The 72,089-nt window shown below is 38.7% G+C and overlaps 1 protein-coding gene across 1 annotated transcript; it reads left to right on the top strand.

Moving 5' to 3' along the window:
• Positions 1–12,125: 12,125 nt before the first annotated feature.
• RSPO3 (R-spondin 3) lies at positions 12,126–68,938 on the top strand. The gene is made up of 4 exons (XM_036768252.1): positions 12,126–12,629; positions 56,477–56,668; positions 60,164–60,310; positions 68,679–68,938. Exons 1-4 carry the CDS (start codon positions 12,533–12,535, stop codon positions 68,936–68,938), a joined length of 696 nt encoding a protein of 231 aa, XP_036624147.1. The 5' UTR covers positions 12,126–12,532.
• The last annotated feature ends 3,151 nt before the right edge of the window (positions 68,939–72,089 follow it).

Here is a 72,089-nt window from a genome sequence, read left to right as displayed (position 1 = left end):
AGTGTGGGGGGGTGGCCCGCGGAGTTGGGGGAGGGGAGGCAGTGCATGTGTGACATGATTGGACCTGAACTTTAGGAAAAATACTTTAGTGGCTGAATGGAGGAAGCATTGGAGTGGGGAGAAATGTGAGGCAGGCAGCCCCACCAGGAGATTATTTCAATAATCCAGGCTTAATGTGGTGAGGGAGGAGAGAAGAGAGTGTATTGAACAGCAAATGAAATGGACAGACCTTGACAATGGATTGGATATAGAAGGGGAGAGATAGTGAGGAATCAGGATGAGTCCTAGGTTATGAGCTTGAGGGATTGGGAGGATGATGGAAGGTAGGAGGAGGGAGAAAAGATTGAGGGGGAAAGTTATTGAGTTAAATTTTGGACTACTGAATTTAAGATGTCTGCTGAATATCCAATTCAAGATGTCTAAAAGGTACATAGAGAAGTGAGTTTTCAGGTCAGTAGAGTTTGGGACAGGATAGGTAGATATGAAATTCATCAGCATAGAAATAGCAATTAAATCTATGAGAGGTAATGAGATCACCAAGTGAAGTACTTCAATAGCTTCCTAATTCATCCTCCTGCCTCAAGTCCATCCTTCTCCAATTCATCCTCCACACAGCCACCTAAATGAGTTTCCCAAAGTACAAATTGGATTTCCCTTGCTTACTAAGGTCTAGTCATTCCCTATTGCTTTTAGGTTCAAATACAAATTCCTCTGTTTGGCATTTAAAGCCCTTCACAATGTAGCTCTAACTTACCTTTTCTAGCCTTATCATACCTTTACGCTCCTTCACATACTCAGTGGTTTGAATATGCACTGGCTGAAGTCCATTCCTGAAATTCACACTACTACTCGGCCATCCCTTAAAATCCCTTTTTCCTTCAAAGAGTAACTTGAAGGTCTTTTTGATTCTCCTATCCGCACCTCATTGCTAGAGCCTTCCCTCAAAAATCGCCTTGAATTTAATACTTGTACAAACTTTGCACAAACACATATATGCATACAGGTTATTTCCCCCCCCCAAAGAAAAAAACTTCTTAAAGTCAGAGACTGTTTCATTTTTTTTGTCTTCCCCTCCCAACCCCCACCTAGCAATGCTTAACACTTAATGGGTGCTTGATAAATGATTGAAACTCATATAACCCTTTTTAGCCTCCATACTCTCCCTTGTAACAAAAATCCACTTCCACCTTTCTCCCAGTCATGCCCCAGCAAGGTGTATCTAAAAAAATAATCTAATTAAATTAATTCACACCAAGGTGTAACTGACCAATGCTTCTTAATCCTCCTAGTGGCTTTCTTTTCTTTTGCATTTTAAAGGAGGAGCTTGTTATTCCAAATGAATCCCTTAATTGGTAAAAATTTCCTACAGTGTAACAAATGATGAATTTCAACCGGTGAGGTAGGATGGGATATCTATCTGGAAGCTGGGAACCTCTGACAAACCCATACATCATAGTATTTCTTATGTATAATCCTAGCACTAAATTTCCATTCATTGCACACAAAAAAAATCCCACTGCTAAATTCCTACAATACTAAAATTTTCATCCTATTTACAACCTTATCAACAATAGTGTTGACGCTTTATAACTCACACAAAATAATTAAAGCAAAATCACCCTATCAGCTTACTGGAACTAAATATCTTCACATCCACAAACTTTTCACAAGCATCTAAGTCTTCTTTAATCAAATTAAGTCTACTTTTCAGGTTTAAAAAAACCTCACCCTCATCATAAAACCATGAACTATAAAATCATAGAGCTGGGAAAGATGGTGGTCATACGTCTGACTGTGTCAAAAACTAAAGTAATTACTAGCTTCTAAGAGAAAAGGTGACTAGAAAGTAAGACAGACAAAGGAGTCATTTGCCTGGTGCATCCTCTCTCTGAGTCCCTTTTTTGTGTACGAGAACTCTTCCAACATTTGAATCCCCTATGTAAATCTAGTCTCTCCTGTAACAAGTACAAGAACTAATGTGGTATAAGGGAAATTGGAATCAAAGATGCCTCCAACTTCATTTCAGCTACTTTTGGTGAACTTTGAAATTTATATAGGAGAATTAAACCAGATAATAACACTCGAAGTGGCAGTCCATTTTATCACAGCTATATTTTATCTCATACAAGGGAAGGTCCTTAACTTTGGGAGAAGGACAAGATTTAAGAGGGGGTGAAAGGACTGGGATGAGAAATTCAGTTGTTGTCACTTTTACAGAGGCCACATTGACAGAAAAGAGCACCAAACTTGGTGTCAGGTGATATCTGCCTCTTACAAATACAAGACCTTGGGTGAAACATGTAACTTCTCTGGGCTTTCATTTCCTCATATGTAAAATAAAGATAATGGCACTTGGACTACCTACAAGTTGTTGCAAGGAAAGTGCTTTGTGAACTTTAAAGTGTCATATAAACACGAGCTATTAATTTTATTCTAGGCCAGTTCTCAACACTGAGGTCAGCTTTATTCAATTGCCTAAAAGGGATATGTAAAAAGTGCTATAAACTCCAATGGCCTCTAAATCACTCATCAATCCAGCAGAATGGGATGTAGCATTTACGTGAACTAGGCAAAGTTCAAAAATTGTGTTTCATGCACAAACACACAATACACTCCTTCTGTCATCTTTATATTCCTCTCTTATTGACTAATCAAGGCTTGATGACCTTATTGTAATACACCACAAAATATATACATATATGATATTGATAAGTTTTCTGATACTGAAAATATATATTTAGGTAAGGTAATGTTCTTAAATATCCCTGCCCTCCTCCTCACTGCTACCTACCTTGCATATTTCTGATCCTAGCTCTGTTCAACAAATAAATATGGTGTTGTTGTCTTTCATAAAAGACCAAAAACTCCTATCTCTGGATGGGAGCCCCTCTGGGTAAGACCCTGTATACCACCATGAAAATAAACATGTGAACTAAAGGGAGTAATTTGGGGAAACTAGACCTTTCACATTAATACATTAGCAAGATTTAGCATATCAGATTACCTAGTTAATATGTCTGAAAGCAGAGAGCCAGGTTGTAAGAGAAAGGGGCAGAGAGCAGCTATTTTTTCTTTAAGGTTAAGATCATGGTGTGCAGTCTAGGCAAAGATACCTAGTAGGGTACCATGACTGGGGGCTCAGAGCATAAATTATAGATTCAGAGTTGGAAAGTTCTTTAGAGATTATGTACTTTTTAAACTCTTATTTTTACAGATGAGGAAACTGAGACCCAAAGAGGATGAATGCCTTATCCAAAATCACAGTGACAGTCAAAATTTGAACTCAGGTCACCGACTCCAAATCTAGCACTCTTCCAATAGTACCACACTACTTCTTGATAGGGAGCTAGGTGGAGAAAGGGGATAGAATGGGAAATAGAAGCATGAAAGCTCCAGGAATGGAGTGGAGGGTAAGAGCCAAACCCAAATTTCACCCATCCAGCTTTACAATTTTACCTATAACTACTCCTGTTCCTCATAAACCACTCTGCCTTAACTTTCTACTACTCTAAATATATTTGGTTCTAACTACCCTGACACTCATAGAAAGCAGGATAAAACAACAGAGTTCCCACATAAAAGAAACCTCCCTTCAGTGTTAGAATAGTAAACTTGTTGAATCATTAACCTGCACAAAACCACACACAAGTATTGCCCATTAATATCACCCCCATATGGTCAAAACTGCATCTATGAAGAATTGAGAGGGTAGGAGGATTGGGAGGATGGGCATTGCTAGCCAACTACAGCATCACTCCCTAAGAAACAAGCAGCCATCCATGACTACTGGTCTCTACAGGGTCAACTAGGTGAAGGTAATAGGTACCTCTGCATTAGTATACAGAAAGCAAGGGAAAGAATCCCTCCTTCCCACTTTGAGAGGCTAACAATTAAAAACTATATATTTCCATAGACCACTAAATACCTTGTAGCTTTCACTTAGAAAGGGGGTATGGGAAACTGAGGAGGGATGAATTCACTTATATCATTGATAAAGTACCCCTTTGTATATATGTGACACCTATGTGATATCTATAGGCATTTAGTTGATCAATCTATAGTCATGGATGGCTGCTGACCTCCTAGGGAGTGATGATGCTACTAGAAAAAACATTCTGCTACTCTCATATGTAGCATAGGGCTAGGGAATGGATTTGTGATCTCATTAGCATAAGGCTGGGGTCAGTAAACTAAAGCCTGAGAATCAAATCTAGCTCACTAGCTATAGTTTGCCAGTACTGATAAAGGGAAATGATATAGGTGAAGGCCCTCTACCAAAGCAGGCCAATTCCTTCTCTGCAAGGTATAATCTTTAAAAATTGAATGAATTGCTCAGGCTCATACAACCACTGGGTTTCAGAAGCAGGATTGTAGAGAGAAGACCAGTAAAGAGAGTCGAAGTATGGAGACCAATTTTTTGTTGTTCATTCATTTCAGTCTTGTCTGGTTCTTCTTGATCCCATTTAGAGTTTTCTTAGCAAAGATGCTGGAGTGGTTTGCTATTTCCTTCTCCAGCTCATTTTACAGTTGAGGAAACTGAGGCAAACAGAGTTAAGTGACTTTCCCAGGGTCACATAGCTAGTAAGTGTCTAAGGCAAGATTTTAACCCACAAAGATGAATGTTCCTGACTCCAGGCCCAGCACTCTATCCACCGTCCCACCTAGCTAACCTGCATAAAGACCAATCTATTTGAGAGGTAATAAGTGCCTGAACTAATGTGATAGCCGTGTGAGTAAAGAGAATGAGTAAGATGTGACAGGAAACAGCATGATTTGGCAATGATTTTATATGTGGGGGAAGGGTAAGGAAGGATTGAGGACATTGTCAAGATTGAGAGCCCATAAGACTGGGCAGATACAGACACAAACATAGGCCAGATGAGTGACAGTTCTACTAGAGAGATGCTGCATGTGTGAGGACTCCACAAGAATGGAAAGTTTGTGTGAGGCCTGGAAGTACCAAGAACATGAGTTGCTTGTCCATATTTGTGCCTCACTAGCAGCATCTCTTAAGTTTGTGCCCACCCTTCTCACAGACATCACATATATTTATGGAAAAACATTTCCCAGATTTATAGAGGAATTGTTTTATGGCTATCGTTTTTACTATAACATTTTAGTAAATGCCTTTGCTTTGAGTTAATTGTCCCTACTGGCTATTAAAGATAAGCTCACTAGTGGGGAGTTCATAAGCTATAGTTTTAAGAAAAAGAACCCACAGAATAGATACCCTTAGAATCATATAGCCACTCTCTTGGGGGAGGGGGGGTAGGTAGTCCACAGAGAGAGTGCTTTACAAACACACATACACACACCAATGCTTTTAATGTTCTTTTATTTAGTCTATGTGGGTTACCCCTCTCCATGGACATATATTACACCCCTTTTACTTAGGAAATGATCTTCAACAATTTTCGTGGTTGAGAAAGCCATTATCTTCTGTGCAAACTGGAGAAGAGCCTCTCAGAGTCTAAGGAGACTTGTCCTCGGATAAATACAAGACATATAGTTGGTTATCCTCCAAGAGCCCAAAGTCTTTTCAGGTTGGTAGGACTTGCCAGAACATGAGGTCTGAAGCCAGCACCTTTGGAAATCCACAGCAACCCATCCATCATTCTGAAGTATTGTAGTAGGAATTGAGCATATAACATAATGTGTATAAACATGTATTTGTGTATTTATACATAAATTTTTTTGCTATTGTTGCTGTTGGTTTTCGATCCTTTTCATTCATGTTTGCTCTTTATGACCCCATTTGGGGTTTTCTTGGCAAAGCTACTAGAGTGGTTTGCCATTTCCTTCTCCAGTTCATTTTACAGATGATGAACTGAGGCAAACAGGGTTAAGTGACTTTGCCTAGGGACACAAGCTAGTATCTGAGGCCAGATATGAACAGGAAAATGAGTCTTCCTGACTTTAGACCCAGAACTCTATCCATTGTGCCACCCAGCTGCCATTTACATACATACATACATACATACATACATACATATACACATACATATATGACTTTATTCATGATAGAATGTACCTAGAAATATAATTATAACTAGTACTAGGACTTGTAGTGAGGAAGACCTGAGTTCAAATTCTGCCTTAAACAGTAGCTAGGTGACCTAGAGAAAATCACTTAACCTCTGTCTGCCTCAGTTTCTTCATCTGTAAAATAATCATAGCACCTATGCCCCAGTGTTTTGATGATGATGATAACAACATTTATAATGCTCTTACTTTGTGCGAGGTACCATGCTAAATAGTTTGTAGTTATCTCATTACATACTCAAATGAGATAATATTTATGGCATTTTGCAAACAAAGTGCTATATAAATGCTAGCTAGCTGTTATTAGAGTTAGAAGACCTTGATTCAAATTCTGCCGCTATCACTAACCACCTTAGGCAAGTCGCTTTGCTTATCTGACCCTCAGGTTCTTAATATACAAAATGAGGGGACTGGACTAGAGGACTTCTAGGGCCCATTCTAGCTCTATTATACCTTCCTACTTTCATTCGGTAGCAAGCAGCTAGGTGTCTAGCTAAGTGGATAGAGTTCTTGGCCTAGAGCAGGGGTGGGGAACCTTCAGCCTAGAGGCCACATGTGGTCCTCTAGGTCCTTAAGTGCAGCCCTTTGACTGAATCCAAACTACACTCAACAAATCCCATTAATAAAAGGATTTGTTCTGTAAAACTTGGACTCAGTCAAAAGGCTGTACCCGAGGACCTAGAAGGCCACATGTGGCCTTGAAGCAGCAGGTTCCTTACCCCTGAAGAGTCAGGAACACTCCTCTTCCTGAGTTCAAATCTGGCTTCAGATACTTCCTAGCTGTGTGATCCTGAGCAAGTCACTTAACCCTGTTTTCCTTAGTTTCCACATCTGTAAAATGAGCCATAGAGGAAAATGGCAAACCAGTCCAGTATCTTTGCCAAGAAAATCTTAAATGGGGTCACAAAAAGTCATACAGGACTGAGCAACAATTTTCATACTTTTCCTTAACATGGAGGTAGCCTAGGTTCTACAAGGCTATGCTAGGGGAGTACAAACTCTAACAGGTTCTTCAAAGCTCATACAGATCTGGTAACAAACTCTGAAGTCTCTGATATGAGGACCAGCCTATGTAAATGTAGACAGCACCAGAAAGTTGGCCACCAAGTGATTAATTTTTTTCAGCCATAGTGACTCATGAAACCATCTAATAAGATCAAAGACTTAGAGTTGGAAGAGACAGAGGGCATCAAGTCCAGCCCTTTCATATTACAGAAAAGATAACTGAGGTCAAGGGAAATTAGATGACATGCATAAGATCAAACAGGTGGCAAGTGGCAAAATCAAGATCTGAACTCTGGTTTCCTGACTCCAGTTGGGTCGAGTTCTCTTTCTCCTATTAGAGGAAGATATGTTCATCAGGACAGGGGAGGCAGGGAATAAGTAGAGGCTAGAGAGAATGATACGCTGGAAAGAAGACTAAATGCATAGCTTAAAAAAAGATTTTCCCTATAACTGAGACATTTCCAGCTTGGGTGGACTCTCCCAAGTTTATACTTCCTTGACATATGCTTTAAGAAGTCAGAATCATATCGATGCTATAGTGAGGAAATCAAAGTAGGAAGTTAGTGACTAGAGAAATGAAATTATTTGACTGAGGTCATACAGCTACTAAGTGAGAAACACAAGAGTTTCCTTGATTACCTAGTCCTATGCTCTTTCTACCATGCTTCCTCTCTTTGGACATTCTTAAAGCAAATATTAAGAAAATGTTCAGTGTACTGAAGGATATGCAAAGTCTCTTTTATATGAAACTTGCTGAGAGTTTTTATGTAAAGGGAGCAAGTTCCCTTCACAAACTGTCCAATACCAGGATCATAGGTTTTAATCTTAAAGAACTTCAGAGGCCATCCTCCCATGAAGTATGGAACCTAAGTGTTAGGTATTGGATTTTCTTAAAGTGAGGCATATTGGGCTATGCCTGCTATAATTTTATGTGTCTTATTATTTGTTTATGAGGAAATAAAAATCTTAATGAAGATTAATATCCCACATAATCTATTTTTCCAAAGCTATGTACTTTTTAAAAAATAGCAATGATAATTTTCCCTCCAAGAACATTGTTTGTACTTGATGCACTGGTTTCATTGTCACTTTTCAGTTACAAAATATTGTTGTCTGCTCTTTTTTTATTTTTTAGGATATAATTCTAGCTGCATCTACCCCTACACTAGTATTCTATTTAACGGATTCACCCAGATGCCTCCAAATCTACTAACTCCTACTATGCCCCTGCAGGCATTGGGAAACAAGAAAAAGAGCTCAGCTTTTTCAGGCAATGCATGTTAGCTCTGTGGTATAATAACTGATGTCAGCCTGAACCTTGCCAACAATCTCACATCAAAACTAGTTACATCCCCTTCCAAACTATTGGGCTCAAACTTTTTCAAGAGCAAACCCACCCAACCCCTCCCCCCCTTCCACATATTTGCAGTATGGATTCAACAATATGACAGTCATTTTCTTTTTTTACAATGTCACTGTTGCAAAGGACAAAAATAGCTTGTTACTGCCTGGGATGGGCGGGGGGGGGGGGGGGTGTGGAGAGAAAAGAGAAAAGGACTGAAGGAGACTGAGATAACAGACTATGTATATGATGGTCCCTACTTCTCCATCTATTTACCATCTGCCACTTCTATAAAACAACTCTAGGGGATATAGTGATTTCTAATGAAAAATGAACACAAATTATACTTTTGAAGGCTTACACTAAACATACTTCAACTTGGATTGCAGAGTTAGCTGCAGCCTCTAATGTTTATATGAGCATTGCATCCTACAGAAATAATTTGCATTATGCTGCACAAAGTGCACCAAGTAATGTTTCCACATGCTGTATAGACAGATGAGGAAGTGTAAGGCTCAGCCACGCAAGTAAACACAGTCAGTAGTAGTATGGCACCATTGATCATGAAAAAAGACTACTCTAAAGTACATCGTCAAGAAAGAAAGAATATACCACAGTTTATTTAATATTTTCCTGATGTTTCCTCTAAATAGCATTTATTTCCTACCCTAGTCCTAGAATTCCCTCCCCTAAACTGCTTCAGTAGCTACAGCTCTTCCCCTGCCCAACCCCATCCCCTCTCTCCTTTATTTGTTTACTTTGCCATTCTGGCTCACATTGAAACCTACGTGTGTCTGCACAACAAATATGGAGAAGTAAATGTCTTTGTCCTCATTTGGATCTCTAAAGTTGTTCATTGAATTGCTTTTTTATGTCCCTCTTGCAATCTCATCCCATCCGGCTCAAGTATCCTGGATTAGAAAAGCTCTCCCTAGAGTCCTTTTCAAAGGGAGCCTCCCACAGTCCTTTAAATCTCCTGAGTTTTATGGTACAGATATTCAAGATCAGATCTGTTAAAGAAGAGGGGCAGATTGAGAAAATCAGGCACAGAAAGGTAGATTGGCTCCTTGATTCGATAACCCATCTGAAATCAGCTGTTGTTTGTTACTATTCCTGTTCCAAAACTCATGTACTCATGGATGTACAAATGGCCAATTTTCAAAGATTTTTTCAACATGGTGCTTTGCTATCATTTCGTTGTAAAGGGAAAAATATTCCCATTGTGAGAAGATAAATTTTGCCAAAAAACAGGAATGGGAATTCTTAGAAATCCCCCCCAAAAAATAAAACTTATTATGACCCTTTTGGTAAGAGTTCCTCAAATAGCTAAGTAAAAGCAAATATGATTCCTACTTTAGCTGATAAGACTGTACCAGGTATATGCAATCATAAATAACATGCTGTTAAATAAACAGCAGAGAACTACTCTTCTCTCACGTTCTATCTTTTGTCAGCTTGACAAGAATTCATATTCCACGTGTGCTCCCAGTTACACCCTAGCCATTTTGGAGTGTCTTCACTTCGGGCTTTGGGGACATTACTAAAACATAGCTAGTCCATTAAATGGACTCCTGAGACTCGTGCTAATTTCTAGCATTGCAAGCTTGCAAAATGGAGTAGATGGGGAGGTGTCATTTCTTCTTCTCTGCTTTACCACTGGCCTTTTTTGAAGCAAACGTAATAAAACCTAAGAACAGGAAAGATTAGGCATAAAGGGAGGAGAGAAAAAGCATGAACCTTACATTGCTTTCCTGGGAAATTCTGGCTCTGACATGTCTTCTAAACCTAAATAATTTGGACAATCTCCAAAAAAGCATGGTCCCATTGAAATAGATTGGAATCTGCTAGAATGGTAAAGAAACAGTCCAACAGATATTCCTCTACTTTAATTACAAAGCACAGATAAAATTATAAGATTCTATAAATTATTTTAAGGAAGCTTTAAGGTTCTTGACCTGCACCTCCAGACCTCATCAATTAACTTGGAAAGCTAACAGATTTGTGCTTCTGAGAAAAGAAGTGGGAAGATCAGCCAGGACTAAACTACATAGGCACATCTTACAATATTAGATGTGCAAGTCCTCCATTCCCCTCACCCAGCCAAGGGTGAGGAAACCTTATTCTCAGTCGCTGCAGGACTCCTCAATCCCTCTTTCCTTCCCCACCCCCATCTCCTCCCGTAGACTTTCCTGAGTGACAAGAGGAAAAGATTTGAGGTCTCCACATACTGAGAACAGCTTTCCAAACTTTCATCTCCGCTCACGCACGGGCAAAAATCCTCCCTAAAGAATCTCTGAATAGTAGTTGAGGGCAGGGAAGACAAGCAGACAAACCAGCAAGCAGACTAGTAGACAGAGACAGAAAGACAGAAAGAATGAGCCAGAGACAAAGAGACGGCGATAGAGATAGAGACAGAAAGGGACAGGGACAGCGACCGAGATTCGAAGGTTGTGGAGGGAATTGCTTGGGGTGGGAATGGGAGGGTAAGAGAAATGTCAGAATGGAAAAGAGCTAAGTTAGGGGTTCTCTTTTGGGGGGCACGTGGCATGATAGTAATTCCAAGTGGAGTGTCTTAAGCACACACACTCATCTGTGTCCTTTGCTCCCCCCACCTCCCCACCCCTGCCTCTTTTCTAATAATTCTAGGCAGAGCAGGCAAGTCACCTCAGGAGGACCTGCCTTACGTCCTTTTGTAGTCTTCTACTTCGGTGAGGGAGGGGATGAGAGAAGAGGAGAAGGGAAGAGGGGAGAACATGGCAGGAGAGAGAGAGAGAGAGAGAGAGAGAGAGAAAGAGAGAGAGAGAGAGAGAGAGAGAGAGAGAGAGAGAGAGAGAGAGAGAGAGAGAGAGAGAGAGAAGGGAGAGGAGAGAGAGAAGCAGGAAGAGAGAAGAGAAGAAGAGAGACCGCAAGCAGAAAGAACCCTGGCCTCAGAGATGACTTCCCAGAGAGAAGTTATTAAGGGCTGAGCTCCCCTTCACAGCTCCGCGGCTGCCCTGGGCATTAGGCGGGGGCGGAGTGGCTTGGGCGTGGGTTAAGTGTGGAAAGGAGCCCAACTCCAGGCTGATGCGATGAGAGGATGAGATGAGATGCGTTATCTCACTCTAACGTAGGAGTCTCTGTCAGCTGCGGCCAGTAACCCAGGCGGTCTTGGCCCCCAGATTCGTCCACCTCTCACCCCACTGGCTGAGGCTGCCCTCCAGCTGGGGTGGGACTTTGCTTCGCATCCACTCCCCACCCTCTCCTTTGAATTTAAACTGTTATTTAATTTGCAGCGCGTCTCAGTCAATCCAGGGATGCTCCGCCGGAGCCCGGAGCCCCAGAGCCCCAAAGGCGCCTCTTCCCTTCCTTCTGCCAAGTAACATCGCCTGTACTTTTCCAGATCCCTCTTTCCCTCTTGAAATTGAAAGTTCTTGAGGTCGCTCAGGGTTGTTGCTCCAGCAGTTTCCTTCCCCGCCCCCCCTAGCTCCCCCCCTCCCCCCTCCACTCCCCCCTCCCCTATGGGGTACTCCCGGGAGCCCTGCAGAAGACTGGTGCGGCTCCTGCATGCGAGCAGCAGTAGGAGCTCCAGATTCGCACGCCAAGAGCGCCCTATGGCAACTAGGGCTGTGACCGAGGTGCTGAAGGCAAGCGCTCCCTCCAGCAGCAGCAGCAGCAGCAGCAGCAGCCACCGCGGCAGACAGAGCAGCTTCAGCAGCCGTGGCTACAGAGCTTGAAGCGCCGCCGCAGCCGCCGAAGCCGCCGCCTCGTCCTGCCCCCAGCCCTCAGCCCCCAGCCCTCAGCCCTCGGGATCGCCGCCTCCTCGCAACATGCTACCTGCAGCAGCCTCGGCGTGGCGGCTCGCCTCTTCTGGACCCCTCTCCCGCCTCGATGACAGCTCTCCTCTAAGATCCGCTGGATTTAATTGCTCGGACAATTTGAAAGTGCAATAATTGATTTGTCCCCTTCCCACTCACTTCGCTTCATTTTCATCTCCCTTCTCCTCCTCCTCATCGCTACTGTCGGATCTGAGCCGAGAAGTTGCTCAGCGGTTTTGGTTATATGCGTGCTTATCTATATATCTATATCTATATTTAATAACCACCAACAAAATTAACAACCAAAAAGACAAGGGGGAAAGGGAAGAGACACCATTACCGGGTTACTATGCACTTGCGACTGATTTCTTGGTTTTTTATCATTTTGAACTTTATGGAATACATCGGCAGCCAAAACGCCTCCAGGGGAAGGCGACAGCGAAGAAGTAAGTGTGGCTTTTTTGTATGTATGTACGTGTGCTGAGCCTGGCTGTTCACCTGTCCGACTGCTATGAAGTGTCTCTTTTCACCCGCACCCCACCCTCAACCGCCCCCGCCCCCGCCCACTCCACCCAGGCTTGAAGAGGTAACTGTGTTTTATTGAGTGTATGACTACTACGCGTTTTCCCCTTCCTCTCCCCTTCCCGTCCCTTCCCTTCGGTGGGATTCGCTCAGACCCCAGAGATAACGGAGCTGGGGGAGAGACAGGTTCCTACTGTGGGGTTTTTTTTTTCCCCGCCTCCATCTTAAAATTCACTTCCCCGGCAAGTTTCACCTCCTCATAAAACTCGCCATTCTTTAAAGCTGGGGATCCTACACATTTGTTCGCCCCCTCTTGGACAGAGGGTCTTTGGCCTTTCTCTGAGAGAATCATTTTTATTGGATCCTTCAACAGCAGGCAACTTGGTCCCTCTTGCCGCTCTCCTAGACTGGTGAGTAAAATATCTTAGAGCCCCCTGAAATGCCTCTCTCTCCAGTATCCCGATTCCCCTTGAACTTCATCTTGTCCTGATCATTTACAACTAATACCGCCTATTGCTGCCTTGCGAGGATGCTAGAATGCAGCAGGGCCAAAAATAAAAGGTTGTGGGCAATGAAGTTCTTTGCCTTCGGTTAATCGTGAGGATGGAAGCACTTCCCGCCGCCCTCTGAATGGTAGCTAGAAGTGAGGAAAATCCGAGGAGAAAGGTCATTGAAAGTATTGGTAACGCAGTTTCCACTAAATCCAAGCGTCCTTCTGGGTGAAAAGAAACCTTAAGAACAGGCTTGGGACAGTCCAGTGGGGTTTGGAGTAAACACATAGGCACCTTCTTACTCAGAGCTATTCCTTCAAACCATTGTCTCTATTATCTCTGACCCAGTCTTCCTTAGTTGTCTCCAGCCCAGCCAGGAAAAGGACAACTGACAGACGATTTTTAACCCAGAAGCAATCCCGACACCTTTTCTCCACCTCTTATTCTGCTCCTACTCCTTTTGTCTTTAAAGACTCCCTAGGCTGGCCACTTTGCTGGGAAGTCCCGGCCCTGGATTGTTTAAATCCCCATCTCCGCGGAGGTTCCAACACTGAGAGCCAAGCTCACTGTGACCAGGACCATTCCATGAGTCAGTCTGTCCTGGGTCTGAAAGGTGACGCCTTCCCAGAGTCAGAAAGAAGATGAGAGAGAACGGTCAAGGCTTCTCTTGATTCCTCCCCCTCGCCCCCCCCCCCCACCAGATTAATAGCATTTCTGCAAATGGTCCATAGTCTCAGACCTTCAGTACTTCTTTCCTTTGACTAGGAGTTGGAAGGAAGGAAGAGAGGAGAAAGAAGAGAGAAGAGAGAAAAAAGAAACCTGCGATTTTCAGCCGTAGTTTAGGAAGATGGGACCTTTTGTCCCAGAACCCAAAATTTAGCACTTCCCCCCAACTTCCCCATGCTCATTGAATCTATTTTCCCCGGAGGGTAGAGCCAATAAGAAGTAGTTACCAACTTCTCCTCCTCCTCATCCCCCTCCTCCTCCTTTCCCTGAATTCCTGTCTCCCTTCAGGAACAGTTCTCCTCCAGTCCTCTCGCTCAGAGAAGCTCTAAGAGAAGGCTGGGGGATGTCAACGTGGAAGAGAAAATACTGACTTGTTTTTTAGTTTGGATTTGGAAATCGCTTCATGGACCGATGTTTGTCTCTGCACCTTCCCAAGTGCCTAACGGTCCCCCTGAAAGCTCCCTTTGTATCGTTTGCCTCGGGCACACAAGGTTTGATTCACCTCAAAATTGCCTTTTAAGAAACATAGCTCAGCAAGAACGCCAGAGGCTTGGGCCCTGCCTTCTAGGCTCTAGGCTCACTTAGCAGGGGGCAGGAGGGACTAAGTTAAACATGTCAGGGCATCCGATTTATTATCCTTGGCCACTGAATGGTTTGTATTCTTCATAGCTTCCCACCCACTCCTTTTAACCCCTGGCCCGGCGGCAGACGAACAGGAGAGGCGGCGGCTCAGGGCTCCAGCAGTGCCCTCTCACCGCTGTCAATCACCACCCTCCCTTCCCCCAAAGAAAGCAAGCAAAGTCGAGTTTAGTCTGAGCTTGATAAAGAAAGGAAAGCGGGGACAGGGCTACTTGTGCTTCCATCAAACACCCACCACCACCCAATCAATTCAATCTCACCCACTGAAAGTAGGCACAAGTTAACTTTGAGTAGGTAACTTTCATCCTGAACTACTAGCTCCAATCTCAGAAGAGGATTCTTGGAGGGGACCAGCCAGTAGACTTGTCACACATGTCAGCTTCAACCCACTGACTTAGAAAACTGGAGAGAGTCCGTGGGAACAACACGACGTCCACACCGGCTTCAGAAACTGGGTGGAGGCTACCGCTCTATCACTCCTCCATGCATTACAAACCGCTATTGCTTTTCCACAAAGTAGTTTCACCTGTTTAGTGCTAGCATCTTCCGCTTAAGGTACTATTCAGGGTCTGTTGAGCACGCCATGCGAGAGTAGAAAAGACGAATTTTTGATGCATAACGTGGTCTTTGGGAAGTGGGGAGGGCGGGTGGGAAAGACAGAGGGAAAAACTCGCTTAGAAAACTCTCATGCTCTGCTGCTTCCCATTCTCTCTCCGCACCTTATTCTGCTTTTGCGGTAACTGTTTGCTGGGCTCCAATACTGTGGAAGGTGCGACCCCTTGTGTTCTTTGAGGAGACAGACAAGATGTTGCATGCAGGTGCAGTACAGAACTCTGGAGGATGAGCAATGAAAGCGTGAGAGATGAAAAGGAAGAAATATTTGGGAAAGAAAGCAACTCAAGGCCAACCCCTGTATACAAATTTACCTGGCGACATCTTAACGACAGGCAGATTGTTTGGAAACAAATTGATTTCTGCCTTTCCCCTAGTTAGGGTCTTGGAAAAGATTTGCCCATTTAAAAAAAATAGGCCCTGAGGAAATGGACAAAGAAAAGATACAGGTTGACCAGACAGTCCTCCTAAAGACAGCCAGGGTGTAACATTCAGCCCTGTTTTCTCCAGCTTAGAGATAAACAGTTACTCTTTCGATAAGATTGTTAGCAAGAAAAATGAAGGAGTAAGGATAATTGCTCTTTTTATCTAATTTATCTTTTTATCTATCTTCTAATTGTCTAGTAAGTGTTTTTCCAGTCTACACACTCACAGAATGTCTTCTAAATATTAAATATTTCCAAGTAACTTTAACAAGGGTTATAATCAAAAATGTCAGACCTAGTCAAGGTGAGCACTATTGGAAAACACCTATCTTACTCCCCAACCCCACCTAATGCAAAAGAGTAACCTGATTTCCTCCTGTGAAAATACTAACGTTTTAACAAGATCTAAGCAGTTTTGTAAAAGAGCAATGAGCTATAGGTGAATAAGTATATAGTTTCTGCTTTTCATCTGTTTGGATTGACACACCAGAAAGAAATGACACCACCTGAATTTAAGTAAAAATTTATAAAAAAAATTTTAACTCTAAAAAAAGTAATAAGCATAGTGGTCTTTACCATCATGATTCAGATAGCATTTTAAGATCTCGGCATGTTTCAAGGTGGTATAGAAAAAAACCTGATTACTTGAGGGTCAGTTATCTAGATTCCAGATAAACAGAAATTTTCCATACACCATAAAAACCCAATTACTCTATGTAGACATTAAATAGAACATAATCGTTTTAACGTTTCTCTCTTATCCAACACAATTCTTAAAATGAAAAGCATATTTAGAAAAGAAAATCTGAATAGAAAGCCAATTTAATTTAATACTGGGAAAATAATTTCGACTAATCATTGAATGAACTGTTTCTATATGCCTAACACACTTCTTGGTAACTGGGTTGCGAAAAGGTTGTTCTAACAATCCACATGAATCATAAATTAATCCACCATGTACTTTTGTTCATGTTGATTTTCTTTTTCTGAAATCAGAGTTTGAATGTTGTTTGATAATATTGTTTGATGTTACTCAATGTTTCTACCTTCAATCATTCACTGGGGAGGGAATTGGGATTACTGACAGAGACAAGTGCAAAATGTTCTGGGAAAAGTACAGTCTGGTACATATAATAATAATTGCACAATAATTCTGTAAATCAAACCCACAAAACCAAATTTATATGTAGTAGTAGACATAAAAACAAAAGACGAAAGAAATTTAATTCTTTGAGTCTTAATCATCATTCCAATATTGGGATCATTTCTGAGTTATCCCTTTATTCCATCTTTTTCATCTTTTGTTTATTATTTCAATATAAACATCCTACTGAAAATATCAGAAATGGTGATGTGTTGCCATTTTAGTCCTAAGTTACTGTAAGTAAACCAATGGGGAATATAGGAAAGAATGTGAAACAGATTTACTATTAACATTTCAACATTTCTTTAAGGATGAAATATGAACAGTATTTCCATTAGCATGTGGTAAAGCTTTGTTACAACATTCTTCCATCAAAAGTTTCCCCTGTACATAACATTCAACAAATTTGGCCCCCAGAAAACATGGCAAAGAAATTTCACTATATAGTAAAATTTAATTTTAAGATTATTATAGGGAAATTCTAGCTACATTGCTTCCATAAAATGAATTTATTGAGCAGCTGATCGCTTTAGACAATTTGAGCCCAGAGAGAGCGCTCCAGCTTTTTTCGACATTCCTAAAATCTAATCTGGGATATTTAGCCAAATGCTTAATCTTACAAAAGTACCAGGGTTATTTTTGACCCTATGTAAAGGTGACAGGAGTTTTTGAAAGACCAAAAGACTCCACTATCTCCAAACTTGTGATTAATTCCAGTGTAAGGATAATCTGTCAGTCAAAATCAAACTATTCAGGATGCAGTGCATTACTAAGGAGAATCTTTCCATCGTTGCAATTTCTTTCATCCAAATATTGTATGTTGGACAATGAACTGACTTCTCCCTCCCCCACTTCACCACTCATTCTATTTCCCCACCTCCCTTCCCATCTACCTCCCCCCACACACACACACCAAAAAAATCCATCAAATATCCTTTCCCAAATAGTGAATTCTTGAAATACCATCAGGGTGGGTATTGAGTTTCATGAAATGCAAGAGTCAACTTTAGTTACCATTAGGAAAACATCATTCAATTTTGAGAACATGGTAAGGATCATGCAGGACAGTGTGTTGAAATTACATATTCCACTTGGTTAGGATGGTTTCCTTAATTAACATTGCATTCTATACTGACATTCTTTGTCTAACACCACTTCAGTTTTCTAAAATTTGCCAAGGATTAACTTCCAGGGGAACATTGTAAATTGCATAAAAGAAATTGCTTTTGTTACTTGTACTGGGAAAAGAATGTGATCTTCTTTTCCAATGACTAGTTTGCAAAATTTCAAATTACATTATTTTAAAATTTACCATCTGTTCAGTGATATATGTTTTGAAATGCCTTATTTTATAGGCTTGCAAATATACCTTGAGGAAATGGAGAATGTGTAAAATATACATCTGAAAAAAAGGGTGCTACTTCTTTCCCTATTTAATGTATTCAGCCTATAGGATCTTTCCATTCAGGAATATTTCAGGCATTCTTACTCTCTGACCATCATCCAGTCATACTAAGAAGAATGGAATGTTCCATTCTGGGACATTGTGGGGGTGTTCAGAATGTTTAACCTCTGATTGCCATTGAGCGCTCGGAAATCCTGTTTTCTGCTTCAAAGATTTCATCTACATGAGACTTTCAAGCAAAATACCTGAATTCTTTTCATATAAGGAGAGCTTGAATAATTTCAAAAACTCCATTTTTAAAGTATGGTTGCAGGTGCCTCTTATCTGATAAGAGCATTTCTGTCTTATTTGTAATCTTGGCATTGAACCTAGTCACCATCTGCTGTTACTACAAGGAATCCTGCTAAAAATTATTCTAGAAAATTTCAATGATTCTGAATAGCACACATGCCCAATTAAAATAATGCTTTGAAACTCATACATAGGTTTAATATGAGAGGTAATCAGCTCTTATAAAATGTTATCTTGGTCATTCCATTCGGCTTGTAGATTAAGCATCTGTCTCTGCTTTACTGTAGACACTAGGCCATAGAAAGTTAATTTAGGATAGGAAGCTTTGTGTGGTGGAAATAGCTCAGAACTGTGAGCCAGGAGACCAGGGTTCTGGTCTCAGCTCTGCTACTAGCTGTAAAAACTTGAGCAAATTAAATTATTCCTTGAGCAAAGTGTCCTCGACGATAAAATGAGAGAATTAGTCTCTATTATCTCCATGGTTGGTTGGCTCAAGTTCCAACTGCTAATGATTCTAATTTCTTACTAAGCCATAAGCAATTAAAAGGAGAGTAAGATGACCCTAAATCCAATTTCCTTATCCAACATACCCATTTGACATTTTATTACAATGTGACTGAAGATCACATTGCAACAATTCATTATTAGGAAATGTGTACAAGTACAAAGCACCTTCATTATTCAATAGCTGACCCCCCACAGTGAGCTAGTACAATCGCTTAGTTGCTAAAGCAGCAACCTTAGCAATATAGTGGTGGCATTTTGTCTCAGCCGCAATCTAGGTTTAGTTCTATGAAGGCAGAATTAAAAGTGTTCCAGAGCTAGTGAATCAATTGTTCATTTATTCACTTTCTTAGGAATGGGTTTGAGAAATCCAACATTGACCCCTGTAGGATAGGGGTCACACTGCCTACCTCTCCTATACACAGACCAAAGAAACCATTGTGAAGAAAACCCTGCCCTCAGGAGAAGCACAGTCTGGAGAACACTTCCCCAAGTCCTTAGAGCCCACAACAGTGTGAAAAGTCTTCTGGAAGCAGACTGAGAAAGAGCAAAGGGGCTTTTTTCCTCTCCCTCCACCACTACTACCACAGACTCTGCACTGTAATGGCCTAACTAACCTTAGGAATATGCTAAATAGGTTGCCTATTCTCAAATTATCAACCTCTTGCCATTCCACCAAATATTTTTTTTCCTGAGTCTCCCCTTTTAAAATGCAAATATACCTGAGAGAGGTCAAATCTTAAACCTTAATTAGCTAACATGTTAATGAACATTTACTTTGATACTTTGAAAGATCTCTGATTTCCAGGAAGTTCACAATCCATTTTTACCTTTTTCTCCACTTTTTCACTATTCACAGTCTTTTTTTTAACTTGTTTCTACTATGCCATCTGTAGGGAGGGCCATCCTATAATCGTGCTAAGAGTTGCTGTTCCTATTGTATGTGGCCACATAGGTGTTTGGGGGACTGTTTCCAGTCTGTTGGTCTTCTCCCTCTCCTTCACCTTCCTAGCCCAGCAGGAGAAGAAATAGGACTGCCTCAGATAGAAGGACTTGCCCTTAGCCATGAGTCTTCAAAGTGGCAAGTGGTATACACCGTCTCTAGACAACCAGGAAGGGAAGTGGAGTCACCTGGACTTTTCCCCTTGGGAAATACAACTTCCCAGAAATAAAATTCTACTCAAGAAATATGAAAATGCCCAGTATGAGTCAGACTCCATCCTAACCACTTTGTTTATTGAGTTTTTATGTCAAAACCTTGAGGAAATAGAATCAGATGTAGAATCACCAAATCCTGGAATGTCAGAATTGGAAGGGAACTTGAAGGTCTAATCCGGTGGCCTTGTTATATAGATGAGGAAGCCAGAGAAGTTATGACACTTGTTCAAGGTCACACACTACTTAGAGACAGAAACAGTAAGTATTATTAATCTTTCTCCTATACCACTGCCCCATAGATCTTGTGTTGGTCCTTCATTTTCAAAGAGGACCACGACATCAGGGAAATGATAACATGACTTGCAGTTGACTTTGATTTGAGTGAGGGAGGGCTGTGGAAAGTCACTGGCCTCACTTCCTCCTCCAGAGCCATCTGGGTCCAGTGACCAAATATTCATCAGGATGACTGGAGATGTCCCAGGATGCATTGGGAGACAATGGCCCTTTCAGGGTAAGGCCTTTTCATGTACTCACTTAGAGTGAGGTAACGCCCATTCAGTGACTAAGCTAGGCCTCTTTAAGAAGTCAGTGAAGGGATGGCCCTTTTAATTGGAAAAAAAAGAAAAAAAATCAAGCTGGGAGGGGAAGACCCTCAGGGTTGCTGCTCCTAAGAGAAGCAGTTACCCTTGACATTTACTCTAAGCCAGGAGCCCCATACTAACTACCAAGGGAAGGAAGAATGGAAGGAAACAGCATTTATCAAGCACCTAACATATGCCAGGCATTGTGCTAAATGCTTTGCAAATTGCATCTCATTTGATCCTCGCAGTGATCCTGGGAGGTAGCTGCTTTTATTACTCCCATTTTACAGTTGAGAAAACAGAAGCAGACAGAGGGTAATGATTTGTCCACAGTCATGCTATTAGTAACCTTAGGAGTCTGGATTTGAACTCAGGTCTTTCTGACTCCAGGCCTGGTTCCATATTAACTGTGGCAGCTAGAGATATGATACAAATTGCTTTTTTTTTTTTTTTTTTTGTAATCCCACTGTGACTGTTCTCTGATTGGTTTTACTCTCGCCTCCTAGTGGTTTATATGATTAATTATGTCCTAGAATTGCACAACTCAATCAGGTCATTAAAATAACCTGAGTCAATCCAGACAGTGCCAAGGTCAACTTTTACAGAATTTAAGAATAGGAGAGATTTTAGGGCTCATCTTGTCCATTCTCTTCACATGGCAGATGAAGAAACTGAGGTACGGTGGTGATGCAAGTTACTTGACCTCATAGGAAGCTAGTGGGGAGAACCAGAACCCAGGTTTCTGGACTCATAAACTAATGTCCTTTCTGAATGACATGCGGTAGTTAGTTTTAATGAGAACATCTGAAAGCACTCCTCAGGTTGTTTCTGTCACTTACACTCTGTTATAAACCACTCTACCCACAAACTCTCAGGAAAAACTTGATGTTCGACACCTGCTATCCATGAATTTGGTACTGGTGAAGTAGGATGTCCCATACCTCTGCCTGCTGCCTCCTGACTGGGCAAGGTGGCGGGGGGGGGGGGGGGAGGGATATGGTCATCTTCAGTAAATAAACAAAAAGAAGGCGGGGAATAAGAAAGAAAAGGGGGAAAACCCAGTTGAATTTAATAAAGTAGGTGGCACAGTGGATAGAGTGCCAGACCTGGAGTCAAGAAGATCTATCTTCCTCAGTTCAAATTCAGCTTCAGATACTTTCTAGCTGTGTGACCCTGGACAAGTCACTTAACTCTGTTCGCCTGTAAAATGACCTGGAGAAGGAAATGGCAAACCACTCTAGTAGCTTTATCAAGAAAACCCCAAAAGGAGTCACAGAGTCAGACAGGACTGAAAAACTACTGAAAAACAACAAAGAACTGCTGAATCATCTGTCATAGGCTATACCAGTGATGATGATAATGGTGATGATGATATGATAATTGGCATTACATAGTAAAGCACTTTACATAAACTACCGCATCTGTCTTCCCAATAATTAGGCAAGGTGGGTACTTTAGGTGGTATTTTCCCCATTTTGCAAATAAGGAAACTGAGCCTGGGAAGGTTAAATGACATCTGCTATCAGTAAGAACCTGTAGCAAGTAGGAATGCATCAATTTTCTGAATCATCGGCGGTATTTTTAAGGAATGAGCAAGACTTTATAAAACCAACTCAGAGAACCACTCTTCATATTTGTTAAGCATGATTGACTATATCATGCAGTACTGTATCTTGACTATTGTTAACTATGCAAAATATTACTTTCAGCTTTGGGGATTTTTACTCAACTACAAGTTTCCCTATCATGCACACTCATAGAAAATGTTTACAAGGGTTTTGAGTCACAATACCATCTACCAAGTCCTAAGAAGACAAAAATTATCACTTGAAGTTTCCTGTCACCAGATCACCATTATGTTTGACAAATTCATTTATTAAGAGAATGTTGTATGCAAAAATGATTCTAGTGGCTTGAGGCAGGGCTAAGCTAGAAAAATGAGTAAGACAGTAACACACTATCTTACTTTTTCCTATATGTCATTTGTTCCCTCTAGGAAGTACTCTAATATGATGTGAGATGATATGATACAGTATGATATATGATATGATAGGATAGGATAGGATATAACATCATGTAATATCATACAATATAATGCTATGCAATATTTACTTTGCACAAGAGATTTATAGAACAAGGTAATAAAGCAAAATCATGCATAAACTACAAAACCTGATGCAATTTTCAAAAATATCATTTCACCTGGATCTAGGAAAAATGTCCTTTTCTTCCTTTAAAGAGAAGCATTGGCATAGAGGTGAAAGGGAACCTTAGAGATTATCAAATCCAATGCCCTCATTTTTTCAAATAAAAGAAACTCAGGAAAGGGAAATTATATGCCCAAGGTTACACAGATAGCAAGGAGTATAAGCCCAGGTCTTTAGATTCTAAATCAGGAGGTCTCCACTTCCAAAAGGAGAACTGCAGAAAAATGAGTGTCTGTTTTCACAGCACCCGTACCTCCCATGCTCTCTCCTGACTCTGTTTAACTACCTTTCCCCTTCCAGTCTTGCACATGTCCTGCCATTTTACTACTGCTATCTAAAGGAAGCCAGATTTTCAAAGCCTGTCTTTTTCTTTAAGTTCTTGTAAGAATTTGGATTGGGTTTAGATTCCCACTACAGAACAAATTTAGAATCACCTTAAAACATCTTATTACAAGTGAATATAAAATAATGTTATATACTAAATTCTCTCACACACACAGAAAAGTCTGCAGAAAACTAGCTGGTAAGCATATTTATAATTATACCCCAATACAAAGCACATTCCTCAGAGTAAATGGTAGCACGGAGCCCCGTTTTAGAACCACATGATATAAACCACTACCACACAACATAAAATAACAGAATTTGCAAGCTGCTTTTTTTAGAACATTATTTTCTTAACATATGCTCAATAGATTGGTAAGGAAAAGAACAGCAAGTTTCTCACTGTGGCTTGTCCTCTCATCCACCTTTATGTATTAGTTGCACAATTATTCAAAAGGCCATTGAACCAGAATAATGATTTCTTTCAAGCATATAGCTTAAATATATAATAAAAGATGTCCTATATTAGTCTTTAAATTTTGTTTTTCTAATACAATGCAATTCAGTAGACATTCATAAATTACTTATAGTGTATATAAACTGTTGTGTTAGATACCGTCCTTACCCTTTAGGAGTTTATATTCTAAACCAATAATGATTATTTGTGTAGCAAGTTTACTTCATCAAAGCATTGATAGATGATAGATGGAAAGATAAATGATTGATAGGCAGATCAATAAGAGAAAGAGAGAGACAGAGAGATAGACAGAGACAGAGACAGTGAAACAGAGAGAGAGAGAGAGAGAGAGAGAGAGAGAGAGAGAGAGAGAGAGAGAGAGAGAGAGAGAGAGAGAGAGAGAGGGAGGGAGGCTAGATCTGTAATTTCATTGTGGAATTTCCAGGTAAGGAAAAGATCTTTGACCACTGCAGATTAACACTTCCTCTGCAATTGATAGTCTTAGAGAGATCCCTAGAGCACTGATTTGGCCAGGGTCATACAACTAGTATGTTTCAGCTGGAAAGGCTTGACTAAGATCTTCTTGGCTCTAAGACCATCTTTTTATCAACCATGACACTTTTAGTCTCTGTCTCTGTCTCTCCCTATGTATTTGTGTGTGTACATATGAGTGTATGTGTGTGTACATATATATATATATATGATATACGTATATATACATTTATATGTGTGTGCATATATATACATATATATATACATATATATATATACATATATATATATACACACTTAAAGGATAGTTTTGTATATGAGGATATTAACACATCTAGACAGGACCAAAACTCAGCCATCTCTCTTGGCTTTCAACTTATCCACTTAAACCACAATGTATGTTGACTAACTGGGTAAAATGAATAAGATAAAATTGAATTATTGTAGAGACATTACTAAACATGAAATTAAAACTTATAAGCTAGGAGAATTCAAAGTCCTGGACTGTAGATTCTCATTAAAAATATGAATTTGGAACAAGAAACCCTCTTCACTCATTTGGACCAAGAACTCTGATCAAATGGAATATCCTTGAGGGCAGGAACTATTTAATTTTTTGTCTTGAATGAAGCTTTACAAAACCCTAACTTCACTTACTCCAAAATGTCCCCCCCCCGCAAAAAAAGAATATCTCGCTGAGGAACTGGCATATGGGAAAAAATCTATTTTTAAAAATTAGAAACAAAATGCTTCTATATAAATTTACCACCACAATAGACTACCAGTTTTTGTCTTTATCTAATGATAGAGGTATCTTTATGATGCCTGAAATCTATAACTTAAGCTATTTTGGACTGAAGCACTAATGATAGTACAACTGTTATTCAGAGCGCATTCTTAATGATCACATCAGTATTTATGTTCACTCTAACAGTGTAGATAAAAATCTATATATAGGGTGTCTGTACAATTTTAAATTTTATAGCTTTAATAGCTTAAAACTGCACTAAGACTTTTGGGACACCCTATGTATTTTATCACCCTGTGTGGCTTTTGTCACATCCTCTCACAAATCCTCCAGAGAGGATCCATCTAGCATCCTAGATGCCTTCTTCTAGGTATTCTTGAATTATATGAATATAAATGTAATGCCTGGGTTGTCCATCTATCTCCCTTTGCCATTGCTACCTGTTCCAACCATTTTCTCCTCTGGTTGGTCATTGTTTTAAAACGTGTAAATAATTATAGGTCCCTGAGAAACTACAAAACAAAAAAGCTAATATATACACAAATAGCCTCAGAATAAGGTAGTATATAATAAGTGAATAGCACTTATTATTTAAGACATACAGGAATTTAGAAGGGAAAAACCACTTTTGACTAGGGTCATCACAGAAGGTTTGGAAAAGGAGACATTTCAGAAAGAAGATTCTTAAAAATAACATGTTCACTGCCCACTAAAATCCTACATATAGGATTTTAGGATTTGCCTTCAAAAGAGATCATTGATACCATCTAGTTCAAAACCCCTTCCAATGCTTAAGTCCTACAGTGCTGTCCACATGATACACATAGAGAGACATAATGAAACCATGAATGTAGTGCTAGCCTTAGAGTCATAAAGACCTGGGTTTGAATTCCATGTTACTTGTGAGTATTGAGCTTTGTTTCTCAGATTCCTCATTGTAAAATGAAAATAATACCTGGAGTCTCTACCTCATGGGTATGTTTCAGTGGTCAAATGAGACAATGTACATAAAGCACTTTGAAAACTTTAAAGAACTAATATTATGTTAATCAAAAGATTACTTCTTAGTAAACCTTGTTGATAATGATGCCATTCTTTATTATATAGAAAATCATCCTTCCTGCCTTCCACCTCCCATTTCTGCTTATTCCTCATAGAACTTTTCAAAGGCTAACTAACCTTCTGAAAAGGATATAGTCTCTGCCCTCAAGAGGCTTATGCTTCACTGTTAAATCAGGATGTCATGGTCCACACACTACTGTTGTTACATTCATTTGCTTTTCATTGTATTTATTGTTATGCTCAATGATTTGAAAACTCCATGCATTAGAGTTAGGATAAGTAACCTGTGCTACCGGAGTGCCTTTGGTAGCACCTAAAACAAGTGAAAGGAGCATTCTATCCCTTTTCATTTTAGCATATATTTTTTCCTCTTTTTTCCCGCTTCTCCTTTCCTACTCCATCAGCAATGTTTCCTCCATATATGTTTTTTGCACATCCACTATATTCAAAATGCTGTACTGCATGTTTCTCTTACTGTTTATCACTCCCCTTTTCCTTTCTTCCACTCTCTTTTTTCACAGAATCATCAAAATTTTAGAGTTGTCAGGTACCTTAGCAGCCCCATGGTCCCACATATGCCCTTTTCTTATAAGATCTTCCTTAGTTCTTGTTCAGCTTTATTGGTGGCGTTCATGGATAGTGAAGTTATTCGCGCTTGCTTCAAAATTGCTATAGAACTACACGATTTTAAATGAGGCTTTAAGATCATGCTAACTATCAACTTCGAGGAGTGCTTAAAAGAGAATATCTCACTTACAACATGGGGGGCAGAGAGCCTGGTGTTTTCATTTATTTGTTTGTTTAGTTAAACGTCAAAATTCTTCTATACAAATTTACTGCCAAAGTAGACGGCCGACTTTTGTCTTTATCCAGAGCAGCTATCTTTATGTCTTTTTTGTTTGTCCATTTTTTGGAAGGGGGAAGGCAGGGCAATTGGGGTTAAGTGACTTGCCCAAGGTCACACAGCTGGTAAGTGTATCAAGTATCTGAGGTCAGATTTGAACTCAGGACTCAGGTCCTGACTCCAGGACCAGTGCTCTACTCACTACGCCACCTAGCTGCCCCTCTTCATGTTTTTACGGTGCCTGACCAAATCAGGAATTTGGGCTATTTCTGACTGAAGCACTAATGATGGTAACTTTCACTCAAAGCTCATTCTTAATGAGCCCGTAAGATGGTATCTCTAATTCAAAAGTAACTGTTGTGCAATGACAATTGTTAACAACCACACAGATTGTTTGAGGATCAGATAACCAGAGGCTGTTGTCCTAAGAGATGTGATGTGGATAAAGAGCAGTTTAAAATATAAAGCTATAATATAGGAGACCACTATGTATTAAAAGAGCATTGTTTATCCACATGGCATTTCCTAGCACAAACACTCAAGCTGATAGAGATAGTCTGAGCCACAGAGTCCAAATGGGGGGAGGAGGGGAGAAAGAGCAAAGTACACATAGTAGGACATGATAGTGGATTTAATGGATGTGTTTCCTTTTTTATTAATTACTTTTTTTAGTTTACAGCACTTAGTTCCGCAAGTTTTTGAGTTCCAAATTTTCTCCGCCCCGCAAGATGGCATGTCATCTGATATACCTTCACATTAAACTTATTTTCCCAATAATCAAGTTGCAAAGAGGAATTATAACCAATGAAATGAACCATGAGATGGATGTGTGTTTCATTAGAAAAAAAATGAGCTTGGGGTAGGGCAGTGGATGACTTGGGATGGAAAATGCTTGAAATTTAATGAGACAAAGGGAGAGTGGGAGGAAAGGGGGCAATTGTGGACATGAAATATGAACATATTACAGCAATTACTATAGAGACTATAAACAGTATCTATTGTTTGTTAAATCTGTTTATTTAAGGAAAAGCAGTGTTTCTCATTTTATCTTATCCAAGAGAACAGTGATATGCTACAGATATTCCCTTCAAAGAGATGCCAGGACTTCCCAAAGAAAACGACATTCATTCCATTTTATGTGTTCTACAATTTCTAGTTTCCTAACCAACTGATAGAGAGGCAAACAAGTAGAAATCATAGTTTTAACTGTAAAGTTATTTCAGAGAATGGTTTGAGGGTAGGTTGTTTCTCATAGATTCTTTTTTTTCTCTCATTCTTTATTTACTCTTCCTTGGATGCTTATCTTCTCGGCCCAGTCTTTTATTTTATTTTATTTAGTCCTTGAATGATTTTCAATACCTCGTCACCAACAAGGAAAAGCTCCCTATAAAGGTCAAACCTAATGCTCAGCTAGCTGAGAAGGCCCCACTTTAGGATTCTGGGCCCCAGTGAATTACAATAAGACAAAATCCCAGGAGCCCAATTGCCAAAAAGTAATTAGGTTGGGGGAAACATAGACTCAACTCCTGGGAAGAGAGACTGGTCACAGCAGGCTGAAGCCACTGCCCTGCTGTTTCCAGACTTAGTTGTTTCTCCTTCGGGATTGGATAAAATCATCCAAGCTACAGAGCACAGGAAGTCCATCAGAAAACAATGGCTTTTCCACCAATTTTTTTTTGCTCAATGGCTTATTCAAGCAGGGCATGTAACACATGCATATAGACCACCAATATGTCCTTAGTTCCTTTCATTTCTATCTTGTAAACTACCTTGTCTGAGTCTATTAGTGGAAACATGCACATACACATAGAGAGTGCCCGTGATGTCATTCTTGGCCTTTCTTTTCCTCCCTTCCCAAACAAATGAAAAGCACTTGAGGAATTCAGTCTCATTTTTCTGTAAAAGAAGTATCAGGGGAGGGAAGGGAAGGAATCTCATGTAAGCATCCCTAGATGAAACCAATGCTAACTATCTCTAACATTTGAGAATAAGAATCTAGTTATACAATAGACAAGTAATTCTGAAAAGACAATCTGAACTAGGAATGTGCATCTTTTGTTTGAATCAGGAGACACTGTTCAGAAATACAGGACATTATTAGTCTACCAAAATCTAACTGGTGCCTATTATCAAAAATCAAATGGAATCTTAATCCAAAAAAAATAGAAGAAAAAACTGGTTAGAGCCTTCCTATGGCTTACATATTAATTTGAAGCATTATCATACCCGACTCTCATATGTTTGTATATTCCTTTAAAACTGTTTGCTAGTAGTACAAAGAAGGGTTTTTTTATTGAAACTACTGAAAATTCACAGTGAATATTCAGAAAACACTTGGGTTGAGCATTCTGTTTTTTGCCTTTAAATGTCAGAGAGCTGTACCAATCCATCCAAGAGTTTATATCCTGTGTGCTTCCAAGGTGAATTTAGCACATCTTTCTATTCAGGTAAACCCATGTTCAGACCATTGGTTCTGTATAATCATTCAGTGGATAATTTTGTGTTTTCAACTACTCACATTGCAGACCAGTCAGATCTCTTATTCTCTGGCCAATCTTTATTGGTTGCTGGCAGTCTCCAGATAGCATTCTGACAAACAAGCCCTGACACAATACACACACACACATACACACACACACACACACGATACTTAATAATCTCAATTACCTGCAATAAAGATGTGATAGATGCTGCAAGACTGATTCCATTGAACAACATATTTATCTTTCTTCTACTATGAATTTAGTGCCTTGGTAATGGGATAACTTTGGAACATTGTTCGCTTAAGGTTTTGGAAATGTATAATGGACTCCATATTTGTTTCTTCTGTTGCTTTTTGGTAGTATGTAGTTCCTATCACCATAACGATGCAAAATGGGCAGGTACAGTAATTAACCACAAATTTTGTTGGACAGCCAACTTCGTGAGACCCTCCTATACACAATTGCCTGGATGCCAATTCAATCAATGCAATACATACATATGTGCCAGGCACTGCGTTAATTGTACAAATACAAGTAAAAAGAAAGACCCATCCCTATCCTCAAGTAGCTTACATTCTAATGGGGGAAGACAGCACAGGGAATTAAATCCCAAACTTAAACCCTTCACTTCAGATAGCAAAAGGAGATTGCTGATCAGATGAGCCACTAATCATTTCCAGAGACAGCCACCATCTTTAGCTCCCCACATATACACCCCCATTGACATACCAATGCTTCATAATAAACCTTTTGCCTCTACAATTAATGTATTCCTCATGCTGTAAATGGAGACTTTACAACCCCAGAAAGCTTAATATAATGGTTTATGGCTTAACTACCTAATTCACATGATCTGTAGAAGGAGAACCTTGGGTTAGTGGTAAAGAATATTCTGTAACTTTAAATTGTCAATATTTTCCAGTGCAATATATTTATTCCACCTATCCCTTATCCTATTCAGGTCTCTGTTCACCCCACTCCACCCCCAAACCCAGTGGTCACTAATAAGATGAGCTGAACAGCCTCCTTTTAGAGGCTCCCAAAGCAAAAACAAACATGCAGACAGCAGAGTTAATTTATAAAATACTGAAGCATTTATCTTGGCAGCGGCACCACAGGAGCTAAGATTTTGCCTCTCCTTCCCCAGTTCTCACATGTTTGGGCTCTCAAAAACTCCCAGAAGGACTAAGTCCTTTCCTTATCCTTACTGGCAAATGAGCCAGTGGCTCAGATCAAGTTCTTAGCTTCCTCACGCTTTTGGTGCAAGGCTGCTTGCATTGTGTACCATGTTTTTACAGGGTCTCAGTAACCCAAACAATCCCCATTGCTTTCAAAATCTGAAGGAATGGAGAGTCATTTTTACAAGAGCAATAAAATTAAAGTGGCTCCTCAACTACTTTACACTGATAACTCTAGAGTGCTGAAGTATCTTTTTCTTCATGCAAACCTCTCATCTTCATGCCTATGGACTTCCTAAAAGCTCATCCCCAAGATTCTCCCTTTCCTCCCCCTTACATTTATTTCCTTTCCTCCTCCATTCCTTCACTTCTTTTTTTACTCTCCTTTTCCTTCTCCTTTTTCCTACACCCTTTCTTCTTTTCCCTTTCTTCCTCTCTTTCTTCTTCTCCTATGCCTCTCCTCCTCTCTTTCTTCTCTTCTTCTCCATCTCCCTCCCTTCTTCCTCTCTTCCTTCTCCTCTGCCTCTGCCTTTCCTCATTTTTCCTCTTCTCTTCCTTCTCCTCCTCCTTTCTTCTCTTTTCCTCTTCTGCCTCTCCTCCTTTTCCCTCTCTTCCTTGTCCCCACCTCTCTTTTTCTTCTCCTCCTCCTTTCCCTCTCCTTTCCTCCCTCTCCCTCTCTACCCTCTCCATTTCTTCCTTTTCCTCTCCTCATTTTCCCTTCCTCCTCCCTCTGCATCTCCTTTCCCTTTCTTCCCTCTCCCTCTCCATCTCCTCCTCCAGCCCAAGTCAACCCCCTTCCTCCTGGGAGGAGGCCAGTAATTTGCAGGATTCATTCTGACAACTGCTCTGATGTAAATATTTAGAAAAATCCTTTCCATTAGAGATTAAACAAAGTGTAAGTAACTGTTCTTAAATGATGGATCTTATTAATGTTTGCACCAGCAGGCCCTGTGCTATCTAATTCAAAGAATCCTGCCTTGGTTCCGGTAGAAGGAGTAAAAAGGGACAGTATCAAATAGGGCATTCAGATGCACTGTGGTCTGAACTTCAGAATTGTAGCATAAGGAGTCACTACAGACATTGCACATTAGACACACAGGATACAAAATGGAGAGCAAATTAATTCATTTCCATTGGAAATAGTCGAAGCTTAGCATTGGTGTCCTACTGATTTAGAAAGTGAACCATCCAATGATCTCTCTACCCCAATGCCAGTTTGGAAAACAGTTCTCAGGCCCCCTCAACCATGTTCTCACCAAGTGAGTCATAGCTCTAGGATCATGTTGAGTGAGAGCTCTGCTTCCTATATTATTATCTATGAAATCATAAAAGAAATAAAAGCTGAGCACTAATGCTTATATCAAATATCATACATTCAAAGAGTATTAGTACCCTAAGCCCATCACCCTAACAGGCATTAGGGGAGATCACAAGTAATATTCTAATCAGTTCTGTCCAGTTTGCAGTGTTCTGAAGGCATCAATATATTACCCAGAATTCAAATTGATTCTTAAAAAAGGGGGTGAGCAAGATTCACAGGCATGGGAACAACCCAGAGATGGGTACAATTTTAGAGAGCCCAAGAAAGTTCCCTTTACATTCCTAGAAGTGTAAAGCCAACCACAGCCCAAGACCACAGATAAACATCTGATGGAAATCTAGTCGGTACAATTCATGTGTAAAATGAGGGGTTGTACTAGGTGATGCCCAAGGTCTCCCCCAGCTGTTAAATTTGGTAGTACCCACCAGTACTTGAAATTTTTAAAAGTGTGTCCTATAAAATAATTAAATGCAGCAGTTTTCCCCTCTCCATAGATCTTCTGGCTAAAACTGTGAGTTCATTAGGGTACTAGGGAGTAGAATAAGAGATCTTGATCTAGTCTCTCTTTTAAAAACTCATAATCACTTTTTTCATCTAGCTTTGCATTTTTGCTTTCACAACAGAGATCTCCCAAGACAGAGATTTCTACAATGTTGTTCTGTAACAAGCAGTGAAATCCTGACAGAGAGAGACCATACAAGTACTATTCATAAAAATAGCAGCAAACATATTTTAATGATACATATTTTGATTTCACATAGACCTTAGATGACCTCCTTATATGTTGTTCCTCCTTGTTATTCCAACAATGTACCTTTTGTGTGTGTGTGTGCACGCATGTGTGTGTGTGTGTGTGTGTGTGTTTAAATTTGAGAATCAGAAACAAAAATTAGAAAGGTTTTATGAAGGAGGGAAAAGATAAACTTGAAGAACTGAATTGAATAGGACCATACCTCTAACTTGCTTTAAACTGAACTTCTTCTTCCTGGAACCTAATAGGCAATGTGGTATGATCAGAAAATGCCCTATGCTAGGAAATGAGAATTGGATTCCAAATGCCCTTTCTATTTCTTTACTTGTTGCATTAGTTTGTCATGTATTAAATTTCCTTCCAGATCCGTGATCCTTATTTTCGCTCCTTTCAGACAGGACCCTCAGCACTAGATATCTTGCCTTAAATAATATAACATCAAGAATGTTAGACCTGGTATTTCAGGCCAAATTTTCATGATTCCCCACAGAGCTCTGTACAAGGTCCTTGGACCATTACCCTCTTTGAGCAATAAGGTCTTGTAGAGTATGGAAAAATAGAAAAAGGAAAAAAAATGAACTTGGTCCTAGTGGAAAGTACAATGTACTAGAAATCAGAGAATCACAGCACAAAAGTAATCTCAACTGAGCTTCAACATTTCCGCAACTAATTTTTCTCTGTTTTAATTCTGTTTAGTTTGGATGAAATGGGACTGGTAAAGGTAAAACTAGGCTTGAGCAACTGATCAGAAGACCCAGGATTAATTTAACGTTATCATTAACTATGTTTTAAATTCTGTGCTAGGTATCATACATAGTAATAATCTTCAGTAGATTACACTGCAAGGTTTTCTAAAAGTATTTTTGAATTTTGAAAACTACTAAAAAATTCAAATTTACTAAGGAAAAGTCAGAATTAGTTAGGACCTGAATTAGGGAATATCTGGAAGAATACGATTTCATTATACTAATACTTTGAGTTAGGATAACATTGTCACTAAGTAGGAATCTTTCAAAAGAATAGAAATAATTAATAACAATAGCTAGCATTTAGGTTTACAAAATTCATTTGGTCCTCATAACAAACCTGGGAGGTAGGCTATTATCTTCCCCATTTACATTTGAGGAAAATGAGGCAGGTGAAGTGCTGGAGGTTGGATTTGAACTCAGGTCTTCCTAACTATATACTATGCTATCTAGCTGCCTAGAAATTTATTATCTTTATTATTGTTAATAATAATAGCTTACATTTTTAGAGCTTTAAAGTTTGCAAAATACTTACATACATTAATTTCATCTTTACCACAATCCTATGAGGTAGGTGTTATTATTACCTTCCTCCCCCCACATACACACACTAATTTTATATATTAAAAAAATGAAGCCCAGAGAAATTAAGTGGTTTACCCAGAGTCGCACAGCCTCTTTTGGATCCAGCTCTTTCTGATTCCCTGCTAAGCAACCTGTTCACTCTATCATGCTGCCTCTAAAACAATTGGTTCTCCTGATGATTTCATTTGCAATGAGCTCACCAAGGAAACTACTGTTTATTACAACAAAGGCAAAATTCAAGTTGGACCCTGGATATATAGCAAATCTTTGAATTAGATGGTACAGTAGATAGAGCTGTGGGCCTAGAGTCAGGAAGATCCCAGTTCAAATCTGCCCTGAGATACTTACTAGTTGTGTGACCCTAGGCAAATCCCTTGACCTCTGTTTGTCTGTTTCCTCAAGTGTAAAATAGAGATCATAATAGCACCTACCTCCCAGAGTTATTGGCTCAAATGAGATAATAACTGTAAAGTGCTTAACACAGTGCGTAGAACATAGAAAGTGCTATATAAATGTTAATTATTATTATTATATTATAAGCTATGGTGCTTTAACAACATAAATATATTTTTAGCAACACATTTTTACAGCAATTAGAAAATTACATTTGGAAAAGAGTTTAAAGTTATAAATTTATGAAAAAATTATATTTGGAGGAAAGTTTAAAGTATTATAAATTTATCAATAAAATACAACTCAGAATTTTTTCAGCTGAATTGTATAAAAACAAAGACTACGTTAGTGGGAATGGAAGTTAAAGAATAGATGACCACTGAGCCTACACCCAGTTTTCTCCTTGGAAAACTGAAAAAGCATAAGGGAATGAAGCAGGAATGTGAGCTTCAGATAACAGAAAAGGTTTCCTTTTATTAGCTCTCCTGGCATCTTCCTGTCTTAAAATTTATGACAAATGAATTGAAATCTTCAATGAGCAGAAGGTTTGTGACAATCATAGGAACTAAGCTATATATACCATCAATGTAATTAGCATTGTTAGGTTAAGCTTGTAATGGAGGAATATATTTTAGCTTTGTTTGTTTCCATCTTCAGCATGCTGACTGTAAATATTAACATCAGTTTACTAATTGGAATTCATTTTGGAAATTCCCTAAAACTGTATTTTTTTTCAAATAGTGCGTCATTTGCCATCCCTCCAAAGCATTTATCAAAGCTTGTATCATAACTGCCTTGACTGGTCCATCAGAAGCAATGCAGCAGAATCAAAAGAATGCTGGGAGGAAAAAAGAAATAAAAAGAATGTTGGATTTGGAGGCCAAAGACCTGGTTTTCATTCCTGGCTCTGGCACTTACCACCTATGTGACCTAAGACTAGTCACTTACTTCCCTAGGCTTCAGTCTCTTCATAGTTAAAATAAAAAGGTTGGACTAGGTGACCTCTAAGTTTCCTTGACTCTAAATCCATGATTTATAAGAAATCCAATATGATCTTCCCTAGGCACCATCTTGATAAACATGCCAACAAGTGATTTCCAGGTGGGTTTCTTATGCAAGTAACCTAAAAGATGATAGATAATTAGGGGCATTCTTTAACAGTAGTTAATTCCTTTAAAGGATATGGTCCCCCTCAAATAAAGAGACTTGAAGAATACTTTGACTTAATCCTTTCCAATAGAAGTATTCTGTGGGATCATGAATCAAAGACTCAATCAGTAAGTCCAAAATCCTGTACATTCCTGCTGTATGATGCCTTTACGTAGAGTGATGCCCCTATGTAGGGATCGAATTTGTGATTTCGTTATATAGGGATCTTGCAAATGAGGCAACTCCTTCTGCCAATGGAGACAGGCACCTTCTCTAGAACTTGGTCTTAGAAAGTTTGCCAGAGCTTTGAGAGGTTAAGTACTTTGCCTAGTGTCACACAGCCATTATTATGAGAGGTGAGACCTCAATCCGTGTCTTCCTGGCCTCGAAGCTAGCTTTCTCTCCTGCTGTTAGGTATGATGCCGTCTCTCTATGTTCTAATTTATAGGGCTATGTTGTTTTTCAGTCATTTAATCATGTCCAACTCTTTGTGACCCTGTGGACCACACCACACCAACACTGTCCATGGGATTTTCTTGGCAAAGGTATGGGAATGGTTTGCCATTTACCTCTCCAGTGGATTAAGGCAAACAGACATTAAGTGACTTGCCCAGGATCACTCAGCTAGTAAGTGTCTGAGGCTAGATTTGAACATAGGTCTTCTTTACTCCAGGTCCAGTGCTCTATCCGCCAAGCCATGTAACTGTCCCTTATAGGGTTATGTGAACAAACTAAGCATTTGGCAACAACAAAAATTGTCTAGATTACAAAAAATAAAGTTCCACCAACACCCCTCCCCTAAATGGCTCTATATTCTAAAAGATTCTACAAGAATGTGAATGTGTAGAAGAAAGTAAAGCATGCCCAACAAACTTTTCCATTTTGCTATTTTTTCCAATTTATATTTGAAATTCTTGATATATGAAAGAAAGGGGATATTAAATTTAAGATCCTTCTTCTTGATGTGGGCAGCTAGGTGGTACAGTGGATAGAGCTCCAGGCTTGGAATCAGGAAGACTCATCTTCATGAGTTCATTTCTGGCCTTAGACACTTACTAGCTATGTGATCTTGGGCAAGTCACTTAACCTTCTTTGCCTCAGTTTACTAATCTGTGAAATGAACTGGAGAAGGAAATGGAAAACCACTCAGTATCTTTACAAAGAAAACCCCACATTGGGTCATGAAGAGTCAGACACTACTGAAATGACCGAACAATCTCCTTGATGAAAAGGGAATTCTTTGATGCTAGTTTTAAAAGGGGAAATGAAATCCAAAAAGGGAAAGGATGACCACTTCATTACTGTATTTGAGGGAGGAAAATATTGAACATATAGACCAAAACAGAGATTTGTTGAAGCAGACAAACTTTCTCCATGGGATCACAATGAGAAGGTGGGAAACAGGGGTCAGCAAATGGAAGTAGTCCATTCTTCAAGGCCTCCACACCTTTCCCATCCCTAGCAACAATTACCCTGAATCACTGTGAACATTCACTACTCTCTAATGATGGCTATCTCTGAGCTGAGAATAGAGTATGGAAGTTGTAGCTGAATACAGTAGCTGCAAGAAATTGAACATGTGTTCCAGATCCAAGCAGTTTGGCAGCCTTTCACCAAGAGTCGCCAGTGGAGTTGGATAAATCTAAAAGGGGGTATGCATACCCCAAGGTAACAGATATGTGACTCTCACTGACAGAATCTCCTACAGCATCCCTGATCATTCTGGCTTTTGCTTTAAGGCCTTCAGCGAGGGTGGGCCACTACCTAACGAGCAGCTCATTACATTTTTAGAGCCTTCTGATTGTTCACCTAAATCAGCCTCTCTGAGACTTCCAAACTTTGTTCCTCATTTTGCTCCCTAAAACTAAGAACAAGTTTAATCCCTCCTTCACTGCACAGATCTTTAAATACTTAAAGACTGATAACATGTCCTCCCTCAAATCTTCTCCTCACCAGGCTAAATATCTTGAGGTCTTTCACCATTCAGTCTATCCTCCTCTAAATAATTTAGCTCATCTAGCCTTCATTAAGTACCTAACATGTGACAGGCATCATGCTAGGCCCTAGTTATATAATTTTTTTAAAAAAATAGTTCTTACTATCCAAGAAGTTAAAGTCTACTGGCATGGGAAGGAGAGGTGTATAAAATGTGTATAAAAATAAGTAAATATAAAATATATGCAATATAAATACCACAGTATTAGAGGGTCACTAACCACGAGGAGAATTAGACATGGGGGATAATAGTCTATACAATAACAAGAGATGCATTGTCAGGGACAGAGAAAGGCAAGTAGGCCAGTTTATCTAGAACCTAGATTATGTGAGAAAGAGTGTAGTGTGTAATCAACCTACAAAGATATTCTTGAGCCAGAGTGTGAAGGGCTTCAAATTCAAATGAAAATAGTATTTATTTTATCTTAAAGGCATTAGGGAAGCACTGAAGCTCCTTGAGAAGATGTGTGGCTTGGTCAGACAGGTGTTTTAGGGATATCAATTTTGCAGCTATATGGAATACCGATTGAATTTCAGGGAGACCAGTTAAAAGGCTACTGGAATAATCCAGGAAAGAGACGAAAATGGCCTGAGTTACAGTGGTTGTGGTGTGAGTGGAAAGAGGGGGACTGATAGAAGAGATTCTATGAAGGGATAATCCAGGGGTGGCAAACTTGAGACCTCAAGGCCACGTGTGGCCCTCTAGGTCCTCAAGTGCAGCCCTGTGACTAAATCCAAACTTCATACAACAAAACCCCTTCATAAAAGGATTTGTTCTGTAAAATTTGTACTCAGTCAAAAGGCCACACCCAAGGACCTAGAAGGCTACATGTGGCCTCGAGGCCACAGGTTCCCTACCCTTGGATCAATAAGAAAACTTGCTATGTCCTTGCTCAAATATGGTACATAGAACTAACCACAATAGTCCAGATGTGATATGCCATTGAAGAATAGAGAAGGATTTCTCACTTTCCTAATCTTGGATGTGAATCAGCCTCTCTTAAACTAACCTTTCTTCAATATGGACTTTGGGAGGCTATTTGCTCTTAAAGCAAGAGAGAGGCATCTCTGCCCCAAAGGTCAGATTCAGCCTTCAGGGCTGTAACATTGGTCTTCAGGGCTGCTACAGCCCAGATAATAAGTTCACAGAATCAAAGAATTTCAGAAATGCAAGAAATATCAGAAACCACATAATTCTGTATTTACAAGTCCCTTTATATTTACTCAAATGGTGTTTTTTTTCTTTTTTTCTAAACTAGGGCATAGGTACAAGTGCAATCTGTTTGTTTGCACTGAGGTTTCTGCCATCAAATATGGCACATTAAAATTTCGTGTAACATAAAGATGGCTGCTTGCTTGTAATGCCAATGGAGAGTTTCTTTTAAGAAAAAAGGTGCAGTCAATGAAAGAAAATGTCTGTGACATTAGTAGTTTTTGAATCCTAAATAATATTATGAATTCAAAACAGTAGCTCATTTTCTGTTTGTGGTAATTTGTAATAATCCCTGCCTTTAAAAAGGACTTTCTTGGTCACATGAATGCTCATAATTAATCCAGCTGTTATGTGAGAAGCATTAGCGCTGCCTCCTGCAAAATGCTATTAATACCAGTAAGTCCTTAACAAGTCCAGACTCCCAAAATCTAGGTGTACTTTTATCACTTTCCTAACCTGTTTGTCCTCCTTTCACCTCTTCTCAGGAGAATGCCTGCTTGAGGAAGGGGAAACCTTGCCTTACCAACAGTTTGACATATGCAATTCTGGTCCACCATATTGGTCACCCATCCCAAACAGGCCAAAATCACTGCCCCGCCCCGACTTCTAGCTTTTTATTGTTAAAAGTGCATGTTGTTATAATGTCAATAGGAGAAGCAATGAGATGATATCACCATTGGCACATCACAGAAAAATCCTTATTTATGAATCTTGATTCTATTGAAAAAAGACAGATTTTAATTAGTTCATTTTGAATAAGAAAATGCTGGATCAAGATACAGAGAAAAGGTTACGACAAAGTAGAAAAGCATAGTTGCTATTCAAAGCAATAGCAATAAATAAATTTAACAAAAACCAAATCTCATCTAATTGGTGTCTCATCAAAACATTCATAGATTCTTCAATATCATTGATGTATAATTTTTAGGTGTGTGTATCATGATGAAGGGGGTGGGGATTGCATCTCTTGCATTACTAAAATAAACCAGAAAAAAATAAGAATTGCTGTCTGGAAAACTTAAGGAGTATTTTATTCCAATTTATTTAAGTAAACAAATAAAGCAAAAAAATATCATTTGAACCATCAACTATTTGTATTTAAATATTCAGTAAGATATAAAGAAAGCACATATTCAAGACGTGTAACTTTTCCCTTTCTTCTCCTCGTTCATGGTTCTTGCAAATCCTCGTGTCCTAAGCAGCCTCCTTGACAAAACAGCAAATGAAAACTTTTAAAAGTACTTGCTCCCTTTGCCAGCTCAGACAGCCTTAAACTACTAGGTAGCAGCTGGAAAGAAGGGGAAGAGATCCAAAAGAGATGATCTCCATTAGACAGAATATATTTTGCACAGTTTCTTGTTTTCTTGCAAGAATAGTGCCTCAAATGGATTTGCTCTTTGAAATGTCTGAATATAATAATCAATAAAAGAATGTATACACAAAGCATAAGATGCTTGGTCTATTCTAAGACCCATACGGTTACACTTGGATAACCGAATGAAGGTATCTATACCATTCTTTTCTTCTCAGGGTCATTGATGTAGAATAAAATGTATGATCTCCACAGGGCATCTAAGTATCAAGAAGCTTATCCTGTCTTTGACTGCTCATTTCTAGGCTTGGTTCTACCCCTGAGCCAAACAAAGCACAGCCCCTCACCCCAGCAATCTAACAAAAGATTCATAGTCAAATGTTTGTCATATCTGAGATTTTAAGAATACTGTAGCTACTTATGATCTGCTGAGTTTGTTTTTAGTGGGCTACCCATCTAATTGCTGGTTAATGTTAAATCTCTTTTACTGCTGTGGTTTCATTTTAAAGTATTGATAGAGTAAAAATATTAGACTCCCTTCAGCAGATTATTATTCAGTAAAAAAAAAAATGTTCCAAGTTCTCAAAAATTTTCTCATTTAAAACAACATGTTCTACCACAGAATAATGGTAGACTACCAAACCAGCCATGAAATAAAATATTCCTTAGGTCTGCCAGACAGTGATTCTTAAATCTTTTCTGGTCTGTTTCAGTGAGGCAAGAGATGCAGTCTCCACCCCCAGGATCATAACATACACACAAATCCCTCACCTAAATGAATATAATAATAATATCAAAGAATCTATGAGGCTAGAGTGTTTTAGTGAGATGCCAATTAGGTGTGATTTGGTTTTTATTAAATCATATGTCATTTTTAATATATGCTGAAATCTAAAGAATAGACATCCTTAAAAGCATTAATACTATAAGGAGCTAGCCCACAGACCACCTGGAGAACCCTCACTGACCACTAGTAGTCCCTGAAACACACTTTGATAACCACAGGACTAGGATAACATTTAGAAAATTATACATCTTGGGTATAAACTGGTGCCTTGGAGGTTTGAAAGAGTTGATGCAATGTGATGAACAAGTCTGATAATTGATACAAAATTCTTACACGAGTTTATACGCTGTGCCAAACTTTCTATGACATACTTTCTGTCTACTCGCATCTCCCTGACCAGAATCAGCTTTGTCTCTGAAACCTGGACATGTTGCCTCGCTTTTGAACAAATTCAGAACTCACAGAAGCACACAAAGAGGAACTCCAAACCCCAATACGATTTTGAATATATGACACACAACCTGAAAGGGACTGAAAAGTAGCTTAAACTTTTAATGTCAGATTTGTGTTTTAAAGTGAGCAATGCCAAACATTCTAAAAGAGCCATGAAAACGTCTTCTAACTTTAAGCCACCATAACACCACCCTAAGTTTAAAAAAAAACTTTAGAAACAATGGAGTCCTAAGCTACAGTAGAACTAGTCTATGCTAAGATGACCAATATTAAAACCAGTTGCGTTATTTTATCCCAAATTAAGTAGACAACAAAATGTAAACTACACATGAACATTTCTGAAGTTTCAGTTTGAAGACTTGATGGCTACAATTAAAAGTCTCTGTATTATATGTCGTGTAGGTATAATTCTCTCATCAAATATTTACAAACTGATATGTAATTAATTCCTGCTTTCAATGAAATATTTATCAACTTTCATATTTTGGTTCATTGCTTCTTAGCCAACCTAAGGAATATTTTTTATTTCACATGCATAACCTAAAGTAATCAACGTACAAAAGGTGAGCTAATAATGAGGAACAACTACAAAGAATAGAGAACTAGCCTGGGATCAGGAAGATCTGAGTTCAAATCCAATCTCAGACACTTGCTAGCTGTATGACCCTGTGCAAGTCATGTAACTCCTGTTTGCCTCAATTCCCTTAACTGTAAAATGAGTATAATAATCACACCTACCAAACAGAGTTGTTGTGGGGATCAAATGAGATGCTATTTGTAAACCATTTAGCGCAATACCTGGCATATAGTAAATGCTTAATAAATGCTTATTCCCTTCCCCTTCCCTAATGTGTAGAAAAGGCAGATACAAGCAGGAAGAAAACACAGCTACAAAAGGAGGACTGATTTTGTGAAGCTAATATATTGCCTCGACGCTCTCTAAGTTGTCCTCTAAGACCAGCAACGTAGCTAGCAGGCAGAGAGGAATGTGGCAGAAATAGAAATGACATTGTATATGGATCAAAGCACATTGTGTAGATTGAAAGCGATTTCTGTGGAACTCACAAGTCCACTTTTAAAGCTAGCTAAATGAAACCTAGGCTTTGTCTTTTTCATATGTAAAGGAAAACTTTCCAAACATTTGGAGTGCTTCCAAAGTGTAATGATTTGCCTCCAGAGCTAGTGGATTCCTCTCACTGAATGTCAAAAGCAATGGTTATATCACCAACTATTTAGATATATTGTTGACGGTATTTTGTTCAGGTCCAGATTGGACTAGATGGCCAGTGAGATCCTTTCTACCTCATCTCCTGTGACCCTTGATGCCTTTGTTGAAGTACAATGGCTTGTTTTCTAAATCTGCAACATAGGCTCATGGATAATATTTTGCAAATATGATGCAACTGGTCCTTAGCCTCAAACAAATGTCTTTGAGAGGTGTTGGCAATTTGCTTTGATGACAGTTCCAAAAAGAAGCATGCTGTTCACACAGCACTTCTGTCTTTGAGCTTTAGGAAAGAATAAATTAAATCAGATCATTGAAATTTACTTAATCACAAAATATAACATTTCTAATATCATAGTCTATTTTGTGTGCCCATAAGCATTTAAGATTTTAGTTAAGTAATCTATTTTTTGATTGAGTTAATAATTTAAGTAATATTTCTTTGTAATCACTTAATAAAATACCTTTGGGCTCTGGATCATCAGAGGAGGAGAGAGTACAGTTACTCTTTCTGTCTTACTAGAAATTCTATTTGCGAATTATTGCATTAGTAACATCACATGTGGAAAGACATCAATTTATAAAGGGATAAGGGAATTAAGTTTCAGCAATGATAGACACGGAGACCAATTTACTCTGGGATGACTGACCAAATGACAGTTCAAGCATCTGCAATATTTGATATGAGTTATGTACTAATATGTACTTTTTCATGTACTCAACCTTAATTAAAAAATTCTCTTTTAAAAGATTTCTTTTTAAAAATTCTAAATGTAGTAAAAAAAAGATATGATATATGCAAATGTATACACAGTTAACCCTTCCACATTGCAGGGGTTAGGGATGTGGTACCCCCATGATCTGGAAAATCTGCATAAAATTTTTTGGCCCTCCTCTCATATTAGAGAAGTATGATTCTTTTTCCTTTTTAAAAAAATTTGGTGTTTACAGTACCTTATTGTAAAATTTGGGTTTCATATTTGTTCATAAGCTCTGTATCATTTGCTGGCCTTCTATCATCTGCAGCTTCTGAAAAACTCCCAAAAAATTCATATTTAATTTCTTATGTTGACCCACAATATATCAAAACCTTGATGGGGAAAGTCACCATGTGGAGAGGATAACTATATTTTCACATGCCATGTATTTAATAGATTCTTATTCTCATTTTTCACGAGTCAAAATGATTTGGGTGATCCAGTTCAACCAAATTTTTAGATGAGGAAAGCGAGGTATGAGGGAGTTGTGGTTTGCTCAAGTTGACCTAATTAATAAGTAGCAAAGCCAAGTCCACAATCCAATTCTAAGACTGGTACAGTGTTCCTTCTCTTTCCCTCATCATTTCTTTCTCTACTCTTGAGTCACAGTTGACTTATGTGAAAAGAGACCTGGATTCTAATCTTTGTTTACAGAGTGCTTTTTTAAGGAGTAGGTTGATTACATAACTGCCTCTGTGTTCCCTCTGTCTATAAAATGAGGATAATATCATTTGCCCTTGTTTACCTTTGGGGTTGCTATGAAGATAAAATGAAATATTTTCATAGAGATAATTGCTTTGAAAGAAAATATCTATTTTCCTGATGATAAATGATTACTCACAACCAAGTTATTCCTACTTTAGATCATACTTCTGTATTCTTCAGAACTTCCTCAAGGAAAAGAAAACTTCCTCACAGGGTACACTTTCCATTTATTGGAATTCTCTCCACAAGGATACATCCATTCTCTGCCATGTGATCATACATTTGTTTGTATGTTACTCTGAAACTGTTCTCTAGTTTTCCCTTAGATATATAGAATCTAAGCATAGGAATGAATCGAAGAAGTAATTGAATCCAACACATATCTGAAGTAGATATACCACATACTTATCAAGTAGTCATAGTGAAAGGGCCCATCACCTACCAAGGCAGCTCATTCAAGTTTTAGATAGCTCCAATTGATGGAAAATTTCTCTTTATGTCAAGCCTAAATTTGTCTGTTTGCATCTTATATCTGGTCTCGTAGTTTTGCTGCTTCTACAAATAATTGAAGGGAACTATCATGTTCTTCTCACCTACTCGCCCCCTGCCACCCTGATCTTCCTTCTCTAGGCTAAGCATTCCTGATTCCTCCAAGCCAACATGGCATCATCAAGAATATGTCCTGCCAAATTAACCTATCTGGTTTTTTGGCAGGATTACTATAGCAATAGATTGAGGCAGTGCTGTAGATATAGTTTGCCTAGATTTGTTTGTAAAGAATTTGACAAAACATCTTAAACTATTTTTGTGGAATAGTTGAAGAAATGTGGAATAGATAACAATTAGATTTGGAAATGGTAAAGTGACTGGAGTAGTCATATTGAGAAGCTTTATGGCAACTTGGAAAAAAGGTCTCTAGCAGAATACCTTGGGTACTTATGCTTGGCCATGTGCTATTTAACATTTTTATCAATAAAAACATAGGTAATATTCTTATCAAATTTATAAATGACATGAAACTAATCACTAGTATATTCAAATACCAAGATTCATAAAGATCTCAATAGGCTAGGACTTTGGGCCATATCTTATAAAAGTTAATAGAGTTAAGTGTAAAGTTTTATGCTTGAGTTCAACAAATCATTTTCTCAATTAAAAGTCATAAAAGGAAATATATATTTATTAAACACCTACCAGGTACTAGGCACTTAATAAATCTCACTTGAGCCTCACAACAAGCTGGGTAATAGGTGCTATCATCATCATCATCATCATTATTATTATTATATTATTATTATAACCATTTTACTCTTTATGAACCTGAGGAAGACAAAAGCTAATTGACTTGCCCAGTATTACACATTCTGAGTCCCGATTGGAACTTACATCTTCCTGATGCCAGGCCCAGAGCTATATCCACTGAAGAACCTTGCTACTTTTGTAGTTAGGGAAGGGCATGATGGGACAGAGGGACATTTCTTTTTTTTAGTTTTTGGAGGGGGGAAGGCAGGGTAATTAGGGTTAAGTGACTTGTCCAAGGTCACAGCTAGTAAGTGTGTCAAAATGTCTGAGGCCAGATTTGAATTCAGGTCCTCCTGATTCCAGGGCCGGTGCTCTACTCACTGGGCCACCTAGCTGACCCTCAGAGGGACATTTCTAGATAATAGTTCTTAAGAAAAAGATCCCATAGTATTAGTGGCTTGCAAGCTCAAGCTATGACCACAGTGTGATAATGACAGCTGAAAAGTACAATCTTAGTCCTTTGAGAAATGCAGAGTGTCCACGATCAGGGAGGTAAGAACCCTGCTGCCCCCTTTTTAGACCACAGGTGTTCAGGTCTAGGTACCACAATGCAGGAAGTACATAGATAAGCTTAAGAACCTCCAGAGAAGGGTAAATAGGACAGTGAGGAGATTGGAGAGCATGTCATGGAAGGATCAGCTGAAGGAACTAGCCTGGAGCTGAGAAAACTTAGGATGACTCAATACCTGGGGTCATAGTTACATAGGCTGTCATGGGAGAAAGAGATTAACTCTATACTGTTTGATCTTACAAGGCAGAGATAGGAGCAATGGATGGAAGAGACAGGGTTATGCCTGATGCAAGGAAATGCTTTCTAATAATTTTAGCTGTCCCAAAGTGCAATGGGTTGCCTTGAGAGGCAGTGGGTTTGTCCTCACTGGAGACCTTTGAGAAAAGCGTGGAAGATCCCTTGGGTGTATCATAGAGGAGTTTCTTCTTCAGGTATGGCTAGCACTTGAATGGGCTTCTGAGGACCCTTTGTCATTGTTGTTCAGTCACATCCGCCTCAGTGTGATCCCATAGACTTTTCTCCATGAGGCTTTCTTAGCAAAGCTATTGGAGTGCTTTGCCATTTCCTTCTCCAGTGTGCTTCCATTTTACAAAATAGAAACTGAGACAAATAGGGTTTAAGTGACTTGCCTAGGGTCACACAGCTGGCATCTGGGACTGGATTTGAACTCACATCTTCCTGACTCCAAGACCAGTACTCTATCCACTGTACCAACTAGCTGACCCTCTGAAGACACTTACAGCTCTCAGATGCTGTGATTCTGTGAAGGAGTGTATTCTTAAAAGTTAAAGCACTACACAAATACTAAATACAATATTAGTGCTTTAAAGAGAAAAACCATGCAGAATTATTTTCTCCAATAGAACAAACAACCTCACTAAATTCCTTTTTTTTTTTTGGTGAGGCAGTCAGGGTTCAGTGACTTGCCCAGGGTCACACAGCTAGTAAGTATCAAGCATCTGAGGCCAGATTTGAGCTCAGGTCCTCCTAACTCCAGGCCCTGTGCATTATTAAACTCCTCCTCTGGTGGCTCATTGTGCCATAACATGGTTCTTGAAGACTGTACCGGCAGAACACACACTACAGCTGATCATATCAAGGTGTAAGAGCTTTATGTATAGGCTGATAGATGGGACAGCTGCCATCCAATGACCAGTTTACCTTAATTTGGTGAGATCCATCACCAAGTGGGTCATAAAGGGATTATTTAGCTTCAACAGCTCTCTAGCAGAGCCTACAAAGTTGTACTGGGGGACACTCTGTGTTGGGAGTGGGAGGGGGCGGGGGTTTGATATACAGACAAAATCATAGGGCTGGGAAGTATTGAAGTAAGAGCCATAGCATTTTAGAGCAAAGGGCCTTCAGAAATCATCTGGGCCAGCTGTTTCCTGTGGTTTCTGATTTAAAAAAATAAAATAAAATAAAGCAGAAAGCCTGGCCTCAAAGGAAAGTGTGGGAAATTTAGAATGTCTAGTTGTGTAATACTAAGCCTAATCTGAGTGATCCTTGTACAGCCTGCAAATGAGCAATCTGTATGATACACAACTATGACCTCTAAGATCACAAAACCAAGGGCTCATAGAACCTGAAGGTAGAAAAGGACCTTAAAAGGCCATTCAGTCTATTTTCCTGCTTCTGGGTCAGGACTGCATATAAACACTTCCAGATGGGTAAGAATCCCATCATTTTACTAGCAATAATAATTTTCTCAATAATATATTGCAATGACCTATTAAAAATCCTAGAATACAGTTTTGTTGAGATTTAGCAAATAAGTATCCCCCATATATTTCCATAGTCTATAATCATTATCATTTAAAAAAATCTTTTCCCACTAACAAGAACAAACTCAAGAGAAACAAGGTAGGATGACTGTGTGGAATTGACTATATATGAGAGAATATGTTTACAAACAGAGGGTCTGGGACAAGATCTCTGATTTAACTTACATAAGGAATTTCCTGGTGAAAGAAACTCCATCATTGTAGGTGAGCACCTTCTGTTCAAATTATAGCCTTAAAGAATGGCCCAGAAGCCTGAGATCTTAAATGGCTTGACCAGAGTCTCATTGGCAGTATGTATCTAAGTCATAACTTGAACTTATGTCTTATTGGCTCCAAGGCCAGATTTCTATGTATTGTGTGTATTGTGCCACTTACCCTCCAGAACTGCCTTTCCTTTTAATTTGAATCAAAATTCTGATTTTTCTTTTTTTGGGGGGGGGGCAAGGCAATCGGGGTTAAATGACTTGTCCAGCATCATGCAGGTAATAACTATCAAGTGCCCGAGGCCAGATTTTAACTCAGGTCCCCCTCACTCCAGGGCTGGCATTTTATCCACTGCGCCACCTAGCTGACCCAACATTCTGATTTAGATAAGTCATTGTGAAGGGTAGGATTTGAACCCAGGTCATCCTGGCTTGTAGGTCATCTCTATATACACTATACCATGTTTTGTCTCAATAATACACTTGGCTGTGCTTATACATATACATGTATTTACGTGAGAGAAAAGCCTCCAACTTGTTGGATAGATCTTTTGTGGAAAATTTATGGAAGAAGATAGATAAATTACACAGGATAGGAAGTCATGAAAGGGTTGCAGTGTTCACTAGTGTAGGGGATACCCACACCACTGAGACCATGGAATTGTTGAAATACACACTTTTCTATGTGTGTATTGTTGTTCAGTCATGTCCAACTCTTCATGACACCATTTGGGGTTTTCTTGGTAAAGATACTGGAGTGGTTTGCCATTCCTTCTCCAGCTCATTTTACAGATGAGAAAACTGAGGCAAACGGGGTGAAGTGACTTGTCCAGGGTCACAGAGTTAGTGTCTGAGGCTGGATTGGAACTCAGGAAGAGAAAGCTTCCTAATTCTAGGCCCAGCGCTGTATCCACTGTGCCTCCCAGCTACCCTAGGTGTAACTTCTGTACATTCATATACAAGGATGTATATATGTGTATATGTATATACACATATATACATATTTCTATCTAGACATAGAATGGCATGGTGAATCTATTCTAGAAGATGGATGTTGGAGTCAAGAAGATCTGGGTTCAAATCCTACTTCTGACACATAACAATCATATATTTCTGGGGAATTCATTTAACCCAGGAAATTCCTTAAGACCTTAAGTTGCCTAACAGCTGCTGATGTGCACAGGTAGAAGATGTTTTCTTGCTTGGAATTCTCTACACTGATGGAATAATAGGTTCAGACAAATGCATAGCTAATACACACCTCTGTTTCTATGAGCTGAACATCTTTAGGCAAAATGGGACTAGAAGATGTATAATGAGCCAATGCCTTCAATGAGTATTGTTTGTTGATGTCATGAACAAATTTCTCCCTGGTTGAATTTCTAACTTACAATTTTTAAAAATTTGAAGAAGTTTTATGGAAAAATGTCACTTTTAAGCTCATACATATGAACTCATGACTATTTATAAGGTTGATAATATTATAGCTAAATTATTATGACTGGAAAATCTTTTTGGATACTTAACATCACAATTGTATTTTCTGAACTTCATGAACTCATTTAGTAGCCAGAGTTCTGCAGTATGAAGATGTTGGACTCTGACCCAGAATCAAAGAATAGAATCAGAAACTTGGATGGGCCAGTTGGGTTAAAAAACAAACTTCATAAGTACAACAGGGGGAAGATATAGGTTCACAGCAGTTCATCTGGAAAGGATCAGGGGGTCTTAGCAGACCACAAGCTTAATATAAGTCAGTGGTATGAAATGGTAGCCACAAAAGCTAATAACTGTATTGCCATCCCATTCCATTCCATCTTCCCTAACAACAGAGCATCTACTTTGGGGCTCAGTTCCTTCTTCTATAAAAATGAGGCTAATGGAAGAGGGAAAAGAGAATGATATTTATATTGCACCTAATCTATGCAAAGCACCATGCTAAGTACTTTATGAATATCTTGTTTGATTCTCACAACAACCCTATTATTGTTAACTCCATTTTAAAGTTGAGGAAACTGAGGCAAATAGCTTAAGTGATTTGTCCAGGGTCACAGTTAGAAAGTATCTGGCACCAGATTTGAACCCAGGTTTCCCTAACTCCAGGCCTAGCACTCTATCTGTCTCACCATCTAGCTACTTGCTTTATTATAGTAATTGCCAAGGTCTTTTCAGCTCTGAAATTCTATGAATTTATGTACAGGAAAAAAACTTCCTTTCTTCCCCTTTATCCTGCCTGATTCAAAAAGCAGAAAAAAAGAAAAAGATTTCCTCAGTTTATTTACAAAACTTCTTGGAATGAGAATGAGCTGCTTGTGGTTCCTGTGGCTTTTTCAGGGTTTTTTTTTTCTCCAAGCAGAGGATGCTGGTCAACTGAATGACCTCTCTACATCTAAACCATGCTCCCTTGTGATCACACTTCTCAGTCTCATTGGTTCTCTTCCTCAGTAAGCCTAGCAGGATTTATGTTCATGGTAAAAGGCTCCCTAAGTCACCAGAATGATTTGAAAAGACAGTTCTAATAAGGGTTAAGTGTTCAGTCATGAGTGTCTTCCATTGAAACCATTGCCATTGACACCAATATAAGATAGTAATGGTGAGGAGTCTTTGTACTAGATACTCTACAGGGTGTCCCTAAAGTCTGGACACATAGGCAAAAATGCATATTTTCAAGAAATTAAATGAATGAAATTTTCGACAACATTTTATTTAATTGAATATTAACAAATAATATCTTCAATATGATTTCCATCATTTGTGATGCAAAGGTTGATGCATTTTGCAAGATTCACATGAACTCGATGCAATAACTCTACATTGCTGTCAATTTTAGCACATTTGCTCTTTATGTGTTCAATCAAGTGTGTTGCATCTGTGATTTTCACTGAGTATACCTTCTCGTTTAGCATACCCCAGAAAAAGAAGTCAAAGAGGCTAAGGTCTGCTAATATTCCAAATATTTCAAAATATGCATTTTTTCCTATGTGTCCAGACTTTAGGGACACCCTGTATTACTGTGGAAGACAACACTGCCCTCCCGCTCCCTCAGATTCATAATCAAGATGTCATCCTTAACCCTTCCTTATCTCTCACTCTCCATGTTCAAGCTATCACCAAGGCCTATTGATTTCACCTTTGCAACATCTCTAGAATATGCCCCCTTCTCTCCTTTCACACTTCCACCACTCTAAAACAGGCCCCTCATCACCTTGTGCCTAGGTTGTTGTAGTAATAACCTACTGCTGGTGGGTCTGCCTGCCTCAGGTATCTCCCCACTCCAATCCATCTTCCACTAAGCCACCAAAGTGATTTTCCTAAAGTGCAAGTGCAACCACGTCACACACACACACACACACACACACACACACACAACCTCAGCACCAACAGGATCAAATACAAAATGCTCTGTTTGGCTTTCAAAGCCCTTTGTAACCTAACCCTCTGCTACTTTTCCAATCTTCTTAATTACTCTCTGCCATATACTCTTTAATCCAGTGACCCTGGCCTCCTGTCTGTTCTGAGAACAAGATACTCCATCTCTTAGCTCTGGACATTTTCTCTGGCTATTCCTCTATGCCTGAAATGCTCTATGTCTTCCACTTGACCCTCTAACTTCTTGGCCTCCTTTAAGTCCCAGCTCAAACCCTATCTTTTAGAGGAAGATTTTCCAAACCTCTTTTAATTATTTTGCCTTCCCTCTGTTAATTATTTCCTATGCATTCTGTATATAGCTTGCTTTGTACATATCTGTTTACATTTTGTCTCCCCATTCGACTGTAAGCTCCTTCAGGCCGAGGACTGTCTTTTTCCTCTTTTTGTATCCTAGGACTTGGCACAATGTACATGGTACATAGTAGGTGCTTAATAAATGTTTATTGATTGATTTATTGATTGAGATAAGACTGACCCTCAGAAGCAGCCATGCCCCAGTATGGAGTATTTGAGTATGGATCCCAGGCCCATACTCAAAACCTTCCCAGAATTGTAAAACCTGCCAGACTTCTCACTCCACTGGCATCAACTTTAATAATAATAACAAACAACAACAATGAATGTTTATATAACATTAGCTGTGTGCCAGGCACTATGCTAATTGCTTTGTATTTATTATCTCATTTGATCCTCACAGCAACTGTGTGAAGTAGGTGCTGTTATCAATACGATCCCATTTTACAGATGAGGAAACTAAGGTAAACTGGGTTACACAGCTAGTAAATGTCTAAGGCTGGATTTGTTTTCCTGATTCTAGGCCCAGATCTCTCCCTACTGCACCACCTAGCCACCCCCAATTCTACAGTGAGGCATCAGAGTGAGACTTTGGTGGTGGCATAATAGAATGGTTTGTCTATCACTAATGAAGGGAGCAGAATGTAGTGGTAATATTGGCTAGGTCTGGAATCAGGAAGACCTGAGTCCAAATCCTGCCTTTGACATTAGCTGTGTGACCCTGGACAAATCATTTAACCTCTATGTGCATCTACAAAGTTACAACTCATGAAGAGAATGCCTTATACTGATGAAATCCTAAGCCCATTAGGTATTTATCATTAAATGCATTAAGAGATTTTCTGCATGTATATATCACTTAACCTCACTGAGCTTCGATATTCTTGTCCGTAAAATGAAAAAAGAGCAAAATAGCTTCTTACGTTTCTTCTTGTTCTAACAGTCTACAAGCCTAAAATTATAGTAGATTCATATGAATGAATAAGTAAATGGATAAATTTAAAAACACTATGTGTCAGGCTCTATGCTGAGTACTGAGACTAGAAATAGTGAGCCTGTTGCCATCCTCAAGGACCCTGTAATCTAATAAGGGAGATAACATATATGGGGGAATGAAAGCCAGAGAACGCAGTTTTCATCTGAGAAGTCACAGGAATGGTGAATTAATGCATAGGATCAATGGCGTGCCCTTTTTGGAAGGAATAACAGTATTGATTTGACTACTGCATTTAGAGCAAGAACTTGGGGGAGGAGACTGTACTGCCTGTGGCAGAGCAGGGGTGACTGACTGGATGAGAGAGGAAGCAAGGTACAGTCTGGAACTGGTTACATATAGAGTAGGCCTGCTATGTTTGTACTCACTCACCAAACCAGATAGCTCAGTTCCTGGGTAGGAGTTCCAGAACTGATTGGATTATACACAAAACCTGTGTATACAAAGATGAAGAATTTTTTCCTTTGGAATTCCAGACAAGAGTATGATAAGAATTAACATTATATTTTAATGGATACGACATTGGGGAAAAGAAGACACTTAAGATAACAGAAGATAACAGAGACAGGAAATAACTTTTAAATTCAACAAATTCAATCTTCCATTTCCCCACACACACACACCCCACATACATAAAACCATATAGGACAATGGTCAACGTCAAGCTAATAGCTACAGCTATTATAGGGAAATCTGAAAATGTTGAAGATGTCAAATGGACACTAACAGTCTAAATTAATGTTGCTAAAAGTGTGCTTGTTCAAACTGGCTGACAAGCATCTTTCAGCATGGAACCTGGATGGCATAAGCCTTTTAGTCTCCTGGATCGTCTGAGATAAACTTTGCCTTTTTCCTTTTGGGGAACCGACTGAGGCCTCTTGGATGCATAACCTTTACCTGAGGGGATGAGAAGACGTGGTATAAAAGGAAAGAGCAGCAAAGCACATTGTCCTATAGAACACAAACTCATACAATTCAAGGTCAATTATTACAAATTCCTACATATGCTTTATGTTGGAAAACTGAGGAGATAAACGCCACATTTTATTCTCAACATCAGGTTGTAATTGGGAGAGATTAAACACATGCCCTGGCGAATGTTCCAAGAAAAGCATCAGGGTAGGCAAGAAAAAGCCAACTCTTTAGGACAATTTTGCATTGGATTCAAATAATCAGCTGGCCCTGTACTAGAACCCAATTGAAAGGAAATGGGGTCAGAACTCATTGTCTACATTAAACCTAAAATATTGTCCACCTCTTCGGCTAAGCCTAGGAAATTAAAGTCAAATTCTTTAATCGATTTATTAACAAATGTAGTTACTATTTACCAGGCACTGTGATAAGCACTGAGGATCAAAAGACAAAAGTGAAAATTCTTATTCCTAAGTAGATAATATAAGTGCTAGGGGAGAGTAAAGGGGAAGAGAGGAGCAGCATACTTATCTATAGGTATATACAGATCACATACAGAGCAGACTTAAGGTAATGGGGGGAGTAGGGGAACACTAGCAACTAAAGGGATTAGGAAGAGCCTCTGACAAAGGGTAGTACTTGAGATATCTTGAAAGAAAATAGGGATTTTTGGTGGTGCAGGTAAGAAGGAAGAGTATTCAGGCACAGAGAACTGCCAGTACAAAGATAGAGGTGGGAAGTGGGTCACTATGTTTGAGGAGCACCCCGAGTCGTTATGGCTTGATCTTAGATTTCTGGAGGAGAAAGTGAGGCTGGTGATCTTGCACAGCCCTCCCTCACTCAAATCAAAGTCAACTGCAAGTCATGTCATCATTTCCCTGATGTCATGGTCCCCTTTGAAAACGAAGGACAAACCCAGCAACCTGGGTGGTTGGGGAGTAGGGATGGGTAAAAAGGCTGGTAAGTTAGTATGGAGCTAAGAGTTTTAAATGTAAAACAGGAGTTTATATTGAATTCTAGAGGTGACAAGGGCCTACAGGGGTTATTACACAGGGGAAGGGGAAAGAGACACATGCACTTTAGGAAAAATACTTTAAACCTATATGTACAAAAATATTTATAGCAGCTATTTTGTGGAGGCAAAGTATAGGAAATTAAGGGGATGCCCATCAGTTGGGGAATGGCTGGAAAAGTTGTCACATATAATTACGATGGAATTCTATTGAGCTATAAGAAATGATGGGAGGGGAGGGGGACTAGTTTCAGAAAAACCTGGGAAGACCTATATAACCCAAAGTGAAGAAAGTAGAACCAGAAGATCATTGGATATAGTAACAGCAATATTGTAATGATGATCAACTGTGAAAGACTTAGTTATTCTGATCAATATAATGATCCAAGACAGTTCCAAAGAACTCATGATGAAAAATGTTATCCACCTCCAGAGAGAGAACTGATAAATTCTGGGTGCAAGTTGAAGCATAATTGTTTTTCCCTTTCTTGATTTTTCTTGCTCTTTTTTATTTTGCAGCATGGCTAATACGGAAATATGTTTTGCATGGTTTCACATGTATTGTTGATATCATGTTGTTTGCCTTCTCAATAGGTTGGGAATGGATTGGAAAAACAGAAAAATTTGGAACTCAAAAAAAAATTTCAATGATGTTAAAAATGAAATATAAATTAAAAAAAGAAAACCACTTTGGCAGTGGTATAGAGTAGGGGTGTCAAACTCTAATAGAAACAGGGATCACTCAGCTATACATAAGGATCCCTGTGGACACACATTGACTTAGAAAATCAAAAATTAACATTATCTATGTTTTGTTGTTTTTTAATTTATTTTGTTAAATATTTCCCAATTGCATTTTAATCCGGTTCAGCAAAAGTCTAGAGTGTTGCAAGCTACAATGTTTAACACCACTGTTATACAGGATAGATTAGAGCAGAAAGAGACTTGAGAGACTAGATGTATTAGACCAATGAGAAGACAATAGTCCAGGTGAGAGGTGATGAGGTTCTAAACTACACTGGAGGCTGTTTAAATGGAGAGGAGGGGATATATGTAAGAAATGTTGTAGAGGTAGGAATGAAAAGTAGATATGTGGGTTAGGGAGAATGAAGCATCAAGTATCTTTTTTTTTTTTTTGCTTTGGAAACAATTGGAGTTAAGTAACTTGCCCAGGGTCCCACAGGTAGTAAGTCTCTGAGGCTGAATCCTGAGAGACTGGAAGTATGATGGTGCTATAAACAAAAATATTGGCCGTGCTTAAAAAAATCCAACACAATTGCCTGTGAAAATGGACACAAAACTATGGAAATAACTCATGTGTTACAATTTTTTCTAGGACACCAACACCACAAGGGCTATCTCAAAACTGCCATGGATTCTATGCAGTTTCCTACAATTTAACATTTCTACCAGCTAGAAACAGGTCAAAAGATGACTTTGAGCCTGTTTGAAAGTAGTTTATGCATAAAAAACACAATCATAAAAAATTAAATGATTCAGCAAACACTTACTGTGTAAGCACCTACTATATAAAGAGCACTAGGCCAGGTGCTGGGTGTACAAAGATTAAAAATTAGAGGCTGCCCAAAAGAAGCTTACTTCCCACTAGAAAGGAGATACCACGTACACAGAAAAAATAAACACAAAACATATATGTAACAGGGGCAAGTCCATGGAACATGCATTTACATGAATCAGAGGTGTGATTCAAATAAATTAACAACAGGTTCTCCACTGAACCGAGAGGAGGTGCCAGCTGCTTCCTATGATGTGATGGGTGCAGACCCCGCCCCCGCTAACAACCGGTTCACCAAACTCAACCTAAAATTAGATACCGATTCTGCCAAACTGGTGCAAACCAGCTGAATCCCACCACTAACATATATACACAAAGTAATTAAAAAGTATTTTCTTTAGTGGAATAGAACTAGCCACTGGGGTGATAAGCAAAAGTATCATGTGGGAGAAGCATTTGAGCCAATCCTTGAAGGAGATTAGAGATTTTAAGAAATGGCAAATCAAGGAAGTAGTCCCCCAAAAGTCCCCTCCTAATTTCAGAACATGTGAAATACAGTTTAGATACTTAGACACTCTCCATAAGGTATCAGTTCTCTGCCTACCCCTGGCTCAAAGGCTGTTTTTGTTTTTCTAAATCTGTTTCCTCAGTGCATCCTAACGTCAGTCAAGGCTGCCAAGGAGGCTGTGCAACATGTTCGGATTACAATGGATGTTTGTCATGTAAGCCCCGGCTATTTTTTGTCCTGGAGAGGAATGGCATGAAGCAGATTGGAGTGTGTCTCTCTTCATGTCCAAGTGGATACTATGGAACACGATCTCCAGATATAAATAAGTGTACAAGTAAGTGCCTCCGGTTCATTTCACCTCGGGGACTCTGTTAAATTGGCAGATCCTCTAACACACTTTTGGCATTAGCATGAAATAAATAAGTGTTTCTCTGAGAATTAGACCAAGCTCCATTTGCACGTTCCCTTTAGGCTGGGAATCCAACCCATTTCAATGAGCATTCATTTATGAGAATTTTTTCATTGCTTACTTACATAAACATCTGTCATTTTTTATAATACATACAATAATAAAGCAAAATCGATCTGAGTCTATGGTTATTTTTCTTTGAATTGGGTGAACAGTGCCCTGAGCCTCAACTCATCTGTTCTAGGTTTGCTTTACCACTACAACTCACCACATTTTAAAAGAATTAAAGAATCATGTTCATTTTCTTTTCTGTTTGTTTTTGCTCCAGGAGGGATTTACGATAAAGTAATTGGAAATTGTGTTTCTAGACATCAAAATATCATTCTGGTCATTCTGTTCTGTCCTTTTCCCTACCAGTTCCAACCCTAAAGCAGACAGATTTTTTCCTTACAATAATGGTATGTGGACCAACAAGTAAATGGCTGTCAAGTGTCAAGTTGCTTCTGATTAAATTCTCTACTTACCATCTAGCTCAGATTCTCTCTTTCTCTTAGAGAACAGAACATGCTTCACATCTTACCAAACCAAGTCTATAACAAGAACTCTAACCCACCAAATTCATCACTGTCATTTAAAACAATAAATGTAAAGGCACCCATAAGAAGGAACTGCTCCATAAACTGCTTATTTGGATTAGTAGAATATAACTAGTTTGAACAAAATGAGAACCATTAAATCTAACTTTTAGCCAATACCAGCCCTACAATTTTTGCCAAAAACAACAATCCTTTTCACTTTCAGAATTTCATTACATTTCTCCATATTGTTATTCCCATTCCCAAGCCTAATCTAGAAATCCATCAACATGAGAGAATATATTTCTAGTCTGATCATGATCTGTTTGTGGGAAAGATTTTTAGAGTGCCCATTCTTGGGAGATTTTCAGACCAAAAATGTTTCAAAAACGTATCATCGCTACATACTAATCATGAACTGTTTTCAGGGGAGAAGGGACAGAGAAGTCTAGATGGGTAAGTTGAGCAGTGTAAGGAACTTTTAGGTGAGGGAAATCCTTCTACTAATGTAGAATGGCTACTGTTCAGCAATTCCAAGTATTAGGTGCCTGAGGAACTAAGAGGTTAAGTGACTTTTCCAGGGTCAGACAATATGTGCCAGAAGACAGACTTAAACGTAAATCATCCCACTTCCAAATCAGTTGTTTTCTACTATTTGACATTGATTTTTATTCATATCCTGAATCCATCTTTTTCTTCTAAATGTAAAACTGTCATCACCTAAAACAACAAAATATATAATGAAATAAACTATAAAAGAATGCTATAGATCCCTTGAAATACTGAGGTAACTGGACATGGTTTTCTAACATGAAATGTTTTGTTCCCTTTGAAAGCAAAAAAAAATGCAAAGGAATGTTAAAAATGAATTAACATTCCACAAATATGAAATAAATTACATTCCTTTTTTTATTTTCAGCTTCAAAACAAAATAGATTTATATCATGTTTGGTTTAGTTTAATTCCCATAATGACAAATTGGGATACTTAGGGAGAAAGAGTTTGGAGAGGGGTAGTGTTTACAAGTGTGTATTTTCAAGTCTCCATTTGATAAGTATAGGACTTACTTATAGATAACCCAGCAACTTTCCTTTTTTATTTAGCCATAAATTTCTCAGGAAAGGTGCATGCTGAACTTGAGCTCTTTTGAGTTCTAAAGATAAAAATAATTATATGCATGCGTTTATGTCTACTGGCATCTTCACAAAAATGTGGCTGAGTTTTTTGTTAACATAAGCACAATGAAACAAGTCTAAGATGTATGTTGAAATGCATTAATTTGTGATGTTGGGAAAATGTCTCATTCTGTATTTGTTCTTATTCTTATGAAAGATAAAAATCCCAATATGCTCATTTTAGCCAAATAAATAGAATTATAGGTTAGTAGATTAAAATATTATATATTGAGATTTCAATGTAACACTACTAAAAACAAACAAGAATTCAGAAAGGCGGGATGCTAGAGCAGAAAGTATTGAATATGGAGAAAAGATCCGATGGATTTTTGTTCCCATTGTTACTACCCATGTGCCCTGTGGCCTGTCATTTAACTTCTCCAAGACTCAGTTTACTTTTAAATAAAATATCAATGGGTACATTGAGGGGCTTCGTGGATGGAGAGCTGTCCAGAAGTCATTTCCAAGTTCTCCTTCCAACACATATAATCTGGGGGATCATAAGCAAACTTCCTTGGCTTTTTAGCAAAATGGGCAACTCTCTAAGACTTATATAGTTACAAAGAATTGCTGATTTGTATCCATGGAGGTAGTTTCCCCACTCAGAGCTCCCTACAATGATGAAATCATAGGTCTACACCAAAATAAACAAGCACCAAAAAAGAAAAGTGACACTCCCCACCTCACACCTCACTCCCACACCTCATGTGTGAATCATGCTGAAAAGAAAGCTATTATTATTGTTTGGTTCTGGACCCCATAACACTTGTTTTACACACAGAACTGCTAAAGAGACTTCACGGTGTCATACTTACATAGGAGGCATTCCTGTGCTACAGACCTCAAAATGCCATCATAACTTTTATTTTATATTACCTTCGCTTCTGAATATATTCATTCCCCATCTCTTTCCCAGCAAACTATCTCTTGTAGCAAAGAGTAAAAAAGAAAGAAAAAAGAAAAGCAGTTCCATAAAACTAACCAACATATCAACCTAGTCTAACAACTCTCAAAGTCCCACCACCTCATTAGCAAAGAAGGGAGGAGATGCATTATCTTACCTCTTCTTCATCTCTCACCTATTTCTACTTAATTCTATGTGGTTGTAATGTGGCATAGTGTAAAAGTGTGCTGGATTTGAAGACAGAGGATCTGGGTTTGAGTTCCAGCTCTGCCATTTGCTGCTGTTTGCCTTCAGAAAAGTCATATAATGCTCTGGTCCTCAGTTTGTGTAACAGTAAAATTAAGAGTTTGTACTAAATGGCCTATAAGGTCACTTTCAGCTCTAAATCTATGAACCTCTGTTAAAACATTTTAGCCAGCTTCTTATAATAAATCACAGATAGCCATGTCTCCTGATTTCACTGCCAACTAAACAACCATATCTAGAAATCTTTTTCATTTGCCTCCAAAGAGAAAGGGTATTTAAACAAATCAGCAAATTTGACGCTTGGGGCTACCTTAAAGACAGATATGTATGAACTGTGTGACCAGTCTTTCTGATCATATAGAAATCAATCATTGATTCTGGTCAAAATCATCTAGATCTCAAAATACTTCGTTTATTGCTTATGTATAGCTTCAGTTCCTATAATGCAAATTGGACGCACAATACTCCAATGAGGTTGATGAAAACCTAATACAGTTTTTTCTTCCTTCTTCTATTTCAGAATGCAAAGCTGACTGTGATACCTGCTTCAACAAAAATTTCTGCACAAAGTGTAAAAATGGATTTTACTTACACCTTGGAAAGTGCCTTGACACCTGCCCTGAAGGGTTAGAAGCCAACAATCACACCATGGAGTGCACCAGTATTGGTGAGGAGAAATTCTGAACTAATTCTTAGTAATTAATAAGAAACCCATTAGACCAAAGGCTCTATCAGGACTTCAAGTCTTAGTAATAAGCCAACAAAGTGAATGGAGAGAGAGAGAGAGAGAGAGAGAGAGAGAGAGAGAGAGAGAGAGAGAGAGAGAGAGAGAGAGAGAGAAACCCTGGTGAAATTCCAATGGTGCTCCTTCCACCCTCTTTTATAAACGTAAAATTTTTTCCCCACATTCCAACCCCAGAGTATGTTGGAATGTGATGTGACATTGAGGGGATCTGTAATGTACATCTAGGGGTCAATTTATATGTGTTTGTATCCTTTACAATCAAGGTAACATCATGTTGCATGCCTTTTTGTGATGCTCACTCCTGAGATACATTTTATTTGGATTATCCAGGATATTCTTCTTTTCTTTTTATACATTTCAAACAAATCTGCCATGGTATAGTGTCAAAGGACCAAAAAAAAAGCTAGATCTAATCCCATCCCAGGACCAAAGCTGTTCTGTGATCCAGCTGTTGGTTATGCCTTGGGGCCAAATAAGGTACGAATTCTGTGTTGGGCCAAACAATGGCCAGGACCAACCAAGGAGAATAATTAAGATTATTTAGGACAAATGCCCCAGGGAGATCAGTCAGAGGCTATGAATCTTGAATTGACATAGTTCATGATGTTATGATCCTGCCCTCAAACTGCTTTGCTGAAACCTCCAAGTTACATAGGTTGTTGACTAAAAGAAGAGAGGCTTTGGGATTTACTCATTTTGACAGAATGAGACAGTTCCAGTGTCTGATTAATTACAGGCTGAGCTTCCCAGAGGGAGGGTCCTCAGACAAGCTGTTTGTCTAAATAAGGGATTGCTGTCAGGCTCTATTTTTTTCTCCTTTAAACGATGTGCAGCTACTACTGCCACAAGTTTGGTGAACACTTGGGGAGCAGATGGTGACCCAAATGGGAGAAGGGCATATTAAATCTCAAGATCCCCTGGGCAAAACCTCTAAGAACCTTTGATGCTGAGATGTTATTGACATGTGCACATAAGCATCATCCCAATCCAGTCCATGATAGCCTCCAGGACTCTGTATTGGGGTCTCCACACTGCTGATTCATTCCATTTTCAAATGCTGGAGGTAGAAATAATGCACCTTTTCTTAACCACTTCAAGTTTTTTAAGGACCTTTCTTTCAAAATATCTGAGGTAGGATAAAATAGATGAAATGTTTGAGATAAGCTAACAGTCTCCTGGAAAACAAGACTCTTAAAGCCATATATGTTTCATTATGGTTAAAAGCAGCTTTCATCTCTTTCTCTCCAAAAAAAAAAATACAAAAAGAACTAGAAATAGGGGAAAGGTACACAGGAAAATAAATGCTGTTCTTTGTAGGTTCTAGAGGATAATGAATAAGAGATGACAATTTCCAACAAGTGGTAAAGCTAGTGAAGATTACCTCAAAATGCCTAGAGCTTGTTAACTTTTTTTCTATTTTTTAATTTTCTGTACCTGGAACTGGGAGACCATTTGGAGAGTTCCTTAGTTGGAGAAGACCCATTGCTTGAAAGAAAGCTCTGCTGTCTCAGTTGCCTGTTAATATTAGGCCATCTTCCCCAAACAATGAACCTTTCTCTTCCTTCTTAGACTTTTTGCTCTAAATATTAAACAACAATAATAAAATGGTAAAATACTTTCATCCCAAGAGGGCCTATTTTATCTGTGTTTTACATGGTAGGATCAGTCCTTGGATAAATGATTTGATGCTGTTCAGCAGGTATTAATTAAAGATACTATGATCTTTTAAAAATGAGATGTGCCAAATCTGAATCACTTAATGGAAGCTAATTTTCCATGGCCAGGTCTGACCTGTGACCACAACAGGGGCAGCAGCATTGAAACTATGAGGCGTGCCTTGGTCAGCTCCTTGACCCCATTTCACAACATTTACCTCTAATCTGGATCTGATGCCCGTATGATTGACTCAGAAGAGGGGGACCCAGTTGATTGAGTCTCAACTGTAACTTAGATTTAGACCTTTTCTATTGTACCATACCCAGAAAGAGATTACAAGTGAAATATGTCCTAAACTGGAGTTTGGATGTCTGATGTCTGATACTATCTGATACCAAGACCTTTCTTTAGAGAGTAAAATCAGGTAACATAATTGAGATAGGTAGCTCTAGATAAAGATGAAACACTATGCCAAACTCACTTATTCCTCTAATTTCGTATACAAAATGCATGGGCCCAGGAAAAGAACAAACAAGACACAAACACCAATACCCATTAATACCTTTCCTCATAAACAATAAAAGGAAGAGGTATTGGAAGCTTGTTGAAAAGTTCCCCAGATGCATCATTTCTCCAGTTCTATTTCCTTTCTTTATTCTGCTCATCACCATATCCAAACTATCTTGATGAGGCAGCTTGGTGGCACAGTGAATAAAACATTGGCGTTGGAGTCAAGTAGACCCGAATTCAATTCCTGCCTCAGACATTTTCTAGTTGTATGACCATGGGCAAATAATTTAGTAAGCCTCAGTTTTCTCATCTGTAAAATGGTGATAATAATAGTACCTACCTTATAACATTGCTGTGAGGATCAAATGAGTTAACTTGGTACAGGAGTCACTATGATCTGATTAATATGGTGCAGCAGTCAGTAAGAAGACCCCATTATTATTTTCTGAGGAAGGAGAAGGGAAGATATATCCCTGGGGGCTCAGACCCTACCATTTTAGGGAGGAAGCTCATAACATCTCAATGATTCTAGAACTTTTATTTACTTTGTCTCTAGAAACTTTCCCATTGCATAGAACTTTGTTAATTTTAAAGTGCTATGTAAACGTTAGCTATTAGCTAGCCACTAATCATATGCCAGTTTCCTTTCTACTCTCCTTGTCTCTCCTTTGGTTTGCACACTAGCAAAGAAAATCAGGTTACCAGTCTCCACTCAATTTATGTCTTTCCTTCAGCCCCAGCACCATGGGATCATCCTAAGAAAACTTTCCAGGCATTTTACAAGGTGCTGTCTTGTACCCCATTACTACTATACTGACAGAGATGGTTATTGCTGCATTGTTCACATTGCCCCTCTCTTATCAGACATGTCAACTCAACCATGAGCTTCTTTTGAATCCATTGATCTGGAGAGTATGTATTCTTCCTTTCCCTTATCCAGTTATCTCAATCCTAACTAGCACTCTCTGCAATTTAAGAGAAATGTTAAGCAAGCTAGAAAGTTTTTTTAACCATGCCGTTCTTACAATTCAATAAAGAAATCCTTTGTACAACAACTTTCTTTTGCAGTATTCAGCCCCTGCCTGAACAGTGACAAGAAACTCATTACCTTATGAGGAAGTCAGTCAGGTAGTCAATAAACATTAATTAAGTATTTACTATGAGCCAGGTACTATGGTAAATGCTGGGGATACAAAGAAAGACAAAAGATAGTTTCTACTCTCAAGGACCTCAGAATCTAATGGAGGAGATACCCTGTGAACAACTATGTTCAAACAAGCCATATAAAAGATAAATTGGAAATGATCAACATAAGGAAGGCACTAGAATTAAGGAGGTAGTCCATTTTATTGATGGACATCCCTAATTGTTAGTCTTATTTATGCTGTGCTATCTACCCATCGATTTCTCCAGAGTCCCATAAAACCACTCTACTCCCACTTACACGTGATAGCCATCATACCGTCTCTCTAAGTCTTCTATTTTCCAAGCTCTTCTGTAGTTCCCTTCCAGGTACTGTCTAGTTTGTCAATGTGTTTCTCAAACTGTTATTCCTAGAATGAGATGTGTCATTCTAGATGTGCTCTGACCAGTACAGGGTATAATGGGACCCTTATTGGACTCGGGCACCATATAGCTATTAAAATAGTGCCAAATCACCTACTTTTTAAAAGCAACTGTATCATAACATTGATTCATCTAGAGGAGCTAAGTTGCCCGGCGTTGGACTTGAAGTCAGAAAGACCTAAGTTCAAATCTTGCCTCAGACGCTAACTGACTACATGACTGGACAAGTCTCTTAATCTCTCTCAGTCTCGGTGTTCTCATTTGTAAGATGGGGATAATAATAGCACCTACCTTTCAGGATTGCTTCAAGGACAAAAGGAGATGACAGATATAAAGCTCTTTGTCAACTTCGAAGCAATATGTAAATACTAGTTATTATGATAATTATCGAGCTTGTAATCAATCACAACACCATGAACTGCTCTCAAGTAGATTTCTCCTCCATTTCTCACTTCCGTACTTGATTCTTTTATTTTTAAACCTAAATCCTGGACTTTATATTTATCCCAGTTTAATTTTATTCTATTCATTTGGACTCAGAGTATAAATATCTTTTAAAATTTTGATTCTGTTGTCTAACATGTTAACTATCCCTTCCGACTTCACATCAGAAAATTTGTTAAGCATGCCATATCTGTCACTTCACCTTTGTCTGTCTCAGTTTCCCCATCTGTAAAATAGGAATGATGATGATAATAATAATAATACCTATGTCCCAGGTTTGCCAAGGGACAAATGAGATAATACACATAAGGCTCTTCTCAAACTTCAAAACTCTATTTAAATATTATTCATTATTATCATGATCCATCTAAGTCAATGATAAAAATGTTGAACAACATAGGATCAAGTAAAGACCCCTGAATTATATCACTAAAGATTTTCTTTCAAATTGCTTTTCATTCATGAAACAACAATCTTGGAATCCAGTCCCCATACATGTAGGCTGTAGCCAAGATATCTACGGCACTGTCCTGAGCTGTTACTCTAATAAACCTATTGAGAGAAATGAAGTAGGTTTGGAATCATTTATTCTAGTTTTAGTGAGTTCAGGTTGACTTGGTAATCAATATTTGACCAGTTTTCACCAACTATTTGTTTAATTATAAGTTCTGGAGTTTTGCTTGGTATTCATTTGAAATTTGGTAGTTTCCCAAAATGCATCTTTTTCTTCTTTTTGAAAAATTGAATAATGTTTAGTCCTTTTCCTTCTTCTGGCACCCCTCCCATCCTCTATGATTTCTCAGAGGCTGCTGACAGTGGTTCCACAATCACTTCTGCAAGTTCTTTCAGTCCCCTGGGATTTTATTTGTACAGCTCTGGAAACATGAGCTCATTTAAAATGGCCATGTGCTCTTACTATCTTCTCTCCTATTTGGGAATTCGACTCACTCTTGACAATATGAAGATTATTTCTGGCAGAGCAAAAGAAACAGACTAGAAGCTGAAGAGTTCCGTTCTCTCTGTCATCTTACCCAAACAACTAACCTTTCCCTTCCTTTTCTGATTCTTCAGTCTAAGTATTAGATAACAACAACAGTGACAAAAACCCTTTCAATATTTTAGTTCATTCTGATCTTTGTCTTTCCTGACATTACTCTAGTGGGCTTGTACCACTGTTTTATATTTATCATGGCCTCCTTCAATCTTTTCTATGTGTCTCTTTAAAATGTGAGCTCGTAAGATACATCTCCCTCCATAAACAGATGATTCCCCATTCTCTTGATAACTAAGGGTATTCAAGATTGTGATAACTAAGGGTATTCAAGATTGCATAGTCATCATTTCATTTATTGGAGCTGACCATTTCTCTGGAGCTGTATTTCTTTTGGCTTGTCTGAATATAATGTCAGAGATATTTTAAGTTTATTTTTGTGAGAAATCTTTTCATTAAGTGTAGGATATATTCAGACTATGTCCTGTATCTCCTTCTTTCATAAAAACAAGTTATTGGATGATATTTTTCACATCTTTTGGGGGTTCCCATTTTCCCTACATCACTCGGTCAGAACTGAGTTCATTTAATTTGACAAAAAATCAGTTTGAATCCATTCCATCTTAAATCAGGGGTAGATTTTTATTTGGGCTTTGCTGCTTGTCAATTTTGGAGAGTGGGTTGTAGTAGTTGTTGCTACTTATCTACTAAAGATTTCATGCATGAAGCAGTATAGGATATGGAATAGAATATGGAGTCGCAACCCACAGTGTAAGAAACGTTGACAGGTTTGTCCATGGAAAAAGTTTAAGAAGCCCTAGATAAGAGTACTGAATTGATTGTCAGGAAATCACAGGTTCAAATCTCAAACTGAGGAAGTCACATATCTTTTCAGAGCCTGTTTTTTCATCTATAAAATGGGAATAATAGTAAATTAATTGGATCATATATAAATTACAAGCCTTAGAGTGCTATGTAAATATAGACAATCATTGTCATCATCTGCATCATTATATTATCTGGATCTTCTCACTTTGTTCAACTGAATTCAGATAGAAATGGATACAAGTTATTCTTCTACTATTAGCATGATGACTAGCATATAGAACATTTTCAACAGATGCTTGTTGATGGAATGATTACTTCTTTTATATTTAATGTTCCATGGGCCACTGTGCAGGTGGATAAAATTCATGATATTTGTGTTTATCATCACAGTTATCATCATCAATTAATTAATCAATAGCCATTCCTTAAGCACCTACCATGTGCCAGGGACTGTACTAAGTACTGAGGATAAAAAAGACACCAAAGACAGTCCCTAACCTCAAGGAAAATCTACTATTATGGAGATGGAAAATGCACCTTAACTAGAAAGAGGAAATTGTGCTATTTTTTCAATGGGTAGGAATCATTGGACTTTAGACCTAGAAGTGACCTTGAAAGTAATCTTGTCCAACCTCCCATTTTATAGATGAAGAAACTGAGGCCTATCAAGGTGAAGTGACATAATTTGATAAATAGGAAGAGCAAAAGATGAGGAGGAGGAAATAAAAGTTGAAGGTGATTCTAAAAGGAGTTGAATGCGTCTCTTTAATGGTCTCGAGAGATTACATTTACTTCACTATCCACTTCCATTTACTCCCTTGATGCATTTAGATGTCTGAAAAGTGGCTGCAAAAAAAGCACATGAAAAATGTATCATGCATTGGATTTAAATTCCTAGGAACTTTTAAGAGCCATAGTCTTCTTGAGGTTATTATGAAGAATGGTATTCTGCTCAGCAGTAAGGATTTATTAGGACAGAAGGCAATGAGAGAGGTTACTGGCAAAGCTTCATGGTGGGAGGAATAATTGATACAGTCCTGGGTTGCCCCAGGTGTTGTAAGTTAAAGTTTTTATGAGTAGATATAGAGAAAATATCTTCTTCCAGATGTTCCTCTTCATCAGTAGGACACAAATCTCCTCCAGTAAGAGCTAAAATTGGATATAATTGAGAAGAAGCAACTGATGTTTCGCAAAGGGAGGGGACAGACTCTCAATAGAACCTTTAGGAGTTCCTCCTAGAGATGATCCAGATCCATTTCAGTGACTGCTGTTCAAGCACCCAGCAGGTTCTTAGTGTCTTGGACAACTGAAGCTGGCCCCTGGAGTAAAAACCCTGCCATGCAAGCATGAATATGACAGAGTCAGACCGACAAGAAGGGAAGGAGAGAGAGAGGCAGAGAGGAGTTCCAATGACCTGGGCTCACATCTTATCTCTGATACATACTTGTTGGAACCCTGGGCAAGTTACTTAAAGTCTCCCTGTCTCTTGTAGCTTTTGAAGGCTCTATGCTTTTGAGAAGGTGTTGACTGATCTTCATTAGTAGAGGGAGTTTCATCAGGAAGCTTTCTATGCCAATGAAATCACAAATCTGGTTAGAGAGAGAGAGAGAGAGAGAGATACATGTATGTGTGTTGTAATGTGTATGTATACATGTGTATACCTGCATGTGTGTTTATATGTATGTATGTGCAATGTATATGTGTACATCCATACTGTATTATATGCATATATTTCTAAATGCATTGATACACATATGTACATGTATGCATATGTGTTTATTTGTGTGTATATATGTATCTGCTAAAGTACAGATTGTGCACAGATGTATACATATGTTCATATATGCATATGTATATTTATTCTTTCCTTCATTGTTTGTTTATTTAATAAGAGAATGATATAGGAAATGGAACTCCCTCTATCTGTGCTAGTCAGCCAGTACTTTCACTGCAGTCTTTAATATACATCAACATCTACACCTGTATGTACACATACACATACACATACATGCCATTCTCTTCTTGTTTTTCTTCCTCCATTCTATACCTACAGCTACAATACATGTACATGCATACACATATACATTATGCCACCTTCTTCTTGTCTTTCTTTACCCCCTCTACCCTCCCTTTTATTTTTTCTCATTTACTCTAATTCATCCCACCCACCTTCAAGTTTGAAGGAGTTTCCCTTTTGAAGTTCTGATGAAAGAAAGAGTAAAAACAACCTGTCCATTCAGTAATAATAAAAATGGTTATTAGCTAACTCAACATGTTTCTATTGTCCCATTACAGTGCACTGTGAAGCTAGTGAGTGGAGTCCGTGGAGCCCATGTACAAAAAAAGGAAAAACATGTGGTTTCAAAAGAGGGACCGAAACACGGGTCAGAGAAATCATACAACATCCTTCTGCAAAAGGCAACCTGTGTCCACCCATGAGCGAGACAAGAAAGTGTGTGGTGCAAAGAAAGAAGTGTCCAAAGGGAGAACGAGGTACAACAATAGAAGTCAAATGCATTGTTTGTGTTTTCAGCTCTCATAATTCAACAGTATGAGCACTGCCAAATTGTCTCACATATCTGTCACTTTGACAACACTAGCTCTCCATCAGCCCCTACCTACAGCAGGGTAGACAAATATCAACGCTTGAAAAGGAGTCTTTCAATTTGTAGATTATATTTGTTATGAGGGAAAAAGAGAGGTGTGCTAGATAGCCTGCCTCAGAGTTTGGAAGGTCAGGGTTCAAGTCCTGACTCTTGACACATATGGTTGCATGGTCCTGGGAAAGTTATTTAATTTCTCAGTGACCTGAGCAGTTCTCTGAGACTATAAGTTACAAATGAGTTGCCAATGTGCATTCTTGCAAGGAATTTTATCACTAAGACTTCCTAGCTGCAGAGGAAACTACATGGCACAATCAGAATGCTGGGCCTAGAGTCAAGAAGACCTGAGTTCAACTCTAGCCTCAGATACTTACTAGATCTGCGACACTGGTAAAGTCACTTAATCTTTGTCTGACTCATTTCCCTTAATTGTAAAATGAGGAAATTAATAGCACCTGTCTTCCAGGGTTGTTGTGAGGAACAAATGGAATAATATTTGCAAAGTTCTTAGCACAAAGTAGATGCTTAATAAATGTCTGTTTCCTTCCTTCCTTCTCTACACCAATGAAATCACAGATCTCTTCCCAAAAAACTTTACATAGTTCTACAAGAAACTTCCTTTTACTATCGCTTTTGTATTATGCTGCCATCCATACCTAATTGTTCTCCAAATGCAAGAATAAGAGTGTTTTTATATGTAAGGTAACTATTGATAACATCCCTTTAGAGTTGAAGCTCTGGACCTCTAGCTACTATGGGAAAAGTTCTCGTCGCTTGGGTTACATTACAAGAACTTTTTTAAAATGACATTTTACTTTTTCCCCAATTACATGTTAAAACAATTTTTCAGATTTTTAAGGTTTTAAGTTTCAAATTCTAACCCTTCCTTTCTCCCTCCTCTCTCCCCCCAAAAAAGTAAGCAATCCGATATAAGTTATACTTGTGCAATCGTGTGAAACATTTCTGTATTAGTAATTTAGTACAAGAAGATTTGAATAAAAAAATAAAGAAGGAAAGGAAGAAAGTGAAAAATAGTATGCTTGAATCAGTATTCAAACAATGTCAGTTCTTTCTCTGGAAGCAGGTAGCATGTTTCATCATGAGTCCTTTGGGATTGTCTTGGACCGTCATATTGGTGAGAATAGCTGTTAAACCATTTACATGCACTAGCCACTAGAAAACCATCCATCCAGTGATGACAATGGTGAACAGACACCAATAATTCTCTTTTGCTTCCCTATGTTGCCTACAGACAGGAACAGAGGAATTACGTTGCAAACTGATTAATCAAAAATTACTTACAAAACACTGTGAAGTTTTTGCAAAGATACTTTGAATGTATTTTTAAAATAATAACTATATGTAAAAGAAGGATCCCCACATGAAGTGAGTATTGTATGGGTGCAATGAAGAACAGTCTAATGTTGACAAAGCTAAGTACACCTCGTAGGGTCAGTAGGGTGCACTTGAATGTAATCCAAAACCACCCCCATTTGTATTCACTTTTAGGCTTGTTTCCTTGCTAAGTTTCTCTCTGGGTTTATAGGTAGTCTCAGGAGAGTATGATTTTGTTCCATTTTACCCCAAATGCCAAAAGCTTCTCTCTAATCAGCTCTCCCCTACCCCAGTCCAATCTAAGAAAAATCTCTTTTCCCTTTCTGTTAGCTTCATTTTTCTCAAACTCAAATCTTATAGGCTAGGATATATGGACTTTAATAGCATTACCAAATAGCATTTAAAAAAAGTCAGAGCATTCCCTTTCAGAAAGGGGGACAATAACCACACTGTGGGCTATATTTTGTTCTCATCAACCATTGTAGATGCAGGTTCCAGTCAGATGATGATGCTCTTCATCTTGTCAATTCCTTGCTTCCTCTCCTAGTCTCACTCTTGTCTAGACAAGGACCTCACTGTTGCACTTACCCCATTGTTCTCTACAATTAATGGCAAGAGAGTCAGCATGCCTATGCCAAGCTCTTTGCAGGTTTGGCAGGCCATGCAAAGGCCTGAGCACGGTTACACTTCCATTTCCCTAAACATCCCAGTGATTTTTCCCCCAAAATAAAGCTCCTCAGGCTTTTCTGTCTACTTGCATACCCTTTAGCAAGTGGTCCTACAATGGCATCTCAATGACAATATCTCTGTATACCACAGAAGAAACAGACTATGCCATATAATTTAGTCTGAGAAATCTCTGGTTTGGAAGAGCTAAAGTTTTGATCTTTAACAACATATTTTAAAATTTTCCCAAAAAAATTATACAAGGAGACTGTGACATTGTCATCATTAATGATTATCCAGTGAAATTTCAGAAAATTAATTTAAATAATTGTTGCTGATTTATATGTGTGTAAGTCTGCCTATCTAGGAAGTCTACACAGATGGGTAGGTAACAAACTTTATTTTTATGACATATTCCATAGACCAGTCCACTGATTCTATGAGTCCTTTAACTGTGCATAGAGAGGAGGTGCTGGATTAGTTTGAAAGTACAAAGGGCCTTATAAAACAAAATAAAAAGATTCTGGCAGCATTCAAGTTACTGAAGCTATCTGTTACTCATTTTGTAATTAAGTAGTTATTTCTGTAAGGTCTTAAAGCCACTGGGTTCTTAAGGGGATTTTAGAGATTTGCAAAAATTAAAATAAATAAATAAAGTTTTAAATAAAATTTAGTATAAGGAAGGAAAGTTGGCTAATGTGGTGGGCCTTTCTGGCACTTGTTACCAGTTAATTAAAAACATCTCAGATTTAAGAAATGGGATTTGGCAATCAAACATTTCATCACTCCAATTGCTGGCACTTTCCCATTAATGTTATATCTACTTATGTTTACTAAAATGAATTACAGGTGCTTTTTTTCATTTTAATCTTTCCATAAATATGCTAGGTTAATCAGCATTTAATATCATTTGCTTTTGTGGTGCAAGGTCAATAAAGTATCTGTAGGATGGGCAAATGAAAATCTATTGCTATTTATTTTCTTTGAGGTGAGAATGTTGGTCTACAAAAATACATCTTGCTAGCATTTAATTGACTTAAATATCAATATTAAAAATTTACACTCTTAAAACTAGTAATGCATAAAATAAACAATCCCACAA

This window comes from Trichosurus vulpecula, chromosome 7 (assembly GCF_011100635.1).
Source record: "Trichosurus vulpecula isolate mTriVul1 chromosome 7, mTriVul1.pri, whole genome shotgun sequence".
Taxonomy (NCBI): Eukaryota; Metazoa; Chordata; class Mammalia; order Diprotodontia; family Phalangeridae; genus Trichosurus; species Trichosurus vulpecula.
This window is presented reverse-complemented; position numbering and strand designations above follow the sequence as displayed.

Excerpts from the sequence above, each read along its gene's own strand:
- RSPO3 (XM_036768252.1), top strand. The coding sequence starts at position 12,533 with ATGCACTTGCGACTGATTTCTTGGTTTTTTATCATTTTGAACTTTATG. Across the intron at positions 12,630-56,476 it reads GGGAAGGCGACAGCGAAGAA|TGCATCCTAACGTCAGTCAA; the intron begins GTAAGTGTGGCT and ends CTGTTTCCTCAG. Across the intron at positions 56,669-60,163 it reads AGATATAAATAAGTGTACAA|AATGCAAAGCTGACTGTGAT; the intron begins GTAAGTGCCTCC and ends CTTCTATTTCAG.